At 36.4% G+C, this 72089-nt stretch overlaps 1 protein-coding gene across 2 annotated transcripts; it reads left to right on the forward strand.

Annotated features, from left to right (window-relative positions):
• Positions 1 to 4042: 4042 nt before the first annotated feature.
• On the forward strand, positions 4043 to 19042 carry LOC145681667 (E3 ubiquitin-protein ligase Siah1-like). Of its 2 annotated transcripts, none has more exons than XM_081753288.1 (3): positions 4043 to 4096; positions 6898 to 7032; positions 17579 to 19042. In XM_081753288.1, the coding sequence occupies exons 2-3, from the start codon at positions 7028 to 7030 to the stop codon at positions 18366 to 18368; spliced, it is 795 nt and encodes a 264-aa protein (XP_081609414.1). In that variant the 5' UTR covers positions 4043 to 4096; positions 6898 to 7027; the 3' UTR covers positions 18369 to 19042. The 2 variants fall into 2 exon arrangements, with proteins under 2 accessions (XP_081609414.1, XP_081609415.1); XM_081753289.1 differs by having other exon boundaries at positions 4078 to 4130.
• The last annotated feature ends 53047 nt before the right edge of the window (positions 19043 to 72089 follow it).

The following is a 72089-nucleotide window of genomic DNA, read 5'->3' on the forward strand; positions in this document are numbered from 1 at the left end:
ACTATCATACATAACACTAGTTTTCATCGTTAGTGCTTCCTGGGGGGGCTAACTTCACGTTTGTCCTTCAAAGTTTTTTGCTTCTAGTGTCCAAACTATTGCAGCACTAATGTTGGGAGTTGGTGTTCTAAGAGGCATTAACGAAGCACTAATGATTGCACTAGAATACATCATTAGTGCTCCTATGGGGGGTCTAACTTCTCGAAGGTGTGAAATAAGTGTGTAGTACGCCAAAATCGGGAGAAGTATAAAATTGTCATAGTAGGGAAGTATCAAAGTCCAAATCTGGGAGGAGGTCCAGCAGGACGAAGAGAGCCAGCTACCCAGTTGATCAGGGTGTAAAAGTTGAAAAATCTGAAAATAAATGAAATATAGGTGAAAAGAATAGTTGTGGATGTAATTATATGTGTTTATGATGTGGATGTGTATGTTGAATGTAAGATGAACACTTTTCACTTTAATCACTTCCCCTTCTCCACAACACTCCAAGAGATGTTGTCATGAATTGGTTGATTATCCTAAAAAAAATCCACCGTTGTCTTGCATTATGCACAGTATATAGGCAAACAGTACGATCACTGTCTAGTCAATTATAACTCTTTCCCTCTCGTCGACGGATATTTCGGTGAAACCCCAATCAAACATTTAAATAAAGACTAATATAAGAAAATATATGTATATCTCTTAAATATAAAATATAGAAAGCATAAAACATAAAGAAAAGAAACAACAGAAAAGAGAGGATAACATTCATTTAACGTCTGATCTCATTATCTGCGAGTCCGCCTCATTCCATACTTTCCCTTACTCCTTCGAATTCTTATACTATGACATTCAACAACTCAAATAGAAGAAGAACAAAATAAGCAATTCCACCTTACGCAACGCAATTATTGCGAAATAATAGTAATCAACACAAAACATTTATACGTAAGTTATTGAAATATTATTTGATTACAAAATATAAGGAATATGTGTAGATAATTCACAATAAGCCTATTTTAAACAATCTGGAAAAGACAGGATATGTTACAAAAGTAACGATGTTTTGCTGGTTTTCACCGTTGCCTGATATCTAATTCAAAATGACGGACACATAAATTCGTTTAGAGCACTTTAATGTACAAATATGTGTTCATCTGTGAAACCTCCTTTAATTTGACATTATGTCGTCGATCTTCATAATACTTTCCAAATGTTGTTGATTTTTACAAATCTGGCATTTTTGATTCAAAATGGTGGCCACATAGGAGGTTTGGGAGAACTCTAATGCACATATTTATGTTCTCCAATAAAACTCCTTTAATTTGACACCCATATTGAATATCTTCGGGCATTTAGAAATTTTTCAATTTTTTAAATGTCCGCCATCTTGAATTCAAGATATCGGACACTCTTCCCCTATTTTTCGAGTGGTAACATTGATTTTCGGATTATGTTGATTAAACAGCGTCGGAAAAGCTAAACAGTACAAATTAGATCGTAATATTCAAAAACTTTCACTTCTGGACCTGTCTAGCAGTTGTAAAAGTGAGGCGGAACGTTGACGGTCACCGTCCTCCACTGCCAAAAAATATATATGGCGTCTCCCCACTTTCTAAACAATTACAATGAGCAAAAATATGCACGGTGGAAGGCGTGACGTCAAGCATCCCCCTACCTTTTCAGATTCACTTTTACCCCTGGTAGGAGATAGATTGATTACTAGATATTATATATTTCAAATTTACATGTTGAAGAAGTTACAATATCAGACTTGCTATTCAGTATCGCAGAGTTAGGAAGCTACAGTATCACAAACATGCAAATCTTGGTGTCCTCTATGGCAGTAATAACAAGAGAGATGAATAGGACAGTGCACATTTAAAGAACCGCAGTGTTGAATACTATGATCATTATATGATTGATTTTGACTGAACAAAAACGAAAATACAAGAGATTGAAAATCTGACTTTGTTCAAAAGCTTTTATTTCGATAAACTGTTTAGATAAGCACTTCATCAAATTGCACAGATACTAACAATCAATTATACTGCCGTTTACAGTAATTTGGTATCTCAAACCTTTCAGAATATACGCAAATGCTGTTAAAGTTTGCAAGAATGCTATAATTATGAAATTCCGAAATGTTGCCGTAACTACATCTACCACAAACTATTATTGTAATGTTGTAGAAGCAAAGTAAAGTTAAAAAAAAAAAATTAAAAGGGTTCTCACAAATATGCTATTTTAAGCAATATGTCAAATTAAACATTCTTTTTTATATCTCCGGAATGGTTTGATATATCAAATTGCTGTAAACGGTACTGTAATATTCACGTCTATTAATAATCATCTACATAGTTGGATGAGCTACTTGCCTAAGGAGTTGGTGCGAGCGGTCCCGGATTCGATTAACGGTGGGGTCACTCGGTCGAAAAAGTGTAACACTCTTTTTCAGGCCAGCCACCCTGAATGAGGTTTTCCTCATTCACACCAGGCAAATGCCGGGGTGGTACCTAACTTATAGGTCCCAGGCCGCTTCTTTCCTTCCCCAATCCTTTCTTCCTTCTCTTTCTCCGGATTGTGTGCTCGCCGAGGAACGTCATCCCTCAAATGGTGAAGGACTAAATGGCCTCCGATGTCGAAAGCCCAGAAATCTAACTCATAAATCCTTGTCTAAGCAGTTCTTCGAAATAAAAACTTTCGATAGAAGTCAAATTTTCAATCTATTGCACCTTTGTTCGCATTTATTCGAAATCCGTTATATCACGATCATGATTTCAGACATTAAAGTACGTACTTCGGATGTGCACTGACTCGTCTGTCTCATTTGTATTATTACTGTTGTACAGGTCACCAAAATTTGGATGTTTGTGTCATTGTGGCGTTTATAGTTTGCAGCATTGAATAATAAATGCAACGTTGTTAGTTTCCATTCAAGATGTGAATTTGAAATAGTTATAAAGTGACTTAGTACCTTTTCAAAAAATCAATATATGTGAAGTTAGAAACACTATTAACTTGATGGCATTAGTAGGTATGTCAAACAATATCCCGTTCTCAGTATTTGCATAGTACGAAATTTCAACCATGGTACGGTTCTGTATGTATTATTTTAATATTCATTACTTTAAAGTTACAAGGAAGTATCAAGATAAATGATCCGCCCTACATACATAGTGCTGGAGTGTGTCTTAACACAAGGAGCTCTTTTGAAGGAGGGTACAGATGGTAGCTGAGAGTCTATGGTCGTCCCAGTCCGACACTGCCTATAAATGCAACTCTCTTCCATAACAAACAGTTTATATACTAAAGCACTAGGAGCACATTTTTTGAAGGAAGAAGTTAATATTAATGTATTCAAATATGGACACCTAAATGTGATTAGTACTTTTTGTTTAACATTCGAGTGTGGCACACTTTGTGTAACACTTTTTCGTTACACAAAAATGCCACTATTAAGCCGCCTTTAATATATCCCGATATGGACGACGAAAACAAATTTGTAACGTTTCAACGCATTGTTGTATTGCAAGCCCGAGCATTTTTTTTATTCGAAACGACGAACGTTTCATATCCGTTACGTTTCGAGGATTATATTTGACAAGTAGCGAAGCCTGGCGTCTTCAGTGTGGATCACAGCTTGATACCGAAAACAATTTGTTTCTTCAACAGGAAAATAATTCCGTCCATAAAGGGATATATTCAAACTTAATGTCACGCGAGCTCAGCAAATTATTGTGATTCATGCTCTGTACATTTTGTATAGCATCAGAAAGCAATACATGGTTTATACAGTTTCGCTTAAATGAAATTAATTACGGTAGGTAATAAAATCAAGTAATTATAAACCATACTTTGTATCCATGAATTTCTGCAGCATGTGGAGGTGAAATATATTTAACATATTGTACAGACCACTGTGAAGTCATTCTGAAAAAGTTACGAAATTAAGTTTGTATATAAAAACAATTCTTGTATAAAATCACTATAATGCAAAATAATTAGGTGACTAGGAACAAGGTCTGCGCCTAAAAATGTAAACTTCAATTGTTGTGAACAAAAGACGTTACAAGTATTTAAAAGCAATACATTTCCAGTATAAATTTACAAGGTAAAGTTTTCAAAACTCTATCATGAATATTAAGGTAAAATTATTATTTTGAAATAGTTGTATCTACCTGAAGTAATTTACACTTATCCTGCCTGTATATTCCTGGTGGTGTGAGAATGTAGTCGAAAGCAATTTAAGAATTAAGTGAATAAAAATGTCCCTGTACAAAATAACAAATCATGTCGAAACAGATCTTTCGAGCATGTTGATAACTTCTATTTGAATAGAGAAATAGATTTTTATGAATTGGCCTAGTGGCTTCTAAAAGATAAGCACTGGAAACTTGTACTATATTAAAAGCGGCTGATAGAGATATTATTACCTATCACTTCCCAATCCGCCTCTCCCTCCGTAACTTAAGCAAAGGTTCCGGTGATGGCTCCCGTGATCGAAGGAACATAGATCTACAGTGCAAAAAATTTAACTAACCTGTGCTAGTTTGCCACTTGAATAATTATATCTTAGCGAGCCATCACTGAGCGAAGATAGGAAATAGAATTTGGAATTTTTCAGTTTAACGCCCTAGGATTATGCCTTATCAGCGATGGTGGATATTCGCGCGAACAATAAGAATGTTTTAAAAATACACTTCACACATTTCTTCTGCTAATTTTAAAAACCTACTGTCGCATGTAAGAACAAATTAAGAACTTACCTTGCTCTGGGACATTCCCACCACATTGCACTTGAATTCATGACTTTTGTTACATGCGAGAACTGTAGCCTAATATAGGTTTCTGTCATAGCCTTAAATAGCTGCACCGAATTTGATGATTTGTAGTACACGATTGGTTTAATGCCTAACTCAGTTTTTGTCACATTATTGGCATGGAGTGAGAAGGGAGGGTGGAAAGGGGTGAGAAGGAAATATGATAAAAAATTACGGGTTAAATTCCAAAGTTGGGCGTCCGTTTCCAGCGAAATTTTTAAAATTTACAGGAAATATATGGATAATTTGATCGTTTGTGTGCTCGATAATATATAAGAGTCTCGAAAAATCTGTTTATTTGTTATATATAAGCGGTTATAAACATGGAACTATATGGCGAGCGGAGGGAACTACTTGGCGCAAGGTAACCGAAAAGTTGCATTGTGGGAAAGAAACGAGCATTTATGTTACCAACATGGCGAATGTACAAGGGCAATGAACTAGCAGTTTTAACATTTGTGAAGGAATACATTGATAACGAGCAAAATCTTTTAAAAGTTTGTGAACAGCACGGATTAATGAACCTAATAACAAATTGCAGAAAGTGTGGAAAGGAGATAACAGTGAAAAAACTTGACGAAAGCGGACGCCCAACTTCGGAATATATGCCAAAATTACAGATATTAGCGTTCAATCCATAATTTTCTGGGTCGTTGAAATTCGGGGAGTCGTTTGACACTAAGGTCTCCTGACCGTTACTGAAGAGACAAAAATTGAGTTAGATGATCAAAATTTATTAGAGGTATCTCGAATTAAAGTAGGAAGTCACGTGAACTGCTTTCAGTTGATTTAAATAGAGTATGCTGACATGTAGGTGCCATGGAACATAAGAGGGCCGTTAAGAAAGGTAGCTTAGATCTCACGGGTAACATTTTGTTCGAGATAAATACCTAAGTACTCTACCATTCAATTTTGGGATCACGGACCTTTACCACTCGGTCTCAAATATGCACAGTTTGAGGTTTCCATATTTTTATGTCCATGTGAAGTGTTCCTTGTAGATATTGCAATTTTGAAGTCATACAAACAGGCCTGTATTTACGCACAATCATAGGGTCCATCGCATAGGGCGGTAAATCTTCAGAGGTGGCATATTATAAAACCGAGATTGAAATATGGTGTGGCATGAAATTTGAGGGAAATGTTTATTGAAAACTGATTAGCTGTACTTGAAAAATTATCGATAATTCTGTATTGCATTTTCTGGAGAATAATAAGGCTAATTTTTAGCACTTTTAGTGATTCTTTGTTTTATTTTGTATCCTAGACAAACATTATGATTTTTTGTTTATTGCAAGTTTTTCTATCTTTTCTTACGCATAACCGAATACAAACAAGTAATGGAGGAGTATCATTTTCTTGTGTAAAATACCAAAATATGAGCCTGAATATAGATGCCAAAATACAGAAAGTGTTGCTTATGTTCATAATGCGAATGAAGAAGTTTCAGTTTGACTCTTAATATTTCAATTGAATATTTATGTATTTTCTTTAACAGAATTATCACATGTTCGATGAAAATCTTTCGAGTTTTCTAGAAGTTTGTATATTTGCTAAGAATGTTTCATTTTTATACTTTAAATAATTCAGTTGCGTAGGCTAAATGGAGTATATATAAGGGTTATCTTTTTAATTTTGATTCAGCCACCACAGGAGAACCAAGTCAGATGATGAAATAGGCATAAAACAAAGCTGTTCATTGGATATCATCTATTCCAAATACCGATAGACAAATTTTGCCTTTAAATCATTGTGGCCTAACAAGCGTGAAAACAAATCGAATGTATTTGAAGCGTCCGTAAAGTTTGAAGTTCGTGATGTATTTTGTTAATTTCTTGAGGCGAGTACTGAATTTCCTGAAATTCCAAGATCAGAGAGATTGGAAACCACCATCTATGCCTTTCACGAAGTATACTCATGTCCAAAATAGAGGATAGGCGATATTCCAATTAATAGTTATCTACGTTACGTCATCTCACGTGATTTTCCTTTGACGGCTAACGAAAATTGAAAAAATAATAATCCTTGCATATCTTTTCTAACTACAACTGATAATTACTACTATTCATCTCTTATTTTTAATTTTCTTCAGGGCTGGTATATACTACTAGTATATAAAGACAAAACCGAAAGTTGGAAATAATTGTATGCAGCATTTTTGAATTAGGTTATACAGCGCTAGGTGAAGGCAGAGTGGATTAACTTGGGTTATCACATAACGTATGAGGTTAGAAAGTAATTTATTTGGTATTTTTATTTCTGTTCTTCTTTGCCAGTTCTAGGTAGTTCATTCTGTTATTATGTAGCTTTAAAAGGTTAGGTAGTTGCTTAGCTGGAATTTTTCTTTCTATTTTATCAAAACGATTTCAGCTAATTTGTCCTGGATTGTTTATTAGGTAATTGATGGCTAATTGTTTATTACGTAGCATAAACAGTTTAGGTAATGGTTTGTTTGAGAATATATATTTCTATTTTACATAGATGTTTTAGCTAACATGGTTATTAACTATTATTATATAATATGATGATGATGTATTGTTTTGTTCGAAGTTTTATTCAAGTTTATCTACTGAGTTGATTCATTAGTTCATACCGACGGAATCAATGAATACATTTCTTGTTTGAGGTTTGAACTAATCATACAAGAAATTCCCAACGTAAAGACATTTGGATGTCTTTACGAAAAACATCGGTGGCTTGGTAACATAAAAGTCATCATTGAAACTTTGTAACTGCTCATTGTTTCTGAATGATATGCCACGAAGTCATTTGACATGGACCAGGAAATATGGTAATCTCTAAAAGTCAACTTCGGGGAATACTCTGGATGAGGAAACCTTCCCATTGAAACTGCTAATTGACAACTGTTTGTGGTCGTGTGCCACATTTGATCTAAGGGTGATGATACCACGTCATTTATTCGTCCTTTTCTCTTCAGCACGAACACGTAGGAGTTGATTTGATCACAGTATACAGCAGCAGTGATAGTACGATTACGGGGTAGGACTTTACTTTGGATAATTCTTTTCATGTTATACCAGACTTACAACATTATCTTCTTAGGTTGCAAATACTTCTTGGGACGAAGTGTTGTCTTTCTGTTTGGATTCATCATTCCTTCCTCTGCTTAAAGCACACGTACAGGAACCATTTCTCATCTCCAGTAACAATACGTGAGAGAAATAACTGATATTGGCGACAGGATTTACGATGACGGATAAGCGTACAGCACGTATCACAACACTCTAGTTCTTTTTGACTGCACTGAGTGAATGAGGCACTCAGGAACCCAGTTTTTTTGAAACCTTCCTATATAGGTTGAGGTATCAGACAACACCTGTCTATCCATTGTCCATGTCCGTGGCAAATTCCAGGATACTTTGACAACAATCAAGATTTATCAAGTCTTTCAAAGGATCCTCATCAAAGTAGGATGTGCAAACAGAACGCGAGGTGTAGATCAATTAAGATGTTTCATGTCGAAATCTGTGAAACCATTAGCGGCTGGTTCTTTCAGCAATAGCATCATATACTGCACAGATCCGTCTGGACGCCTTTGCTAAAACGTTTATTGAATTCATACAGGAGAACATGTCGGAGATAAGCCTATATTTCAACTTGATACTTCATACTTTAGACCCTGAAGAACAAAGATTGGTTACTCTCCGTAAAACCACAAATAGTACTACATGTTACTGATAACATAGCTACAATTAGGTATATTCATAGCACTGTTTTCATGCCTGGCATCTAGCACAAGAATTCCTGGAAATGAACGAATCAACCGAATTTAAGCTTTTGTTTATTTAATTTAACTTGAATAGTTTATTAGATAATTGTTACCTAATCATTTATTATGTGATTATTACCTAACTGTTTGTTAAGTAGTCTGCACTTGAAGATAATATCTACCAAATAAAAGAGATGGAGATGGGGAGGGGAGATAAAACAAACCCGTTAGAATATGGTGAATTTGGGACATGTTTTCTAGTTTATTGAGAAGTTTTCAGAAGTTACGTAAGGGTTTAGTTACAACATTTATTTCAGTTGTCATCCCTCTTTTAACTTCCCTTTTTAAAAATCAACCTCAAGGATCGCGTATAAAGAGTAATGAAACTTATCCTACCTTCACAAAATTGGAATGATCATAAACTTAACGAGCTTAGTGCACACCCCACCAAACTTGGGATTGAACTTAGAAAAAGGAAATTTTATATCGGTTGAAATCATATCTGATCTTGATCAAATTTGGGATGTTGGTAGACTAGAAGCTCAGGATCTATATGAAATATTATAGGCAACCAATTTTTCCTTTAGTTATTGACCATCAAATTTGGAGTTGGATTTGGTGAAATGAAGAAATTTTATAAAATCGCGATTGAGAAAATTAATCTGATCTTGACCAATTTTGCACGGCAGCAGATATTGGCAAACTTAGTAAGCACATGACCTTAATGTGAAATTTTGTGCTGAACAGATCTTTGGTTTCCGAGTCATTGACCACCAACCTTGGGTTTGAACTCATTGACTTTACGAATTTGTTAATGTAATACTAATAAATATTTCCTAAAAATAAATGAGAAAAAAAATGAAATGAAATCTTTGTATTTTACGTCCCACGCTTATGCCGGTTAGGCTAAAGGAGACGGTGATGATGAGTAATGAATGAAATGGTGGAATGAAGAAAGGGGAGGAAACGGGAGAACCCCGAAAAAACCCACGCACACGGTGTTTGTCCACCACAAAGTTCACTTGGTGGGAGGCTGGGATCGAACCCGGTACCCCAAGCACCAGAGGTGAATGCTCTACCACTGAGCCACCGCGGCCCCGATGAGAAATAAATATTTGTTGCTATAGGGAACCTTCTAGCATGTAGAAGCTTTCGGGTAATTTACTTAAAATGTATTTCAGTTAATTCTTACCTATTAGTTTGTTACCTATTTGTTTATGAGATAACATAACTAGGTTGAAAAAGGCTTATTTGGAACATATACAGTATTTCACTTTCAGCACGACGTTTTCAGCTAAATTATCTTATTATTACTATATTATAACGTTAATAGATTAGTTGTAACCTTTATTCCTATTTCACATATAAGTCATGCACTAGTTTGTTTTACTATTAGACTACATAATTAACACCAGGTTATGATGTTTTGGCTTGTCTGCAATTTGTGACCTATTTTGACATCAAATAGAAAGTATCACAGTTTAACCTAACTGTGAACTCCGGGAAATTAACGTGATTGGCAGACGAAGACGTCTTGCACTTATAATAAGGACTAAAAATATTTTAAACCTGAACACTTAAATCTTTTGAAGTTTCCATACTAACGTTCCTCACGGACTGTGATGATTTTATATTATAAATAAAATTCGAGGTTCAACATTCACTTTTTCAGAAACTTTATTTCTGTTTTATTTACAAACTTTCATAATTATTCACATTCGTTGATCATACATCTTCTTAAGCCTACATTCCTTAGCTATGAGTCGTAAAACTAATATTTCATTTCTTTCACACCAGAGAACCATTTATCCAGCTATTTATTATTTTTAAAAATAGAGAATTTGTGCATCATCTTTTTGTCACCATAACCTACAAAAATTCTGTCCTTGTAATATCACGGGACCAATTTTCTGTATTTACAATTCAAGGTAGCGATCATCTTTAACATTTTATTTAAAATAAAAAGACCCTATTGTGTCATACGCATTTTTCTTCACCATCACACCAGGGCTACGATTGCTATTTCGACGCTCGGTCTCGACCAACAAGTAGTTGTCTCGGTCCTTGGATTCGACGGTCCGATCTCGTCTCTGTGGTCTCTAATTAAGTTGTGTGAAATTGAAAAGATATAAGTAGTACGCAAACAGGATCCTGCCGCCTACAGTCGGACAATTTATCCATGGCGACCAGATGCCGCGGTTGGATTGCCGGCGCCGGACACCGGCGTCTTTCCGCGTGATTTTCGACCGCAACGAATAGTTGCCTTGCCGAGCAGTCAGCAAACAGCCGGAAATGAGCATTAAATGCGCCGGCGCCGCCGTCGAAAAGAGACCGGCATAAAGAATCGGCAGAGGGTTGGAAAGAGGCCTTTCCGACTCTTTTTCCCAACTCTGATGGTCGGCAACAGTCGGCAAAGAGTCGGCAAAAGGTTTTTTATTTTACGATTTTCGACCGCTTGTCGCCTCGGCAAAAATTCTTCAACTTTGAACAAGTAGATCGTCGTACCGCCCCGGACGGGTGCCGGCTGCCTCCGGCGGCAATTCCTCTTTCCGACCGCGACTTCCTGATGGGGTATAATCTTGCAGCTTGTCGTTTCCTCATTCTTCTCATTTCATTCTTTACTGGAGAATTACTGTAGGCCGCGTACCCTTCAGAGTTAACTGGCTAACCTACGTGCTTTCTGTGCGTGTGTTTGCGAGTTCAATCCTCATCGGGTGTATCAAATCTTGGATAAAGCTAGAATACTGATTCAGACCCTAGTTTAAAAACTTGTCTCATATAGCCTCAGTACTGACTATGCAATTAAGCTGTAATAAATTAACTCCAGGACTATAGTTTATTGTCTTCCTGTTGAATCAGTGTCATTGAATCCCTAATACTAGATAACATACTGATTCAATAATTTCACTACAAACATTGGAATTGTATCTTAAATCATTGTCCGCGCAGAGACCAAGAAAGAAAGAAAAGAAAGAAAGAGGGAAATATTTCTAGCACTTTCATTGGTTATAACTATAGTGAATCTATCTTCTTTTGTTAAAAACCCATTATCTTACATAATTTTAATGTAAATGCTGATTGTTAATTCCAACAAATTTTCTAGTTTGATTAATGGTCTTTCATTTTTCATGATTTTTCCCTATCCTATTCCAAAAGATCTGGTTAAACTCTCCTGAAATCTGATGATACTATCCTCAGTTTCAAAGGAAAATTGGTTCTGTTACATGGTTTGGGTACAAAACTTCGTAGCCGAAATATTGCGGCCAGAACCGCATGGTCCAAAATTTCGCCTGGCGAAAACCTAGCCGCTCAAAATCTTGCGGGCGAAAATCTCGCCTAGTTGAAACCTCGTATGTTCAAAATTTCGTCATCACAAAACCTGGCGGTGCAAAATCTCTCCTGACCAAACCCTAGCGTGTCCAAAACCTCGTCACCGACTAAATCGTGTGCAAAATTACGAGACAGACTCTTACCTGACCAAAACTTCACGGGACGTAATCTCACCTAGGAAAAAGTCCCGTTAGTACAAAATCTTGCCCAATTACGTCTTCAGTGTAGAATGTTTTGTGTATTGCTGTATCTATAAAATTAAAAGGGGTAACACATGTGAAATACGCATACATGTTTATTCCTCCGCCTCAAGATTGACTTTTGATTATTATTTAAATGGCGTATTATAGTTTTGTTATGACCAAAGGTTTAGAAATTCGATGGTGCATAACTACTGAATTCAAAGCCTGCGCTAAGTAATATTACAATGCTAACTAGCAGATCAATGTCTCCCACCATGCAATGTTTGATCCAGATCGGATGACACCGGTGTATGAGTCTTTGTTTTGGAATACATGATGCAAAATTTCACCGTACACAATTCAGAAACCATAAGTCCGCATAACGTAATATTTCATACTCTTATATAGCTGATCAAGATCTACACCATATTAAGTTTGATTCTGATCAGATGAGTTCGGTTGAACTTGTAGAATGTATAGTATCCTTAAATTTTCAGAAAAAAATAAAAGAGGAAATTTCAATGGATTTATAACATTTCTCTTTATTTGCGTTTATTTTAGAATTATTTATCTATTCACTTTGAACTCGTCAATATGTTACACTTTTAGTGTCTAAAGTAATTATTTCTGGGCCTCATATTACTTACGTCTTTCTTCTTTCGTTCATTATTAATATTTTATTTGATCCAGAAAATCATTGAATAAATTGTAGATAGATTTTCTCTCGCAAGATTTTCGCCTTGGAAGATTTCGTCCCGTGAGATTTTGGCCAAGCGAAAGTTTGGACTCCTATGTTTTGTGTAGCTAAGTTTTACTACTTCAAATTGTGGCTTTGCAAGATTTTGACCCCCGAGATTATAGGCGGCGAGATTTTTGCTGCTAGTATTTGTCTTTATACCCCGTTACTTTTTAAGACATCTTTACGCGGATAATTCCATAATGTGTATAAAGAGTCTCAAACCTTATTTATTCACTTTCCTTAAGTTTCGGAAGATCTTGACAGCTAGTTCTTTGAATAAACTGACTGGACTTAAAGTAACTGGAAAGAAAATAAAATGTACTTAATCCGAACTCAAAACTACGTGTTGTTCAAAAAACTTCCGCTGTAGCATGTTATCAGATGTATAATATAACCCTCCTTATTTCTCACGCATACCCATCGATGACTGCGGCTATCCAAGGGCAGTTGTTCCATTATCGTACTTGTAATTTAATAATGGAAGATCTTTGGGTAGATAATTTCAGTAGTGTTGGTCAATATTTGAGACGAGACCGAGACGAGACTGTCAATGTAAGTTCAATTTCGAAAGTCTCGGTCTCGTCGCGAATAACTAGTGTGTAACGATCTCGGTGTCGTCTAGAATAAGTCTCGGTATCGTCTCGATTTATAAACGACCGTCTCGGTCTCGGTAGCATCTTTTTGTAACTGCCACTAAAAACCAAATTAAACACAAATTAATAAACAGTATGTTGCTTCTCTGCTAACCATAACAACTGAATCAACTAAACAAGTCTCCTTGGATAATACTATCACGATCACTTTAAAAAATATATTTATTAAAATTTCACTGTATCAATTCTCAAAACTACTGCTGGAGATCTGTCCATATCTACACCAGCTTCATTCAATCAAGCATGAAGAATAAGCTTACGCCAAACGGAAGATCCAAACAGCATCACATGAAATTTTGATAATTTTGATTTTATATCGAAAACATTCACACACACACACACACATACACACATACACACACACACACACACACACACACACACACACACAAGAAAAGAAATGAGAAAGTAAAATTCTCATTCATTTAACGCATGCAACTCCATACAGTCTTTCTTACCCATCTTCATGAACATGTGAGAACTTTTCTGTATTTCTCTCCTGCTAATTTCCATCCCTCTACGGCTTCAATTCTGTTCAAGAAGTTCAGTCTTCACTAGCGTAAGCACGTACTAATGCAACGAGAATGCTATATCGTTTCTACATTCACCATGAAATATTATATATGATTATCATCGGCAAGGTGCCTGACGTTAGGTGCCAGTCTTGGTCCTCTGGAGCTGGTAAATAGACGTGTGATAATGATTCCAACTTATCCTAGGAACAAATGGTGCCAATTCAGCTATTTTATGGCTAAATCTAGCCATTTTTACAGTCATTAGTCAGTAAGAATTTATTTTAGCTAGAAACTAGAATTTTGGCCAAGTTTACACTCACAATTGAGGAGTGTGATGCAATAAGGGTGTAAGTCTGAAACATGCATTTGCAGAAAAACGATGTTGAAAATTCAAGTAGCTTTTTTTTTTTTTTTTAGATAAACAATGTAATATGCAGCATTTTATTCCGATATTGAATTGAAATGTTACCAGGAATCTAAACAAGCATGGCAAAAGCCATAAATGCGTTTGATGCAAAAAGGGCGTAAACTCGCTTACGACATTATTACATCAAACTCCTGAATTGTCAATTCCTAGCAATTTGTCTGCAGCGGTTAATAAATATTTTCGTCAACCAAAACTTCTTTAAAACTACGAATAAAAATAAAATAAAATGAATTCCTTCTACTTGCAGTACTGATTACTCATATTTTTAAGCTAAAATGTATTTCATGTATATTGTTTGTATAATTCTCGATTGCTTGAAATGGTGCAATAACCAATCATTATTTCGAATATTTCTCCTTTCAATAGCTGATTTTAACTTCTAGTTAAACTGCACATTAGCGTTTCGAGAGGTTTTTTTTTGTTTTGCTAAAGCTATGTACCTTTAGTGTTGCATTACATCAATAGTGGACTTATGTATAAGCCAGCATTATCGCAAGAATTGAGAACCAAGGAAAGAATTCAAAGGATGTTTTCTATTTTTAGTTGCGAGCAAAACGTTCTCTAAATACTTTAAATGTGAATTCAGGGTGAAATTGTTTGATTTTAGAATGTCAGAAAGAATAGTAAAGTACTTTTTAGTTAGTACAGTAAAATTATTCATCGGCATCATTTCAGATTTTGCTTACACGGATCGGCAAGAGTCTCCTCCGATGTCAGTAATTTCACGTTCCTCATTAGTACATTATTATATTATTGATTACAAGTATGCATATCTATCCCAAGAGTAATTAGTTCCCTGCCTTTCCCAAATGACGCCCTGGAATTATGAAATATTATTCTGTCTTTGTATTTAATTCGATAGCTATAAATTTAACCATAATTTAAGATGCTTTGTTGTTGTAGCGATATTCTGTAAATCATTTAGCTTCATTCGGACTACTACTTTTGGTAACACTGGTAGAAACTAAAGGTGTAGCCGGTATGGTGTAGTCTAGCGATCTGACAAGTTAGGCTAATAATTGTGAAGCTAAAATCAATTAGAGTTCGAGTTTCTCTGGTAGAGCATGATCGTTTTAACTGTACTAGAAGTTTCTAACAAATAAAACACAGTTCTAACCAGAGCAGAACGAAATATATTAAAAACTATACTTACAATGTGTTACAGTTTCAAGGACCTAACGTCCTCTTCATCAGACGTAAACACTCAGTCAGATCAGAGTGTTTGTGTCTGATGAAGAGGACGTTAGGTCCTTGAAACTGTAACACATTGTAAGTATAGTTTTTAATATATTTCATTCTGCTCTGGTCAGAACTATGTTTTATTTGTTACTCTACTTATCCAGAGCCATGGAGTTTGTTCATTAGAAGTTTCTGTGTTCATGTAACTGTCATATCAGATTATTAGCAGACGTGTCTGATTTTAACACGGACTTAACAGGCCAACACAGTAAAGTAATGTGGATTGTGTAACTTGAGAGCTTCTGTTGATACTTTTTGTTTTGAACCTCCAGAAGGTGACTCCTCCGAGTTCCCCCGTGACCCTAAAATGAATAAAGTTTCGAAGGTGACTTAATCTAGTGAAGATCTACCTGAGTTCAAGATTTGGTAATATTAGATGATTCATTTTTATGTTACAATTTGATGACAGACACACTCACAGACAAATAGACTTGTACTGATACGTTCTTTTATATGTAGGAATTGGATTTCTATGATCTAAGAACTTTTCAAATATATATGTGCATTTGCACCCTAAAAATGTCAAAATATGAAATACCTGAAATACAAAGTCATTTTTCGGTGGGGCAAATGTCCTCTTTGAGGTTTCTGAGTTACGAGAGCGCTTGATTTTAGGTATCTTGAAATTATGAATGTGCAGTGAAATAAAAAATCTTAAAAGAACAAATGGTTTCACGAGATCATCCGAGAGGAAATTCTCTTGAAGTCATATCTCACATCGGGCTCATGGATTACTATTATTTAGGCCGTACTATTTCCATCTACTATGTATTTAAAGCCACATCCAGATGCAGATGGAAAAAAATTTTCACCCATGTGAAACAAAGAAGCTCGATTTCAAGTGATTTTAAGGGTAGAAGAAATGACAAACTGAATCTCAAATACAGATTTTTATTTTATTATGCTAAGCCAGATGAACCACTTTGACTGCTTCAGACTGATTCTTTCAAATATAGTTGCACAAGACCAAATATTTCTAAGAGAATAAAATTCCAAACAATCTCGTTAGCAATACTTACAAATTTATTTCTGAGTAATAAGTGAAACTTCCCTTTAAAAAAATAAGGTCAAAAATATTCTTTTGTATCATTTTCAGCTAAAGTATGACGTATAGCTAAAATACGGATCAAATATGCATTTGTAAGACCAATAGAAAAACAAAGTTTATGTCTTCACGAGACTAAAGAATGTTCATATTTATTTATTTATTTAAATGTGGTAAAAGATGCCAGAATAGAAATGACGTCATAGAAAACCAGCCTTAAATATTAGTATAAAAGTAGCAAGTTGCAAAATATTAACTAAAAGACTATGGACACAAGTGTCCCAGTTGAAACAAACATAGAAAAATACACAATGGACGTGCTTGCTTCGCAAACACGAGATTCTGGGTTAGAATCTGCTGGCCACTCAACCTGACTGCAAATTTACCAGGGCTTTCATGAGGTGGATCGAAGAATGGTACCTCTGTATATTGGTTCTACCAATTTCCTTCTGCTTCTTTTCCCATTATTGTTCTTATTATTGTTGTAGAGTGTAAATAGATCCAGGAACTATAACTGGAAATTTGTTAAATAAACACAGAAAAAAGTTGCTAACGAGTGGCATCTCTTGAGGGAAACCACATCGCTAAAGAATTAATTTTATCAATATGAGTTTGGGGGGCGGAGTGAGTTTACCTGCTGTATTAATTCATGTATACAACTATCTGAAACTAAATGGAGCTTTGTTCTCTTAGGTTGTAATGTTAAAAACTTCAGATGTAATTTTCCTGAAGATTCACTTCTGTTTCTAACTCTATTAATATTAATGTTGCAAAGCGGTAAACGGGGCCCGTTAATTGGTACCAAACTTGTAGAACAAATTCTCTATACTGATATGATCTATAATTTACCTATACATCATATCTATATTTATATGAAGTACATTAACTCTTTTTCTTGATTTCTTCTTACTAGAAGAATCCTGTTGAAAATGATGGAAGAAGAAAAACTCTGGAGGGAACTGGAATGTCCCGTCTGTTACGAACACGTGACAACGTCAGTGAATATTTGTCTCAACGGACACCATGTCTGTTACAATTGCCGAAGAAAGCTGTCCAGCTGCCCTCAATGTCGATCTCAGTTTATGGCGGCAAGGATTCAATTCATGGATTCTGTGCTCAATTCTGCACGGTTGCCATGTCGAAATAGGAAACGCGGTTGCTGTGAATGGATCAAACTTGCTGATATCCCACGGCATAAAGCAATTTGTCTCTACAATCCGTTTAAATGTCCTGCAGAAAATTGTGATTTCCAAATAAATATTTCCACAGTAATACCTCATGTAGAGGAAGAGCATCCTGACGTCTTGGCAGAATATCTTACCATGGAAACTCAAGCCCAAGGAAGCATAGAATGGTACTCTGAATCTATTTTGAAAAATCATTTGGTTGTTTTGAGTTTCGAAACATCTCATAAGTTTATTTATCAATACAAAAAGGATTCGTCAAATCTTTTTGTTTTTTTCGTACAATATGCAGGCTCAAGACAAATAATGTCTTGGTTTGAGTGTGAAATCAGCATAAATGCTGATGGAAGGAGATTTTCTTTCCAAGGGCCAATAGAACAGTTGTCCAAATCATACGAGGAAATAAAATTGTCAGGCAATTTTTTGTCTGTTGGTGTTCCGGAAGTAGATCTGCTGAAAGAGGATTCATTGATCAACATAAAGATAAGGAAAAGAGTAAAAGCTAGGGAAGCACAATAAGATTTAAGATGGCATATTATGAGAAGTTTGACATTGACTGAAAATAGTTTGTTTTCACAGAATTATATGCAACTAGTTGCATATTGTTGTGCAAATTTCATATTAAATTTACTGAGGTGTGTAGTGTTTGTTTCATGCTTCTTTCGTTTTCAGAATATTCTGTTCAATTTAAGTAGAACGAAATACTGAAGTTTTCGTTGGCTTTGTGAGATCAACCAAATCTTAAGAGACAGGTGTTCTTAGAATTGAGTTTTACACTTTTGTTTACAAATTCTAACGACACATATAATTTATGATGAAAAAATTAGGGTTTTTTAAATTGTTTTCTAAGTCGTCTTGATCCATTGAAAAAAAATTCTCTATGCTAAAAGAATAAAGCTGGATGGTGCACAACTTAGTGTATTGAGTATGAAAACATCAGTTTTAAATTAATGAATTATTGTACAATACATACTTTGAATTTATATGTGAATATTGCTATTATTGTAAATTGTCACAGTTAAAGGTTATACATCAGCATAACCATGTACGGAATTTCTTGTAAACACTGCAATACAAATTGAGTATAAGACTTTATATACAATGGCTTCACGTGTACAGAAATGTTTATATGACAATGAAATTTTAGTTAACATGTTTATATTACTATTACTTTCAAATAAAATTCTATCATTCCTGGCAAGAAAGGAATATAAAATAAAGTAAAATAAAATAAAATGATAATTTTCTTTTCTGTATATAATAAATCTTGAGTTATTTAAAGGAAGTTATATAGAGTGAAGTTTCTTCAAAGATTTAGTAAGCGACCACCGTTCTGAATGACTTGTTTCCAGGAACTACTGTGAAATCTCATACGGTTAGTGCATTTTCAACCCGTATTCCACAGGACGGAAGTAGTATCCTCTGAATTTCGTACTGTACAACTGAGTCAGAAAAATATAAAGGCGCCTTGCCTCGGACCACGAATAGGTAATTGGAATAACAAATTTTGGAAAAGTAACCTTGGTCCGCTCTATTGATATTGCTTGGGTACGTTGGTTCACCCCTTCAATTTTCAGACGGGATGCATAGGACCATCTCTTAAAGTTTGGAAATTGGGAAAAATAAAAATTTGATAGGAATATATAGGACTAAAATTTGGGTGGTTAATCTTATAAAGTTGGATGGTAAACGATTACCACAAATTCAAATTTGATTACTCTAATGTATATGATGAGGGTTTCTTTCAATATAAGACCCCATGGACAGATTTAAAGTTAAGTCTCATATCAGTAAGAGTACCATGGTGTATTCTTCTCAAATTACAAAATAAGTGTATTGGCTCAATCTTAAATTTGAAAGTTGTCAAAAATTAAAATTTAGTGAAGTTGCATAGGACTCAGGAAGTTCCACAGGAAAAGTTAGAATAAAGACCTTCAATATAAAAGCCGAAGGGTTGCTGAGGGGTTGTTTTTTTTATTTATGTAATCTCTAAGATAAAACTTTATTCTGGCTTTTTAAATGGAAACATTAGTCTATATTTATATTAGGATATAGAAGCCATAATGCACTTCTCTAAAATTTGATGGGAGTGTATTATCTCTTACAATCCAAAGTGCATGGTTTTCCCACATAGTATTTCTTGCCCGTTTAGCAAGCGGGGTGTGTATGAGAAACTCAGTAAAATAACAAAATATATTACGTTTACAAATGCAATTTACGCAACACATAACACAAATAGTGTAATAGATAACGAAGAAATGTTACGTCCCCCACAATAAAAACATATCAATCCTTCAATGTTTGAAGTTTATCTGAGAAATGTAATATATTAATATTTGGCGTACTGAGTATCTTTTTTACCTATCAGCTTATCCATATTTCAGCCTTTGTCGTCAAGTATATTTTCTTCTTTTCATCGAAGGAATGGTTTTAAAATGTAGTATAGTTTTAGATTTGGTTTCACTCTGTTAGACTTTTTCTATTTTTTTCTTGATAATTCTAGATAAAAAGTGAGGATGTTCTAGATTTTTCTTCCATCAATTAAAAATAGAAATTTTCTTACATCCGAAACTAAATAAAGTACTTAAAACGAAGTTAGCGAATTCCTATCTATTGACTCAGCCAGTTTTTGTGTCTCAGTCCGTCTGCCTGCCTGTTTCACTATTCCTCTCGTAAAGCATATTCAATTTTATTGAAACTTATATATGCTTTCCTTCAATCTTCCAAAATAACCTTATTCTTTGATGTTGTAAGAGTTCATCAAGAGTAAGGATAAAAGGGAACAAAATCCAGTCTACGTGGAAAGTTTTCACGTATAATAAACCACGTTTTAGTAGGAAGTGTAGAAAAATTATTTTCGATGAAAACGGTACATACTTTCTTTAGTGTATCCCATATAACGCCTAATTTCATTACGCACATCATTGTTTGGAAGCTTCTATGTATGGATATTCAATGTGTGGTGGCAATAAATTTACCGACCTGTGAATTGTTAGTTTCAGGAACGAAGTGGCAAAGTCGGGAGCCGCAGATGTTTGGCACGGGCTTGTTTGAGTTGACATTATGTACTGCTAATATACACTGTGAAATTAAAAGCCTGTTGAAACAATGATAACTTTCCATATGAAAATCAGCCAGTACACAACATTGACAATGCATCCAATTGTGGTTATCAGACAAGCACATAGAGCATAGCTATGGAAAGGGAACACACTAATCAACCCTACATTGAGTAAAGTATCTGGTATCTTGAATACGACATAGGAAATCGTAAATTCCCTTTAGTTTACAAATAAAGCGAAGAGCGTCATGAGATTCTTTATATCGCTATAGCCATTAAAATTCAGCAATGCGCAGAATCAGTAAGAAACATGCCTATATTCTATTTGGCTTGGATTGAGAGAATCAAACGATTGCGCTAATGATCTGTCTCTTTTCACTGTTTCTACTGTATCATTTCCGCTCATTGTGGAACTACCCATTATATAGCGCAAAAGCTAATTTTAAAAGCGACCGCTTTTATTAATCAACCGTCTCCTTTACCCTAAAGGGCATAGCTGTGGAGTGTTAACCTAAAGAAGCCGTTTCATTTTTAAGGAAAGAAGCCATTTCTGAGGAAAGGAAGGTGATGAAGAAAACATTTCCTAATTAACTAATTAACTCTACGGCCTATGGAACCCGGAGGTACAATGCCGCTTTCACGAAACTCTTCATTGACTTCTATCCTTAGCCAAATGGGTCTAGTTTCTATTTTATATTCCAGTTTCTGGGAGGTCCATCTTAATATTGTTCTCCCAACTGCGCCTAGGTCTTCCTAATAGTCGTTTCAGTTTCAGTTAAAACTTCGGATTTTCAGTAAAAACTTCGAAAGCGTTCCTACAGTCTTCCACTGTCCCTACATGACCTGCCCACCTAAGCCTCCTAGATTTGATGACCCTAACAATGTTTGGTAAATGATATAAATTATGTATTTCCTCGTTATGGAGTTTCCGCCATTTTCCATTCCCGTTCGCTTTGGGTCTGAATATTCGTCTTAGGATCTTGTTCTCAAACACTTTCAGTATGCGTTCTTCCCCCAGAGTAAGCGACCAATTTTCACAAACAAAGTACAACATGCGTTATTATAGTTTTATATATTTTAAGTTTCAAATTCCTCGACAGAATTCGCAACGACAAAAGGTCTTGAACTGAATAATAACACGAATTCCCTGCTTTTAGTCCACATTTAATTTCTTCGTGAATATGGTTTTTTAGTGTTAAGATTGTCACTAGGTATTTGAAAGTATCCACTTTATCGAAAGTATTGTTTGATATTTTAACACATAACATGCAGTATTACGGTCTCGACGGACTTCCACGTATTTAGTTTTCTCTTCGTTTACTTCTAAGCCCATGGCTCTGCAAAGGTTTAATAAGACCTCTGTATCTTCTTCTACTGTTCTTCTATCATCCCCTATTCGCATCATCAGCATACGCCATAACCTGTTGAATGACATTCAGTTCTGGACTCCGGTTGCTATCTTTGACTTTCCTTATAGCGTACTCCAGTACAAACTTTAACAATAATGACACAACGCATCTCCTTGTTCAGGCCATTCTCCACCTGAAAGCTCATGGACAAGAAGTTCCTACACAGACTTTCCTTTAGGATTCATTTAAAGATATCTTAACATATATAACTAGCTTTTTCGGTATTCCAAATTCTGCAAGAATGTTGCACATTGTTTCTCTTCCGAGTCGTAAGCTTTCTAAAATCAATAGATTCCGTATTTACGCGTGTATGCCGCGCCCCCGTGTAAGCGGCGCACATCAATTTTCTCAACAAAAAAAGAAAAAACCGGCACAATGTATTTTTCATCCTACTTTTAATCATTAAAATCGTTATACACAGAGACAATCCAACAATACTGTGATTATTAACAGAAATCACTTCCGTGCCTAGCTTTCTTGGTCGCCGTCGTCTCCCGAGGAGCTGGAGCACGTATCGTTGATATCTTTTAAAGTGCAATCTATTTCGGCCGGCAGTGAACAGGTGAGGAACTCCTCTAGCCATCACCCCTTACACTAAGGCAGGGGAGAGACACGGAGGAAGAGACTAGAAAAAATACCTAGTGTTATGTTTTGGTGTTTTTTTTTAAAAAAAACTTAAATGTTTCTTGATATGACGGACATGATTCTGCTACAGACAGACTAGAAATTATAAAGACGTAATCGTATCAACGATTACTTAAGTGAGGATATATTTGTACGTATGTATCTCTGTATATTTTTTCCCTTGTCCGAAGGTGCACTGCGACCACCTAGGCCGGTGATAGAATAGGGCTGTTTGCTATTATTATTTATTTATTATTTATTTAACAATCACCAGATACAGCTCAGAGGCCATTTTACACTGGATATCTAACAACAACAACAACAATGGAAAGGATTTGGGAAGGTATCGGCCAGGGCCTGTTTAATAGGTACCATCCCGGCATTTACCTGGAAGGACTGAGGAAAACCCTGGAAAACCCCAGTCAGGATGGTCGGCAGCGGGAATCGAACCCACGACCTCCCGAATGCAAGGCCAACTCTACCACTTGAGCTACTTCGCTCGGTAAGCGAACGCAACGAAAATTGAGGTGAAGCTCGGTGGTCTCGTGGAGTGTGCGAGATGATGACAAAGAGGGACGACACGGTGAGTCAGATTTCTCTTATTTGTTAGCCTATAGCTCCATTCGGGAGTGTAGTGTTGAGGGTTGGAATACATAATTATCCAACAGGTCTCATGACAGTTTTAGTGAAATTTATCGGTATGTATGCACACTTCTGAACTCTCGTTAGAGGTTAATGTAAATCTACTCCCAAGTACAATTATCGACCAACAGAACTATATTCGAGTGCCCTGTTTTTAATGAAAGAAAGATTTAATTGTAATTATGTTATGTGAATATCTCATCCTAAACTGGCAGGTCCGTAAGAGTAAAGGACAGTGTCAACTACAATAGTCAGATTTTTTCTTCTGACTCAGGCCGACGGTGTTCTCGTCTCGAAAGTGAAGATAATCCACTTCATACTTTCTTCGCTTCACGGCCCATCAAGTTCTACGGCAATGGAATCCATGGTCTTTCAGAACATTGGCAGAAGGTCATCGATGTTGATGGGAACTATTTTTGATCATCCGGTACGTCGTAGGTGACACATCGATGTTTGAAGGTGGTGACTGAAAAGTGACAGAATTTTCTTCTTTACGATTATAGTAATTAATATCAATCTCGAACATCATTGCTAGATGGTATTCAATACTTTACATGATCAATTCTAACGTTTTGCCAGATCTAGAAAGATCCGGGAAAGCAGACGTTAGTTACATATACTGCATTTCTGTATATGTAACATCATAGTAACAAGTCACATTAACATTAAACTTATGAAGAAAGACAAAATATGAATTAAAGATTTCACAGTTCATCAATTATACATAAGTAGTAATACAAATTATAAGAAGATACTTCTTCGCTATCTTATCTGTTTAGATTCTTTCCACAGAGTAAATTTATTCTAATCTTTACATTCTTGTTTTTCTCTAACTTATAAACATTTATGAGAAAGAAAATTAAAACTCGAGAAACTAGATCCTTGAAAACTAAATAAATGAAGGTGGTGATAGATCCAAGGATGTTATATATATACAAGGATGTTATACCAGGATCTGCCCATATATATCTCCATCCTATTAAATCGATGAAGCCAAAAAACAATTGAGCATCGGCACGTCTCATTGGCTACTCTCGTTTCTGTTATTGTCTGATTGGATACTATCGTTTCCGCCATGATTGTTGGCTCAAAACATTGCGATCCTATTGGGCGGAGTGGGCAGAGTAGGGGTGGCGAAACTGTGACGTATGGCTTCAAGATTTTGTTGTAAGGGCAGATCCTCTATTTCATAAGATCCTTGACTAGATCGCCAACGTTACATAATCATGATAATCAATGATACATAAGATCTAGGGGAAGGACATGTAAAACATTTTATAATTGTCCACCATTCTGTTACCTATGTACCTAGGTAGATGAGAACAGACCAAGAATTAATTCACCAAGAATATGAGAAGGCCTTAATGGATACAATTGTAGATAACATTATTGGGTTTGATTTAGCTCTCATATACTCTGGACATGTTACAGGTTGTATGTTAATGGAACCGGGAATAAAACTGATTAAGCACACAACTTTATGAGCAATAAGGCAGAATAAACAATATGAAACATTAGTTCAAGTAATAAATTTAAAAATTGTGGAATATAGAGACGTTTAGAACAAAACAGGACAATTTTACGGAGTCCAAAATTTCTGTTCTATTGCACCCAATCATCGCTAATGGCTACGATTGAAACAGGTCAAAAATAATTTGGTAAAAACGCGTAAGTTCAACCAAATTCCTAAGTTTCACTATTGAAATAATATTATATTAAGAAAATAATGTTCTTTAATAACTCCCACAAAAATGACTCGATTTTGCTCTATCATGGCGTATACTTTCTTATATGATTCTCAATCACCACCCTACAGGGGGTTAATATTTACATTTGATTTTCTAGAAACATAACACATATTTCCTTTCAGGTAGATCAGTGATTCCTTCCGGATGCAGTTGAAGCCAGTAAAGAATAAGGGCTGAAATTACTTTATCAATCAAAAAAATATATCCCACGATAACTTATGATAATAAATATTCGACTTTGTGAAATATAGAATATATATAACTAAGACTTTCCAGTCATTTCCAACGCTCGAATATAGAATCAATCTAGGATGAAAGAATGAATTTAATTTTCTTCCTGCGCTTTAGAAAAAATGTCTTATAATAGCTGCTTAAAAATAATAAGATTTTTATAGTATATTTGAACTAAACGTACAAGTTTATAGTGATCGACCCTTTCAGCAGTAAGCCGCAGTCTTACTGTTTTCTGTAAACGTGCTATTTCGACTGCTTTGTCTTTGAAGACAGACCAATAATGCAAAGGATAGTTCGTACTTCATAGACAAGAGGAATATTTGGTATCAATTTTCTTCCTGTTACTTTGTAGCGGAAAACTTGGTAACCTCTTTAACTATTCCCATACTGTTTTGAATTACAGTAAGTTCGTTTAGATCGTGGAAGAACAAATTTGGTCTATGACTTAAATAGTGGAAGTACGTACAATAATCTCTGGTGCCGATCTTTAATATTTTTACACCATTTTCTTTGCCTGCAATTGTACTGTGCCCCTCTAATTCTCTAATCGATTTTGACAAATCGAGACCTACATCAACTAAATATTTAACAATAGTTCGAGCGATTGTTACAACATGAAGCTTACTAAAGGCAAGAAATTCCAAAAATTTCTCTCTCACGATCGATTTAACTTTTGAAGTGTCTACGAAACAAATTTGAAGTGTCTACGATTGAAAGCTGTTCGGAACCAGATATATCCATTGTTTCATCTAGAATTACAGAAAACGTTTTCGCCAAGTTTGATTTAGTTACTATTTCGTCTCTTAAAACTGGTCCACTAATTGCAATTAGTTCATTTTGTATCCGATATGATATATATTTTATGTTTTCTGTAACAAAATCGCTAGGTTGTTCCAGCAATACTTTATCACTCTCTTCCGATCGATATTCAAGATTACTAAATTCACCACAAAACTGAAACTCTTTTCCACGTAGAGGAAGGCCATGAGTTGCACAGAACACAATACCAAGTACAATAGGATGATTATGTGTTCATTTGTTTAACAGCATTTACCGACAATGTGTAGAGAATATTCATCCTTTGTGCCAAGTGGAATTCGCATACATTGAATTCGCAAAGATATAGTGAAAATCCTTGTATATGATTATTGGTCGCACTGTAAACAATCATTGTACACTGCGGTAAACCATTCGTCTAAACACTACATATGTACGACAAAACACATTTTTCGGAACAACCGACTAGCGTAAATTAGTGCAACACCGATGATAATTGTTTAAATCTAACAAGCATTAAAAATGATAGAATTAATATATATTCAAATAACGACAAAAAGAAAAGTTATTTAAATACTTGCTAAAAAAAAGTTCGAACAATCGAACAATATTAGTTGAATATCTATGTGATAGATTGATTACTCTACAGTATTAAGTATTAAGATTGCCTGATTACCTGTATACATAACCCATTATTACTTAGGTTTTTCTTCTTGTTAGTTTGATATCCCACGATTATGCTTCGAGCTTAAAGCAGGGGTAAAAGTCAAAGAGAATGCAGGGGATGTCGTTCAACCACTTCCAAAAAGTCTATGGCGCTCTTCCACTTTCTAAAATTACAATGGGCAAAGATAAGCACTATTTCCCGTACCTTTTCAGATCCACTTTTACCCCTGGCCCAAGGTAGACGCTGATAACGAGATAGATGATAATGCTGTTATGAAACAAGTGAGGATAAATGGGAAAACCCCAAGAAAAGTTACGCACACTTTATTTATACACTACAAAACCCGTTTGGCGGGAGTTGGGATCGAAAAAGGGATCCCATGTTTGGAAGATTAATGCCCTGGCATTGACCCAACGCTGTCCGTACTCAGTACTGGTATATGCTGTATTCCAAATCCAAATTCTCACATTATCCATCCACACCAGCTGCTTAAATTCCTGTTTTCCGTATATGTTTTATGACAAGAGGGAAAGAACTGTACTCCCTATCTCAGGTCTACTGACTGAATAGCCATACGTAATTACATTATTCACTTGTATTGGACACTGACGCTTAAAGAATCAAAGTAGAGGGGAATGTCTTAAATTAAAGAATACAGTTTTAAAAAGTCAAATTATTAGCGAAATAGTAACTTTGTATTCCTGGACGTTCCTGTAAATATAAGAATTAAGAAAATTATTGTTGTTATGATTTTGTAGCACAGTGGTGACGACATAGATTCCGTTCAAACATTTTGTCACGCAAGAGTCCCCACTGCTTCCTCAGTTTCTATCCCACGCTCCTGTCATACAATAGCGCTTTCAGAGTGTGCTTCCTGTGTGTCGGAAGTATCTTTCGATGCAATAAGTTGAAGAACAGGTACGTAAAGCAGATATAATTTTGCACAATTACTTTAGAAGATATTTTATTGTTACTTTTGTAGTAGTACTAATTTTGAGAAATAAGATTTAGAAATTAAGATATGTTCGAATGTATTGCATTAAAATATGAGCTGAAAGTTCAGACCGGTTTTTCTACCACGCACTTCAATTGTAGTGAATAACGAAGAAGCAATGAAGAACACCTAAAACTCGGAGAGTAAAATATTCAATTTGATATTTACGGAACAGTTTATTAAATAGACTCACGAGTAAAAAATGCATATCAAGGGATGGCCGTCGACTTTTAGGGTTTTGCCTCAGATACGTCACGTGTTAAATTTTAGTGTTAGCATACTGTTATTGCCATTTACAGATTAAAAAAAAGTGTCATTTTAACACTAAATGATAGTCGCATGCATAAAAATTTTGAAAGAAAAATAAAATTTTTAAAATATTATATGACGTTGTTTCAACAAAACTGACTTTTTATTTATTTATTTATTTATTTATTTATTTATTTACTTTAAATATCATGTGCCGTGGTTAGTGATGTGAGGTGGAAAATTTTCCATTTCGGAAAAATATTTTTTCGGAAAATTTTCCGTTCTAAAAAATATCAGTAATCAAGTAACAATTCCTCAGCAATCATAAAATTGGTTGAATTCATGTACAGAAATGTAAAAAAGTAAAAGAGCGTTTAAAGAATCTGAAAATTTTCATGGCTCAGAAAATTTTCAGTAGTATGTAGAAACAAGTTAAACAATTTTTCATGAATCGAAATATTTTCTGTCTTATATGAAAAAACTGAAGAACTTTTTATGAGTCGGAAAATTTTCATCATTTTGAAGCAAAAAGTAAAACAACTTTTTGTGAATCGGAAAGTTTTATTGGTCTGTAGAAACAAGTGAAATAAATTTTCATAGATTGGAAAATTTTCATCACGACGAAGAAACAAGTGGAAAAGACTTTTCATAAGTCGGACAATTTTGGATATTATGTATAGTGATGATAGGTGGAAAATTTTCCACTATATTTAACTGCACATTCAGCTACAAAATTGAATTTCTGTAGAGAAAAGTTAGTCAGCAAAAATTATAATTACCCTGGCCTTGGGGACAACAGAAGGTTGACAGTATATATGGGCTAGAGCGAGAAAGTTCACACTTTCTCTTACAAAAAATGCTTCTAGCAAGCTTGAGACAACATAATTGAACTTTCCGAAGAAAAAAATAAAAATTATCCAGAGAAGTAGATGTCGTGAATCCAAAAGTCCGTCGATGAAATCGAACCAGAGACCTCTGACGTGTAGTATCGTAACACTATTTTCTGCTTCTAAGCGCTTTATTATTGTTGATTTCTGCTTCTAAACTTTTTATTATTGTCTGCTTTCAGCGTATTTACTGTTTTCAGCCTTTTAGTGGCATTTTCCCAAGTTGGTTAATATATACATTTTTAAAAATTGTATATTTTTGATTTTAAAAGATTTTTATTTTGTTCTTTATGTTTTTTTAATTCTTCCATTTTTCATCACCACAGTAGTTCAGTTACATACCAAAACAAATTGTAGAACACTAACTATATACAAAATAGATCTCCGTACGAAATAGGCTCGAAGAAATGCATAATATTTAATTACCAAAATTATTGATTTTTTAAAATTATTATATAGGTAATAATCTTTTTTGGGAGTAGCTAATCAGTTTAAGTCTAAATTCTGATGCGTACTTATCGAGAAAACTGACGAAGACGAACTTTTATAGCGCTAGAAGGTTGTTACCAGTAATAACACTAGTCAACAAGATTTTGGCACAGAAATGAAAATACCTGATTCCAATAGAACTTTTCACGTAGAATTGGAATCTGCAATCAGTTTTTCTCCATAGCCCTCAGTTTCCCCGTGACAGAGGGATTATCGAGAAATTTCCCAACAAATTTCACTTTTTTTTTTTTTTTTTTACAATTTTTATACCTGTAGCTCGGGTATCCTTAGGTATATAAACACACATATTATATTGTATGTTAGCTTGATTTATACTTAGTAAGCCCTCTAAGTTTCGTAAGAATTGCATTATTCTTTCTAGAGAAATAAACATATTTATATAAAAATATGCTATGTGTACTGTTCATTTTACCATATTCATTAGTACACATAAAATCACATATAACTTCCACGAAAATTACAATATAAGCACGGTTTATACCTCATTGAACTTCCAATAAAACATATTTTCAATGATGTGTACACCATGTCGCCATGAGGGAATTTCTAGACGGATTTTGTGGGAAATTCCCTCCAAAACGTAGTTTATAAGATTTTTTGTCTCAACTTGCCATTTGTATATAGTGATACAAAAACAGGAACTGCACTAAAATATAGTTTTATGTCTACTTAATAAATAATGTTAATTTTATGTGAATCGCATTACTCTGTCTAGAGATATAAACTATTGTGTCTATTTATAGGTAATAAAGAATGTACTATGCAAGACTTTTACCAAACACACAAACCTAACGTTGACGTATTATTGTCGGCACATAGATGGATACTTAAATACAAGCACAAATACACGCATGTTTTTTGTGGAAAAGAAGTCACTTTTTTAATATTTTGATCTGGCAACAATGCATAAAAAATTGATGACTCACGTAGCCTGATGACTGTTAGTAGCGTTGAGTGGGGAACCGGTCAAAACCCCCACAGCCAAAACCCCCACACTCAAGAAATGTCAAAACGCCCACACAAACGGTCATAACCCCCACACAAATGGACAAATCTCCCAAACGCACGAACGGTCAAAACCCCCACAGCCAAAACCCCCACACTCAAGAAATGTCAAAACGCCCACACAATCGGTCATAACCCCCACACAAATGGACAAATCTCCCAAATACACGAATGGTCATAACCCCCACAGCGAAAACCCCCACACTGGTAGTCGGTCATAACCTCCAACGGTCATAACTCCCACACAAATGGACAAAACAGCCACACATAGCAACGGTCATAATCCCCACATAAATGGACAAAACCCCCACACAAATGGACAAAACTCCCACATGCAGAAATAGTCACAACTGCCACACAAATTGACAAAACCCCTACACTCATGTATTGCCCTTGTACTTTTTAATAACATTTTTATTCCACTTAAACTGATGTTGCAACTATTCTTCTTGGGCGTCATAAAGAGCCGCAACAAAGACGTAAAATGACGATCATTTCAGAGTGTGGGGGATTTGCTCGATTTTGTGGGAGTTTTGTCCATTTATGTGGGGATTATGACCGTTGCTATGTGTGGCTGTTTTGTCCATTTGTGTGGGGGTTATGACCGATTGTGTGGGCGTTTTGACATTTCTTGAGTGTGGGGGTTTTGGCTGTGGGGGTTTTGACCATTCGTGCGTTTGGGAGATTTGTCCATTTGTGTGGGGGTTATGACCGATCGCGTGGGCGTTTTGACATTTCTTGAGTGTGGGGGTTTTGGCTGTGGGGGTTTTGACCGTTCGTGCGTTTGGGAGATTTGTCCATTTGTGTGGGGGTTATGACCGTTTGTGTGGGTGTTTTGACATTTCTTGAGTGTGGGGGTTTTGGCTGTGGGGGTTTTGACCTAGACCCGTTGAGTGACGGTCCAAGCTGAACGTGTTTTAGATGTTGCCACGTATAAATTGAAGTATTTGTGCATTGTGGAGTTCGAATAGATTGTGTTGTGTGGTGATGCACTGAGTTACATGGGCGGCGATTAGGGGGGGCAAGAGGGGGCAGTTGCCCCCCCACTTTTTTGACGTGACGCCCAAATTTATAGTATCATTTGGAAATGTAAATAGGGTGTCCACACAATTTGGAGAAAAATCTCTGACTTTTCCCTTACTTTCCATGACGAAAGTTCCAGATTTCCCTGACCCCCTGGATAACTTAAATATATAGAAAAAAGAAAGAAACCCCATCCTCCAGATCCCCCATAGTTGACCTTGTTCTCTTCCGCTTCTGTTTCTTTCTTTCAATTTTCTTTCCAAAGGAATATAAATTTACAAACATGTGCATTAGGGCGATATTGATTAAGCCTACATATTACACAAAATGTAAAGTTACAAACGAAACTGCGCAGTACGAGGGCTGCTATATATATTTCTGGCCTAATAATGAAAATACGAATATTTATCAACGAAAATGGTTTTATTGTTTTTCAAAATATTCTCCATCAAGATTTATACACTTTTGCATGCGCTCAAACCAATTTTCGAAGCACTTTTTCCACTCCGATTGAGACACCTCCAAAACATGGTTTTTGAATGCTTCAACAGCATTTTCTGGCGACGAAAATCGTTGACCACGCATTTTTTTCTTGATGTGTGGGAATAAAAAGAAGTCATTGGGTGCCAAGTCAGGGCTGTACGGCGGATGACCCATCACTTCGACGTTTTGGCCGGTCAAAAATGCGCTGGTTTGAGCCGATGTGTGAGAGCTCGCATTGTCATGGTGCACAATGATTCGTCTTCTCTTGTTCATTTTTCGAATTTCTCCGAAGACTTCAGGCAAACAAATGGTGGTGTACCACTCAGAATTGACCGTCCTACGTTGCTCAAGCGGAACAGTCGCCACATGACCAGTTATGCCGAAGAAACAGGCGACCATTTGCTTCGAAGTGCTTCTTCCACGAACAACTTTCGTTGGATTTGGCTCGTCTTGGAAGACCCACACGGTCGATTGCTGTTTTGTTTCGGGCTCATACGCATAGATCCATGATTCGTCACCTGTGACGATCTTATAAACGTCTTTTGAAGCACCGCGATCGTATTTTTTCAGCATTTCTTTACACCAATCCACACGAGCTTTCTTTTGAGCGATTGTCAAATTGTGCGGGATCCAACGAGAACAAACCTTTTTTACGGCCAGGTGTTCATGCAATATCGAATGTATGCTGGTGGAAGAAATGCCTAGGCATGCCTCTATCTCACGGTAAGTCACATGACGGTCTTGCATTATCAGTTCACGTACGGCATCGATGTTTTCTGGCACAACGGCTGTTTTTGGACGACCTTCACGGAATTCGTCTTTGAGCGAGCGTCGGCCACGATTGAATTCGTTGTACCAGTTTTTCACAGTGCTATAGGATGGTGCTTCGTCGCCATACAAAGATTTAAGTTCATCGATGCACTCTTGTCGTGATAATCCACGTCGAAAGTTGTGAAAAATGATCGCACGAAAATGTTCACGAGTTAATTCCATTTTTTTGCCAAGTTGATTTCTTCAAGTACCTGTAAAAGAAAAAAAAATTGTCGTAAGTCAAAAAGTTCTGAGTACATTTATGCTACAAAATGTCAAACTTTCCAATGGAAATGTCAGATTGCACCTGGCAACACTTAGTGTTGCCTAGGCCAGAAATATATATAGCAACCCTCGTATACAGAGTACTTAAGATATGAAAAAAATACACATTATAATACCATTACACAGCATTATAATATTGCCTATAGTAATAAACAGTTCATACATGATTTTACTGATTATTAAAAAAAATATGTAACATATTTTTGCTGGTGCAGTTGTTAAATGCAACTAACTAACTAAAAACTAACTCTCTGGCTTATGGAACCCGGAGGTTCAATGCCGCGTTTACAAAAGCTCTCCACTGACTATCCTTAGCTAACTGCATCCAGTTTCTACTTTGTATTCCAATCTCTGCGAGATCCATCTTAATATTGTCCTCCCATCTGCGCCTAGGTCTTCCTAGTGGTCGTTTTCCGATTGGTTTTCCTGTCAAGACTGAAAGCGTTTCTACTTTCTTCCATTCTAGCTACATGACCCGCCCACCTAAGCCTCCTAGACTTCACGACCCTAACAATGTTGGGTAAACCATATAAATTATGTAGTTCCTCGTTATGAAGTTTCCGCCATTCCCCATTCCCGTTCCTCTTGGGTCTTCTTGTTAAATGCAACCCATTTAGAAATTTGTTTTCATCCTATCTCGCATAGTTTTCTTCTCATTGATCTGAATATCCTTCTTGTTGCCTCTGCAGTTTAATTTTCTTCTCTTCTTCCTCCAGCTCCTTTAGTTGTTGCTGAATCGTCCGTTTCTCTCTCCTCTTCTCGTCTCCAGCATTTATTTCTCTTTTCTTTTGCAAATACACCTGATATTGTCTCATTGAACTTCTCACTGAATTTATTGATGATCCACCTATTCTCATCACAGAATCATATATGATCCGTTGAGCCACCAGAGATTCTTCTTGTAAGTTCTCAACAATGATAATTTTATTTATTGTGAAAACACTTTCAAAAAATGCGTTTCCGTGAAAGAAGATAAAACACAATTTCATAATTGACCATAAGTCTTCCCATTTCCTAAGACTAAGTAAAAACTCATCAAGTCCAATACCATCTCTGTCATTGGCTATGAATTCATTCGAGTGTTCCTTAAATTCTTCAGTCTGAGCTTTCACTGTGAGCTGGAGATACTATTTCTTCGCGTTCTCAGCCACTTGTCCAAATATCCTCTTGGCACCATGCAATTCTTCTAGAACAGCGTCTACCCTTTTGAGCAAATATGCCAGGATGCAGTTAGATGTTTCTCGCAGAAAATTAGTTTCAACAATTATATCAGAGAACACTGACTCCCTCAATATCATCATTAAGAACACCACATTTTACATCCAGTAGCAGTAAAGAAATCAACCCTATTTCATAAATTCAGTAATTGAATAATGGACCTAAATCGATTTTTCACTGACTTTCCTTGACCAATCTGCCATTTCCCTGACTTCATCTGATACATTTTTGCTTATCTGACTTTCAGTTATTTTCCAGAATGTGGACACCCTGGTAATGGTTTTGTATGTATTACTGTTTCATAGAAAGAAATGGTGCCATATGATATTTGCCGTTGCGTGAGTAAGTATTGGTTATTTGTCTTCCCGTGGAGTTAAGAAAGCTACAGGAATTGCGTTTTAATTGCAATTCAAAGCAATTAATATTGCAACTGCATATTTCTTTAAATGTCATAGCATATGCTTGCATTACTTACTATATTTCATTTTCTAAGAGTAAAAACATTCATTTAATGGCATGTGTGGAATTAAAAGTATGAGTTGTTCATTAATTTCCAGTTTCAATATAACTTCTTCAAAACAAGCGTCATTATTCATGACTATGATTAATATTATCCCATCTATTTATTTGTTCTGCAAATTTATTAAATAATTTGATCACACAACTTTTCAGACAGAATTTTAAGATGTTCATGAGCAAGAACTCAAATCTCTTCTTATACTTTCGTTGTTTTAGAGTATAAAGAGCTAGTACCTACCTGTATTGCTCTTATGAATTTACTTAATAAAATAGAAATACGATATACGGTATTTTAAGTGAAAAAGGATAGTATCCTATTAGTTATACAACCTTTCATCGGTGTTAGGAACAACCAGGAAATCTAACACTGATATACAATTGTTCAGATCATGTCTTGCCCCCCCACTTTTAACTTCCAACCGCCGCCACTGCTGAGTTAGATTAGGTTTGTGCTGCTTCATGATTGATGGAGTATAGATTCGTGTGTGTATGTGTGTGTGATACCTTATAGGATACAAGATGCCGAGGAAGTGTGTAAATCACCTGGATAATTTCTGTTATGTATGTGGGGAGCTGACATTTAAATCGCAACGTCGATGTTTTACTCCACTTGTGAGGAAGTGTTATCAGTTATATTTTGGTTGCTGCGTAGGAGACCAAGATAAGAATTGGGCTCCTCACTACATTTGTTGTACTTGCGTGAAACGTCTGACTGGGTGGGCAAATGGTGAACGAAACATGAACTTCACAGTACCGATGATCTGGAGGGAACCAAAAGATCATTCTTCAGACTGCTACTTTTGTATGACACAGATAAAAGAAATAACCAGTAAATCTAAGCACACAGTACAGTACCCTAATTTGCCATCAGCAATTAGGCCAGTTCCACACAGTGCAGAATTACCTGTATCAGTACCTTCTGCTCATCTTACGGTAAATGAGGATTACGTACTTGAGGCAACTACTGAAGTTCCAAATAAGAAGATGATCCTACTTATGTAGAAAGCACATCTACATTGGATCCCCATCTGATAACTCAGGGTGAACTAAATTACCTCGTACGGGATTTAAAACTCTCCAAGATACAGACAGAACTTCTTGCTTCTAGACTTAAAGGCTAGAATCTGCTCCATCGTGACACTAAAGTGTGTATTTTTCGAAACCGTCATATAGAGTTTCAAAACTACTATTCTCAAGAAAATGATCTAGTGTATTGTAATAATGTCTGTGCTGTGATGAATACACTCGGACATGCACATATAAGTACAGAGTGGAGATTGTTTATTGACTCTTCCAAAACTAGTTTCAAGGCTGTCCTTTTGCAGAATGTCAACAAATTTCTTTCAGTGCCTTTGGCTTATGCAACTCATATGAAGAAAACCTATAAAAACATCAAAATAGTGTTAGAAAGTATACAGTATGAGAAATACAAATGAACCGTTTGCTGTGATTTAAAAGTTACTTCTTTGTTAATAGCTTGGTTATACGAAATATTGTTGTTTCCTCTGCGAATGGGACAGCAGGAACAAAGCAGAATATTACATCAAGAAGGAATGGCCAAAGCGTGTATTAACTCCTGGACAGAAGAATGTTGTTTATTCCTCACTGGTGAGCCGTGATAATATAATCCTACCGCCTCTTCACATAAAGTTGGGCCTCTTTACAAACTTTGTTAAGGCAATGGACAAAAGTAATGCAGGATTTTGTTACCTCCAGGAAATATTTCCTCGGGTTAGTGGCGCTAAAATCAAAGAAGGGATTTTTGTAGGCCCCCAAATAAGATGTTTGATTTGTGACCAAAAATTTGAGGATCTCTTAATTCCGGTTGAGAAAGCAGCATGGTGTTCATTTAAATGTTTAACAGAGAATTGTTTTGGAAACCAGGAAGCCCCAAATTACCGTGAAATTGTGAGTGATTTCCTGCAATCATTCAAAGAAATGGGTTGCAACATGTCCCTTAAAGTTCATTTTCTAGACTCGCACCTGGATTTATTTCCTGAAATCCTTGGTGCTGTTAGTGACAGCATGCGGAACGTTTTCATCAGGACATTTCCTCCATGGAGAAGAGATACCAGGGACAGTGGAGTTCACAAATGCTAACTGATTACTGTTGGACACTCAAAAGAGATGTTCCAGAAGCCAAACACAGAAGAAAGTCGACAACTAAAACATTTTAGTTAAGATAAGTATGTGTTCATTTATTAAGAAGATACCACTCACTTCTTATGTATTATTTATTAAGTAGACATAAAATGATGACACGGTGCATACATCATTAAAAATATGTTTTATTTGAAATCCAATGAGGTATAAACCGTGCTTATATTGTAATTTTCGTGGAAGTTATATGTGATTTTATCTGCACTAATGAATATGGTAAAATGAAAAGTACACATAGCATATTTTTATATAAATATGTTTATTTCTCTAGGTAGAACAATGCTATTCTTATGAGGGCTTACTAAGTATAAATCAAGCTAAATACAATATAATTTGTGTGCTTATATACCCAAGGGTACCCGAGCTACAGGTAAGATATTGGTAAAAAGAGGGAAATTTGAGGGGAAATTTCCTGAAAATCCCTCTGTCATGGGAAAACTGAGGGTGATGGAGAGAAACTGATTGCAGATTCGAATTCTACGTGAAAAGTTCTATTGGAATCAGGTATTTTCTTCCGTGTTTCAGAGAAAAAGGTTTTTTTTTTTTTTTTTTTTTGTCTACTAGTTTAATTTATAATTCTGCTGGAACAATGTTCAAATCTACATTTATGTACTGCATAGGTAAAAGGAATGCTTTGCAAAATGTCGTATTATCTGTTTTCCTAATAACTATACATATACTCCTAGCAGTGACACAATACTCCTAACAGTGACAAACATACTCCTTACAGTGAGACATACCCCTAAAAGTGATGAATATACTTCAAATAGTGATACACTTACCCGTAACAGTGACAAATATACTCCTAACAGTGACACATTCACTCCTAACAGTGACACATATACTCCTTACAGTGACACATACATCTAACAATGACTCATATACTCGTGACAGATATACACCTAACTGTGACACATATATACTCCTTACAGTAACACATCCACTCCTGACAGTGACACATATACTCCTTACAGTGACACATACAATTAAGAGTGATAAATATATTTCAAACAGTGACAAACATGCCCCTAACAGTGACAAGTATACAACCTAACAGTGACACATCAACTCCTAAAAGTGATAAATATACTTCTAACAGTGACACAATACCCCTAACAGTGAAACATATTATCCTAACAGTGACACATACATCTAATAATGGCACATATACTCTTGACACATATACTCTTAACAGTGGCAAATATACTTCTAACAGTGACATACATACCTCTAACAGTGACACACTCACTCCTAACAGTGACAAACATGCTCCTAAAAGTGTTAGATATAATTCTAACAATGACACATATACTCCTAGCAGTGACACTCATACATCTAACATTAACACACATACTCCTATCAGTAACACACATACTCCTACTAGTGATACACATTCCCTAACAGTGTCACATATAATCCTAACAGTGACAAATACACTTCTAACAGAGACACACATGCTCCTGGCAGTGACACACATACACCTAACAGTGACACATATACTCCTAACAGTTACACACATACTCCTAACAGTGACACACATATCCCTAACAGTGACACATAAACTAATAACAGTGACAAATATATTTGTAACAGTGACATACCTACTCCTAGCAGTGACACACGTATACCTAACAGTGACACGCATACTCCTAGCAGTGACAATCATATTCCTAACTGTTACGAACATAATATGTTAATGTCTACTAGTGTTTGGTTATATAAATTCGATTTTCACCGATTTCGATTTCCATTTTCGTTTTTGGTTATATAAGTTCTGTATGCTTTCCAAAACTAGAAACAATGGATAAAAATTCACTGATTATAAAATTTTCATAACGTATGAGGTTAAAGTCCTCAATATCCACCATTTTGAGTAGTTTAACATGTATATGTAGTTTAGAACGCAATATTCATAATTAGAGACCGGATGTTAGGCAAAATGCCTTTTCTTTAATGTTAAAGATATGATCAAAAATGACGTTTTAAAGTTTATCTGGAGGGTTATAGTTTCGATTTAAGCCAATTTTATTTGGCCTATTTTGCCTATTTCTCCCCTTAGTGCCTATTGCTGCCGAAAACATGAAAAAAAATGAACTTTAAAGGTTATTAGCTACAAAACCATGGGGTCAACCATAGTCAGTTCCACACTTCATTTAAGAACTAGTATGGGCTCTATCCAAATATCCAAGTTTCAGAATCTTGCGGTAATTTTGCAACAATTTTTATAGAGATAGTTGGCGAATACTTTAAATTGTATACCCGAAGCCAAACTGCCTCTATAAATATTGTTGAGTGAGTACCTCAGGATTCTGAAACATGTATTTTTGGATAGCGCACATATTAGTTCCTAATGAAGTATTGACCCAACTAAGGTAGGTTCCATAGTTTTGGAGCTGTGGATCTTTATAGTACATTTTTTTCATGTTTTTGGCAGCCTATAACTCCGAAAGGAAGCATTTGTACACCTAAGTTAGTCTATACTTTTTGTCTTATCTTGGTGTTAGGAAGCACCTCCCAAAAGTTATCGGTGTTATTTTGAAACACCCTGTATATAAATATCATATGGATTGGATATCGAGCTTCATTTTTGTATATACAGTAAAAGAAAATATTAACAAACAGGTATGTTTCTATATTCTTTGAATCTATTTCTTGAACTTTTTTTAATTGTATTGAATATTTAATTTCATTATTTTAAGTTATATTTTAGTGCCTATTTTTTAAATTTTAAATGCCTGTTTGACTAAATATTTTCCAGGTTTTTAATACCTAAAGATCCAGTGTCTGTTCATAATGAAAATATGAAAACGTAAATATATAATCAGTGTACTGAAAACCAATAAATTATTAGAACCATCTGCAGAATAACATAAATGAACATAAATAAATACATAACGTGGATATATTCATTTCAAATGAAATTTTTCTATCACCTGAGAGGTAGCATCCAGATAGAAAGCTCTAACGCCACAGGCAGTTACACATTCAACATCCAAATTTTCTTTCATCTGATAAGTAATCTCTTAGATAATTACCGTTTTGAACAAAAGTAATTAACCCTTTCACAGAGGAAGTCGACTTTTGTCGACAGAACCAAATTTCCTTAACATGCGAATGTCGACGATAGTCGACGTGTTAAAATTCGTTTGTCCGTATCTTGGCTTTGTCGAGAGTAGTCGCCAAAGTTGAACCTTTCAGTTTTGTTTGTGTTCTATTGTTTTCGATAAACAATAGAAATCACACAGAAAACCTTTGGCGACTACAATCGACAAACCCAAGATACAGACAAATTTTAACACGTCGACTATAATCGACATTCGCAGGTTAGGGAAATGTTTTTCCGTCGCCTTCCACAGTGAAAGAATTAATTATAATCTCTAGACTGTTTCTCATACATCCGAATTGCACTATAGAAATATGACTATTTTTAGATTCTGATTTACTTGATAAGTTAATGATAAAGTGAGCTTCGAAGTATTTTTCTTTTTCTTCTTCTTCTTCTTCTTCTTTTTTTGAAAATGTTAAAAGGGGAACTTCTAATTGTTTGGTATTCACGAAACAATCGTAAAGTAAGTACTAGATATTCTAGAACATTATTAGCGTTTAACGAAAATGCAAAATGATTGATAAAGAATGAAACGTACAATAATCGATTTCATTGCGGTGAACAAAACGAAAGGGTGAGTGTAAATCCTCATGCGTAATTTCTGAGAAAGTAGAGAAGTTTATATATTGTAAATTTAAAAATATATGTTGTACCAAAACGAAGTCATATATAATTTTAAAATTGATACTGAAGTATAAGTTAATCAAGCGTTTCACAAGGACATAATGAAGACGCTAATAATAATATGCAATATGATTAATGATGTATAGCCTAAAATTACATTCCACTCTTCAATGTAAATGTTTGTTTTATTATGATATTGCTCAAAGATAACAAATTTATGAGCCTACAAATGATATCAACATGAAAAAAAAAATGACAAAGTAAATTATCATGCAACCTCTTCGTAAAAGCCATGAACAAAATGACATCATTCAAGGTAAATTCTCGTGCACAATTTTTGTAAAAGCGATGAACAAAATGACATCATTCAAGGTAAATTCTTGTGCATAATTTTCGTAAGAGCGATGAACAAAATGACATCAATCAAGATAAATTATCGTGCATAATGTTTGTAAAAGCTATGAATAAAATGTCATCATTCAAGGTAAATTCTAGTGCATAATTTTTGTAAAAGCGATGAACAAAATGACATCAATCAAGATAAATTCTCGTGCATAATTTGTAAAAGCTATGAACCAAATGGAAATATTGAAGGTAAATTCTCGTACATAATTTTTGTAAAAGCGGCGAACACAATTACATCATTGAAAGTAAATTTTCATGCATAATTTTTGTAAAAGAGATGAACAAAATGACATCATTCAAGGTAAACTCTTGTGCATAAATTTCGTAAGAGCGATGAACAAAATAACATAAATCAAGATAAAATCACGTGCATATCTTTGTAAAAGCTATGAACCAAATGGCAATATTGAAGGTAAATTCTCGTACATAATTTTTGTATGGACCAAATGGCAATATTGAAGGTAAATTCTCGTGCACAACTTTTGTAAAAGCGATGAACAAAATGACATCAATCAAGATAAATTCTCGTGCATAACTTTCGTAAGGGCGATGAACAAAATGACATCAATCAAGATAAATTCCCGTGCATAATTTTGTAAAAGCTATGAACCAAATCGCAATATTGAAGGTAAATTCTCATACATAATTTTTGTATGAACCAAATGGCAATATTGAAGGTAAATTCTCGTACATAATTTTTGTAAAAGCGACGAACACAATGACATCATTCAAAGTAAATTTTCATGCATAATTTTTGTTAAAGCGATGAACAAAATGATAGCATTGAAGTTAAATTCTTGTGCATAATTTTTGTAAAAGCGATGAACAAAATGACATTGTTGAAAGTAAACTCTCATGCATATTTTTTTAAAATCGATGAACAAAATGGCATCATTCAAGGTATACTCTCATGCACAATTTTTGTTAAAACGATGAACAAAATGATACAATTCAAGGTAAATTCTAATGCACATTATTTGTAAAAGCGATGAGCAAAAGACATCTTTCAAGGTTAATTCTCATGCACAATTTTTGTAAAAGCGATGAACAAAATGACATCATTGAAAGAAAATTCTCATGCACAATTTTTGGAGAAAACGATTAACAAAATGCATAAGTTTTGTAAAAGCGATGGGTCAAGTGACATCACTGAATGTAAATTTTATTGAAAGCGATAATAAACCATAACATCATTGAAGGAAAATTATCATGCTCAATTTTCGTAAAGGCGAGAAAAAGCAATCTTTGTTATGTTAAAATTTGTGTTCTTCGTTGCCAGTTGATTGTTGTTTTTATTTTGTTGGCAAAGCTTTTTTATTATTACCGTATGTGCCGTGTAAGGAAAATGTAAACCGTTAAGTAGCAGATTCTGTCTATTCTTGTTTCATTGATTTCTCTTAACAGTCCCCGTATTGTTGACTCGTAAAGACCTACTATGTTCACAAGTAGTTTGTTAGGGGACGCGGCAGAAGTCCTAAACGGCAGAAGTCCTAAATGGCACAAGACCTAAACGGCATTAGACCTAAAATGCACAAGTCCTAAAAATTATTCCGCGGCACAAGTCCTAAATGGTAGAAGTCCTAAACGGCAGAATTCCTAAACGGCAGAAGTCCTAAAAATGATTTCGCGGCACAAGTCCTAAACGGCAGAAGTCCTAAACTGCAGAAGTCCTAAAAATCTCTTGTGGCGCTACCATCGCGTCCGTAAGAAGAATACTGTCAATCTGTTAGTCAAAGTTTTAGATATACTGTTTCAAATTACAGAATCTTAGTTCTTACAAGTTATTTGTATAAATACATATTCTATCGTTTGAAATCTATATTATAAAAGAGAACGTACAAATCCTTTGTTCCCTCATCACGCTAATACGGCTGAACCAATTTCTTTTATTTTTGGGGGGTTATTAGGATTTGGACCCTAGATGGTTTTTATCATATCACTTTAATTTTTAATTACCAGTGTCTTGAGATAATTGACCATTCAAGTGTCCATAACGTACAAATCCTTTGTTAGTTCATCATAGGTATAAAAATAAACGTATTTATATGCAACCCGCATGACCGTGTCACTCGGCGGGTTAACATAAATGACAGGCGCTATAATGTTAACATTTACTGCAATTTGAAAGCGAAAAAGTAAAAATTATCTAAGTAACAAAGTTTATTGCGTTCCGGGGTGACCGCAGCGAAGCGGGGTGAACGCTGCTAGTAATAAATAAATAAATAAATGAAGCCTATTGTCCTTTCTTGCTCTTTCCATGATATATTTCTATGTTGACAAAATTTTAACTTCCTACCAAATGTGATTCCCAGATCTTTCATAATGTCTGTTTTTCTCTATTTCCACACCATTGACCTCATATTAGTAACATAATATTGTATTTTAGTTATGTACGTCATAAATTTTGCTTTCCTTGTGTTGTTTTGAAGTAAATTATTTTTACACATATATTTCTTGTACAGAAGTCTTTCTGTAGCAAATAATTGTCATACTCGTAATTAACTACTCCTTGCTCGTTATCATTATTAATAATAATTTTAGTGTTACTAACATAGTTGTTACCGTTGGAATTAGCTACGTTCGTAACATTATTGCCAACTAGTTGCTGCATCGTCCCAATTTCGTGTGGTGGTGGCGAATTTCAGAACTAAAGCAAGTGAATGAAAAAGGCACAAGACCTAAACGGCACAAGTCTAAAAGGCAGAAGTCCTAAACGCCAGAAGTCCTAAAAATCATATCGCGGCACAAGTCCTAAACGGCAGAAGTCCTAAACTGCAGAAGTCCTAAACTGCGGAAGTCCTAAAATTTAGGTCTAGTGCCTATATTTTTAGGACTTCTGGATGTCACCCAACAATACTTCAAGGAATCACAGCAGGTAAAGTCAAACTGTCTTCTTTTCTACCATTTAAATTTTGATTGACGTCTTATGTAACGTTCAGGTGCAAACCTAGATCCCAGCCACCTGTATCACTATGCTTTGTTATACATAATTTTGTAATATATTATGTGTTTTCGTATTTTCTTGCTTATTATTTTTAGTATTTGATTTCTGTAATATTCAGAGATGGCTTAGCCCATCTAGAGGCCCGAGGCTAGAAAAAACAAATGGCCCCTGCTGACTTTGCCTAATACATTTCTTAAAGGTACAGTAGGAAAGTTAAGATATTACACGTAATTTTACGACATCAACCATGCCATGCATTTGATAATAAAATATTATGTTTCATATTTTTGGTTATAGTTTATCTTATGATGATGATGATGATTATGATTGTATCTTGTATGATTCTGTTTAGACACCCAGTTGAGATTTTGATCAAAGTGGAGGATCCCGTTCACCTGGAGGCCCAGTCTACAGCCTTCCTAAGCCTCCTCCTAATCCGACCCTGGTGATGTCTGTAGAAGTTCTATACAACTCGTGTAATACAGGGTGTCCACATGAAACCTCTTTATTTACAAATATTAATAGCATGGAAACTACTATTGACAGAGAAGAACTGTTTTTGGCATCTTGAAGAGCAACTCAAACAGTTTTTTGTTGTTGTTTGTTGCAGGTGTTTAGTAACAAAGTTTATATGAATTTTCTTTATTTGTTCCAGGTGTTCATGAGCAAAGAAGACAGCACAATAGAGAGTCTGGTGTTTGGTGTGGTTGGCTGAGACTGAATCACCAATTACCGTGCAAAGGAACTTCAAATGAAAGTACCAACGGGACTCACCTGATGTCAAGACCATTAAAACGTAGTCTAAGATTTTTTTTAGCCATGGGGAGTGTCAACGACAGAATGACTCAGGCAAAGCACTCACTCCTTGGCCACAGCGACCTCCCAATGTAACCCCTATGGATTTCTTCCTATGGGACTATGTCAAAGATAGAGTCTATGCCACACCTGTACGTGATATTCTTGCACTTCGTCTCAAAATTCAAGAAGATATCTACTCGATCACACCGGACATGCCACACAACACATGGCGGGAGATTGAATACAGACTGGACATTCTGAGAGCCCATATAAAAGTGCATATAGACAAATAACTGTTTTAGTTGCAGTTCATGATGCCGCAAACCGTTATCCACTGGCACTAATAGTTTCCATGCAAGTAATATTTGTAATCAGGGAAATTTCATGTGGACACCCTGTACAATTACTTGAAACTTTCGTGCTGGAATAATTGAGTAGAATGCATGACAGAAATGCTCGATCATGTTAAATATCCATGATGCCATGAAGTTATGAATTACTATTCGTGATCCTCATTCATGTTTTTCCTGTTTTTACAGAGTTTTCCGGGGTTTGTTCTCTCTGGCATTGCAGATCTCTAAGGACGAGTGTCATTTAAGACATCTGGCATGCCTCACTCCTTCGTTGTCATAAGTTTGGCCTGGATTTAAGAAAAATTGCCTTTGCGTATATGGAAACAATTATTTTGAAGGTTAGTGAATATTTCCACATTTGTACACACTTGAAGTTGAGAATCATATTAATATTCTTTAAGTTTTGAATTGGTAATTTCCTGTGTATTGATTACAGTGGCACACACACACATTCTCGAAGGATACGCGTAATTTTCGTATATAAATCTTAATATTGTAACTGTTTATTTTTCTATTATATTTTGTTTAAAACAGAGAGGTTAAAACCCTGAAACTTGTTCTTGCGTGTGTCACTCATTTGACATTCACAAAGAAAATATCTCTCATATCCTCTGAGTAATGCAAATATTCTTTTGCAGCATCAATATATTAATTTCATTCATGTACATATTTGGGCTATTGTTGCAATAATTCAGTATCTGGAAACTCAAACTACATCACTCAACGAGTCACTATTGTTAAGAAAACAAATTTTCGATCTACCTCGCGCGAAACTGGGAGAAAGGTTAAAGTGCAGTTGAATAATGTGCTTAGCTCATATCAAAGTTCGTGTCAATCATAGAGTAATTATATAGTGTAAGAGGTTACAGCTGCTCTTCCCGCTGAAACTGTGGAAACCGTGGCACCACCACACAAGGAAGTTGGGTACCACGAACTACTAAAAGCAAGAACGAATCAAATCAATCAGAGCGCCTGAGTCTGATAGAATTAGCCAATGATACACTTAGCTACTGGCAGCAGCAGACGATGCAGTTAGTTACAACTCTAGCTGGTAGTGTCGCAGAATCACTTTCGTTGCATTGTGGGAGAAAAATTAATTTCCATTAGTTATATAGGAAATGGTTCATCAGGGTAGTCCGTGGTGCCAATCAACCTGTGTGGGATATTTATGGGATCGTTAAACCTTTGCCAGATGAATGTTCGGAAGTCTGTATTATTGTGCAAATATTGGCCACTTGAAGTTGAAAACAACATTTTCGGCCTATTAACTTCTTTTAGCAGGCAGTAGATAAATTTTGACACCAGAATATCTTGACAAGCTCCTAGTAATATACTATGGAAATTTATTTTGTGTACAATGAACACTGTAAACTATGAGGCGTGACATACATCTTGGCATTTGAAGGCGGCGCTCCAAGTTCCCTTTAAATGCTGCTAGCAAATGAGAGGCCAGCGGTATTGCCACGTTTATTTTGTACACATCCACGTCTATCCTCTGTCGCCTGATCGCGCTGTAGTTCGGCTGCTTAGGGAAGCCATAGCCACACCCCTTTCTTACTTGGCAACGTCGCTTCAGAGCTTGCGTTTTATTCGTTTAGCTGAAATGCCAAGATGTTTGTTACAGAACTTAGCGTATCAGAGATGAAAGAAAACCTCTTTCTTAAGTGTATGTTATTTAATTTACAGTGCATATTTTCTAACCTTTTTAATACATAATTGTGTGCATATATTCCTGTTTTTCAGTGCACATACATCCAGTCCCTTGTCATAAGCCTGCAGTATCATTGGAAAGATCTTCATTCCAAATGTTCCCAGCTTAACTCAGAACTTGACGCAATCTCTTCGCTCTGATTTGCAGCCAATACTGATTGAAAATAACGTAAGTAAACAAGCCCGTGCACATCGTAATCTTTATTGAACAACGTGATTCGGCGTAGTAAGCTACAGTATATGGATGTCATATGAGTAACGCTACAAAAGACATTTTGTGGGTAGACGTCTTTATATGTCTATGTGCTGTACAAGGAGTAAATATGTATGCCTTTCTCCCTATCAAATTTCTTAAAACTTTTCTTTCTTTTTGTAGTAATTCATTGAGAAGTGAAGTGAAGCAGAGAAAGAAGTTGAAAAACGTGTTTGTTTTCGAAAAATGTCTATATCGATTTATGTCCACAATTTTAATAACACTCTTATAGTTGTTAAACTTATTTTTTTCTGCATTATTCATGTGCATAAATCGTAGATTGAGTATAACGTAGCACTTATATTTACTCTAGGAATACGCTCCCTCCAAAATCATGTATAGACCTTACTATAAGCAATTTTTTACTTTCATTAGGTACTATATCCAGGCCCGTATCTACGAGGGGGGGGGGCAAGGGAGCCACCCCATTAATGTTTACTGCCCGCCTAAAATTTTCACGGAAGGCTTGCAAAAAAATTTGATTAATTCTATGTGTAAACATTAAGAATAAAATGCAATATAAAATAGATTATTTCAAGAATGTTTCCATTGTAACTATCTGACGAACACTTCTAAACATATTTTAAAGGAGTTAAAGTAAAGTTTATCAGTCTTCTCGAATCTCGATATGAAATGACACAATACACATTGAAGCAAGATTTCCGAAAAGAAGGAATATATTCATAATACTTCACGCCACAGTTGTAATAGTAATCTGGGAGGTAAGAGACGAAGTGTGAAATGCTTACTGCAAGCCAAATCATAAAAAAAACAGGAATAGCAACAAAGCGTTTATCTTTGTCGATTGCAGTAACGGCGGTAGGTTATTGTTATTGAAATGACATTTTTGAGTTTTACTTCCCACGGTTATGTAGATGTAGTATGCATTGCAAAATCCTTGTCAACAGCAAATCTTAGATTCATTATGGAACAATTTAGTGGGTTTTCTAGTGGTATCCCGTGTACAATTTAATGGTAGAGTATTGTGGATGGTATAATTTTGTTCCTTATAAGGTAGGGAATAAGAAAAGTGATGGTGGGCATGTCAGACCCGTGACTGGGAAGGGGGAGGGGAGAAATGATGAGTCATCGCTAGCTTAACCTATGTTATTAGTACCTTTTACGTAAGTGTAGCTGTTTTGGTTAAAATTTAAAACAAATCCTAAGAAAAAATATTTCATTTGACAAAATCATCATTGTTTGTATCATTTATTCATGCTAAATAGCTAAATTTATAAAAGGAGCATGAAATACAAATAAATTTTCGTTTTCAAAATCGTTGTTATATAAAATCGTAAGGAAAAGAATAGTACAGATAATCCAATATTTCACTCAAAAGAAGTAATTAATATATTTTAATTATCATTACATATATTCCTACAATTTATTTTATTATGTGATCCATATTAATATTAATTCTGTAGATGTTCATAAGTATGGGAAACATCTTTAATTACCATGGAATAAGTATTCTAGTTACGTGTTTTCCTCAAGTAAAGGATATACCTTGCTAATATGATCTTGAAGCTTTGCTGGCGTCTACTATTAATCCAATGTTCTCGGGATTGCTGCCAGAGTGAGTGTTGCTGTGCTGAGCTTTCGTTACCATACAGCGGCAACATCTTCAGAGCTATGTGTTGGAGTGGGTCAGGTCAGTGGTCGTACAATTTATATTGTGGTCTTTAGGAATTGCTGTGTTTCTATTGGTTGTTTTTGTTGGTCAATGGCGTGCTCTGATTTTGCTGGTGGAAACTGCTCTCTGATTGGCTGATGGTTCTTTTCGTACTGAGAAGCTGGATCCAGATGTCAGGTAGGTGATAACCTTCGTCTCTGTTGATGGATGGCTTGTATGAACGGATGAATAGAGATTCATGTATTTTCCTGTCCCAGAACTGTTTGCATTTCTTTAGTACTTCAATTTGGTCCCACATGGCTGTATGATTATATTGTAAGCAGTGTTCGGCTATTGCAGACTTTTCAGGTTGTTTAAGTCTGGTGTGTCGCTGGTGTTCTTTCATTCTGTCTTCAATGTTCCTTCCCGTTTCACCTATGTAAGTGGCGTTACATTCACAGGTGATCCTATAGATGCCTGGTGTCTTTAATCCCAATGAGTCTTTTGCAGTTGGTAGTAAACTCCTGATCTTCGGTGGAGGGCAGTGTACAGTCTTGATGTTGAATTTCTTCAATAGTCTTGCTAGTTGGTTGGAGGTTTTTCCCATATATGGAATAACTGCAATATTTTCCTTGTCTGCCGTGTTGTCCTCTTTTGTGGTGCAATTTCTGCTACTGTATTTTCTCATGGCTGTCTTGATCTGTTTCGACGAATATCCGTTGAATTTGAATACCGTTTCCAGGTGTGAGAGTTCTGTGCTTATATTATCTGGATCTGCTCTGTGTATTAGTGTATTTAACACCCCCATCTTCTGTGCAGGATGATGAAAACTGGTCGCATCGAGGTAGAGATCAGTGTGTGTGGGTTTCCTGTAGATTGAATGGCCTAGACTTCCATCTGGTTTCTTGTATACGAGTACGTCCAGGAACGGGAGTCTTCCTTCTGTTTCTGTTTCCATAGTGAACTGGATGTTGCGGTGTATAGAATTCAGATGCTGCAGGAATTCGTCGAGTTTCTGTCTGTCATGAGGCCATATGACGAATGTGTCGTCTACATATCTGTATAATACTTTAGGTTTGTATGTTGCTGTTTCTAGCGCCTTGTGTTCAAAATACTCCATATAGAATTTCCCATTGCCACACCATCGCTTTGTTCAAAGAAATTGTCTTGGTAACTGAAGTAGGTAGACGTTAGGGTGTGTCTGAAGCATAGGTGTCCAAACTCGCGAGCCCGACGCTAATGAGCTCGGCACTCACGCTCAACCGGGCTCGGGCTCAATAATTGAGCGCGAGCCCGAGTGAGCCCGAGCCCCAATGAAATAAGTGAGCGCGAGCCCGAGTGAGCCCGAGCACACTTAAGATTAGTGATCGCGAGCCCGAGTGAGCGCGAGCTCAGTTAACAGAAGTGATCGCGAGCCCAGTTGGGAGAAGTGATCGCGAGCGCGAGTGAGTGCGAGCTCAGTCGAGAGAGATGAGCGCGAACCCGAGTGAGTGTGAGCCCAGATAAGATTAATGAGTGCGAGTGAGCGCGAGCCCAGTTGGGAGAAGTGATCGCGAGTCCAGTTGAGACTGGTGAGCGCGAGCGCGACTGAGTGCGAGCCCAGTCCAGAGAGATGAGCGCGAGCCCGCGCTAACTTCACACTCACGTGGACTAATTTGCTTTAGAGTCAAAAAAAAAAAAAAAAAAAAGAAAAAAAAAGGAGATTCATTCCATGTGCAAAATTGTAAAGGAAGAATTAAACAACTTTACAAAGTGAAAAATCACATTCTTGAGGTCTGAGCTGTCATTTTATTGTCCAGAGGACTTTTTTCGATAGAGAACCGACTTTTTCATGGCTATTATGAGAGGATGGTATTTGAGGCAGGTATTTATTTTTGTTGTTTTAGTAACAACTTCCATGACCCAAGCTTTTTTTTTGTGTGTGTGTGTGTGCGCGCGAGATCATAGAATAAGGAAACTACTTGATTTTCCGAAGTAGGAAATTTATTTACTAACAACTAATGAAGCTGTGCGTTCATAGAAAAGTCGAGCGAAATAATTATGTATTATTTAATTATAGCTTCTTTAAATCCCAATAAACAAGAGTAGCTCTTAGGAATGTTAACAACTTGCATCATAATGGTTATTCAGTCCATTAATTTATATGAGGAAACAAAGATTTTTAGCCAGTTAGTTTTACTGACTACTTCTTCTTGAGATCTTTAAATGTATTCTATGCGAAATTTAACCACTGTATTATTTAAATATGTAATTTTAATATATATAAATAAAAACTAAAACAATGTTACATTGAATATTTTTAAAGCAAGGAACTCTTAAATAGGCCAGAAGAAGAAATTAGTAAAATTAAATGAGTAAAATCTCGTCTATTTTAAAGAAAAATACTTCCTCATATAAGTCAATGGGCTATTAAAAAAAGAAAGATAACAATTCAATATAAAAAAAAAAACACACACACACACACATAAACCTCCTTTCATTAAAGTCTTTTTTCGGAAACTACCCTGAAACGATGGCGTGTCGTTTGTTGCAACCAGAGTTAAAAGTGAAGTGACGTCATCTCCCACTTCCAAAAATATCTATGGCGTCCCTCCACTTCCTAAAAAATATAGTGGACAAAGATAGGCACAAGGGATGACATGACGTCATGCGTTCCCCAACCTTTTCAGATCAATTTTTACCCCTGGTTACAACTCGATTTTGATGTTGTTTGACAATATTTTCATTGCGGATTTATCAAATCTTATTACCGTGAAGATTAGCACATACCTGACGAAATATCTAAGGGTTGCCAGGCACTTATTCATATTGATTCACTGTGAATAAGTGGTAAGTATTCTCATCTTCCAGACGAGCGAGATATATAACCTCACTGATGAAAAAGAATATTAAGCTCCAAACAAACAAACACAAAACATTCTAAATTTCACGATACCTTCGTAAATTGACATAATTACATTTCCTCTTTTAACGTAGTTCTTATTATTACCTTATTTTATACAAATTCTATTTTTCCGTTATGTTATGCCATTAAAGAACTGGCTTTTAATATACAGAAGGAAATGTACTGATGAATTGAAAACTAGAACCACAATATGCTTACCATTTTCGAAAGTATTATACATAACTTCTTGACTCAAACTGGTGTTATGGCGTAAATTTCATTCATAAACATCTTTATTGAGCTTTCATTAACTTCTAATTTTCTTTGGTGTGGTTTTAACAAAATACAGGCTATAATCAACGCATACTTTCAAATTTTCAGTTTTAATACTCTTAAACTTGGCCTAAATTAAGAAATATTCATATTTAATGTATTTTAGCAGGACAATATGCTTTCAAATACATAATTAAAAGTAGTGGTTGGTCCTGAGGGAAGTCACAAAGTTAAAAAATTAAAGTTTTCTTGCTTCAAAGTAAGGGGTAAAAGTAATCTAATGGACTTAGAAGATGCAGGCCCGAATGGGAACACTATTGTGGGACTCCCGGTTCCAGAAAAACAAGTAAAGAAATCGCATTAAGATTATATCATCCTGGTATTCATTGAGGTGTCATATCACTTAATAGGCCTATTTTTTCATCGGAAGTTGGAAACGTAAAGAAATAAAGAAACTACCGGTACTGCAGAATTAACTTTAGAAAATATTGCTTGTTTGTTAATACAAACTATTCACTCCCTTAAATTCTAGATAGAGGCCAACAGGTTATACGCTCCCTTGTTTATGTTCATGGATGTACATGTATTACAATATGTTATTGTGAGTATTTCACAAGCCAAGAGTAACAGAGCCATCGAACAGTCTGATGATCACTTGGCCGAGGTAGCCGCGAGCAGAATGTATTAATTGCATGTATTACTTGCAGAATTTAGTCATAGGAGCCACATTGGTTTCCACAGAGGAACATTATGCTGCTAAGACGGCACTGAATAGTAGATTACACTCTAGCGCGGGACCCGACTGGGAACAATCGGTCCAATCCGCTGAAGTCCGGCCCTGATTGTTGTATACGACAATTAATATAGTAGGGAAGTTTTCTTCTTTTAGTTTGAAGCAACAAAAAGTCTTTTAATTTTTATCCGTGTTACTTCTCTTACAAGCCTCCTCCGATTAAAAGTACATTTTAAAAAATTTAGAAAATATTTTTCTACATTTCCTTCTCTATATATATAAAAGTTATTGCTCTGGAGGTATACACTACCAAAATTTCTCAAAAATCTCTAATTTTTAGTGCTTTGATTAGCACATCCCTGTAGGATAGGCCGGAACACCTGCAAGTATTACTGGACCCTATGAGACCATTGACATTGCAATACCCTCTGAAGTACTATTATTTCGTTGTGTTACATTCAAAGCGATATAAAGGGATCAGAGAAAGTTCCATTTTACCTTTTGGTTTGCTTTTAGCTTCCGCAGAGGTAGCTGTTTTATTATAAAATGGTTTTAACAAACACTTAGAGTCACTGATATCAGATCCTGTTACTTCCTTTACCAAACGCTTAGCAGATTTTCGGGAAACGTTTAGCTCTTGTTATTATAAGTTCTGTAATTTCACGAATGTTGAATACCTGAAAATGTCTCCCTGAATTTCTACTTCTAATTTTACTTCTAAAGCTGTCTTCTCACAAAAATATAAATAAATACAAAATTAAAACCTAAGAATCTGTGTGTTAGTTAAAAACAAGAGATATCTATGCGTAATGTGGGTGTTGGACATAAGATCACCGGCAAAAAACTCACCGGACATAAGCTCACAGACAGTCTCATATTACAGGGATGGACAAAAGCTCACCGATAGTAAACATAAGCTTCCTTGAAGGACTTGTAATAAAATTCACCGAATATTGAAATTCAGGTGTTAGTTACTTCCTAAGCAGAAAATGGAGCTACTATCTTATATGACTTATCTATCAGGTATTAAAAAAAAATAATAATAAGGATGTTGCGGAGTTGCGTTGTATTAAACGTGGGCAGACCTTGAGGAACTTGTAATAAAATGCCCTGGATATTAAAATCTAGCTTTTGACTACAATTACAAATAGGCCAAATAACTCGGTAGAAAGTAGAGCTACTAATGTCGTATAGCAGTTATCAGATATCAGAATAAAATAGGGATGTTGCAAGTTTAATGTGTGAAACATGGGCGATAGTAAGCCTAATTTTGGCCCTGGAAATTTTCGAACCAAATTTTTCTTATAAGCCTGACAATTCATCAACTGCATTAAAATAATTTCATGATAAGGCATGAGTAATTACATAATAGAATTTGTTTGCTAACAGGACTGGTGATTTTTTTTTTTTTAATTTTACGAAATCATCATACTCAGATATATTTAGGCTTTGCTTCTTAGTGCTGCCGTCGTGCTTGCAGACAAACACTCAAACAAGTTTCTTTCTTATTTACTAACACTAAGATTTTTTTTTTGTTCATAAGTTGTTTTGATCTTAGTAAATAAGAAAGAGATTCATTTAATGAGTATTTGTCTGCAAGTGTGATGCCAGCCTTAAGACTTGAACTCTGCAACACTCTTAATATTTTATTCTGATGTCTGATAACTCCTATATGACGTTAGTCATATAGCCTATTTTCTATTGAGAAACTAGGTCTACTAGTAGTCAAAGCCCAGATTTAAATATCAGGAGCATTTTATTTCAAGTTCCTCAAAGTCCGCCCACGTTTAATACATTAAAGCCTGAAACATTTTTATTATTTTATTTTTATATCTGACAACTGATATATAGCATCAATAGCTCTATTTTCTACTGAATTAGGCCTATTGCTAGTCAAAGTCTAGATTTTAATACCTCTTTATACCCATCATATACCCACGAGCCCAATTAAGGCAAGTGAGCGTGAGCCCGGGTGAGCGCAAGCCTATTGGAGAGAAGTGAGCGCGAGCCCGAGTGAGTGCGAGCCCAGTTGGGAGAAGTGATCGCGAGCGCTAGTGATCGCAAGTCCAGTTTAGACAAGTGAGCGCGAGCCCGGGTGAGTGCAAGCCCAGTGGACAGAAGTGAGCGCGAGCCCAGTTGGGAGAAGTGATCGCGAGCGCGACTGAGTGCGAGCCCAGTCGAGAGACATGAGCGCGAGCCCGAGTGAGTGCGAGCTCAGTCGAGAGAGATGAGCGCGAGCCCGAGTGAGTGCGAGCCCAGATAGATTAGTGAGTGCGAGCGCGAGTGAGCGCGAACCCAGTTGGGAGAAGTGATCGCGAGCGCTAGTGATCGCGAGTCCAGTTGAGACTGATGAGCTAGAGCGCGAGTGAGTGCGAGCCCGAGCGAGCCCAGTGGAAAATGGCCACCTTTGGTCTGAAGAGATGTACTATATCCTTGCTGAAGTGCGATTCCAGGAGTTTAATAGAATCTTAAAGAGAGAAACCACATCAAAGCTGACGAGTATGTCATCTGCGTTTGTCTTGATGCTGTGTAGTAGTTGTACGAAATGGCTGGAGTTTCTGATATGGTGTGTACACTCTCCTGTTAGTGGCTGTAGCAGTCCAGTTAATTTCTTGGCCAGGTTGTACGTGGGGCCTCCTATGGTGTTGACTATGGGTCGTAATGGAACTTCTTTCTTGTGTATCTTCGGAAGGCCATAAATCCTTGGTGGTATTGAACCGGAAGGTTTAAGCCTCTTCTTTTCTTCTTCATTCAGACTGGAACTTTGTATTAATCTGCAGGTTTTCTTTTCGATGGCCTTGGTTGGATCTCTGTCAATTTTCCTATATGCTGGATCTTCCAGTAGGCATGTCAATTTGGAGTGGTAGTCTTCCCTGTTGAGAATGACGGTCGCATTCCCCTTGTCTGCTGGTAATATTATGATGCTGTCATCTGCTCGTAGGTCATTGAGGGCTTTCCTTTCATCTCTGGATAGGTTGTATTTCGGCTTCTGCTGCTTGGCCCCCATAAGGGGCTTGTGTGCGTATGTGGTCTGCTGCTTCTTGGTCTAAGTGTTTTATTGTTTGTTCAATGGCGCTTACAGTTTCCATGATGGGAATCTGTTTTGGTGTTGGAGCGAATTTCAGGCCTTTGCATAGTTACTATTTGATGAATTAGAATACGGTTGACTTGGGCCCCCCGAACTTCTACCGAGTCCCCTCTACATTTTTGGGCTGGCTATATCACAAGTGAATTTGTTACTTAGCCCAGTGCGGAATGTTGGAGCATGGGAAGGAAAAGGCAAGCGAGTAGCCTACATAGTCAATGTGGTCCAAGTGAATGGGATCTACCTAGGTATTTGAGATCAATGTGTCGATATCTGTTCGCGAAGTTCTTGGTTTGTTAATATTGCAGCATTTCTTTTCTTTTGAAAGATTACACAGTGATTTCCGTACGAACAGGACTAGCTCAGGAGAGTAATGCTCCCGGAAGTAGGAACGAAAAAAACAGTTCTGATTGGTTGGCGTTATCCACTTCTTGCCACGTTGCACTCAAATAGCAGAAATCAAAAGATTGTTGTCGTCGGTCTTCGTGGCCGAGTGAGCTAGCGCTATATGCTAGTAATGTAGTTGCGCCTGAGTTTTCGTCGAGGCAACACGTCCTGTGTTGCTCGCGTCTTGGTGCTGATTCTGCTAGTAGTGATAGTTTTTTTTTATTATTTGTGCGAGTTTTTGCTGTGCTTTTTGGACTTGAGCAGAGTGAGCTTACCACTTGATTTGGGTGATTTCTCCCCGTTTTTGTTCAGTGAAGTGCAAGATTACGACTGATTACGATGGCCAATATTAGGCTTAACACTCTTCGCATTAGTTTTCAACCTGTCTCCAAAGTTCCCAATTCGATTTCGCTCCATGAGTGGATACGAACCACCTTTGAGCTTGCACAAGATGCAGTATTAAGTATTGAACTAGACTTTCCACGTAAACTTCTATATATCAAATTAATTACTCAACAGCTCTGTGAACAGATCATTACTAAATTTGACAATAAAGTTCCGTATATAGATGCAGAAGGTACTTACGACCTTCCGCTTGACTCGGCTTCTCATACAATTAAATTGGTACGTATCCACGCGGTACCTATGGAAATTTCTGATAACCAAGTGAAACAAGTTCTTCAAGTTTATGGTGAAATTCTTAGTGTTAGTGACGAACTTTATACTGATGGACATTATTATAAAGTACGTACTGGCCGCAAAGTTGTGAAAATGATTTTAAAAAAGAATATCCCTTCCTATATTACTCTCAGTTCTCTTCGTTGTTGGGTGACGTATCCCGGACAGACAAAAACTTGTGCGAGGTGTGACAGTGAAACGCATTTGGTGTCCCAGTGTGATCGCCGAACATTTAGCGCCCGTTTAGATCATCGGTCCAGTGATTCTTCTGGCATTTCTACTTTGGGTAGCCGCATTGCTCGACCTATCCTACAACTGAAGGATGCGCCTGCTATTCACAACTATAGTGTGTTTCCGGTTTTGCCGACAAAAAGCGGGCCCGCTATTACTACCATGCCGACAACTCCGGGTGACTCTACCCCGCCAGCCCCCTGCGAGGCAGCTTCTGTGTCCCGACCAAGTGATACATCCTCACAGGTCCCGTTTCATGAAGAGGGTATGGCCAGCCAAATTCTTCCTGAGGTTAACCCCGACGCAAATAAGGTAGGTGACTTATCTGATAAGACTGAGTGTCCCGGACCCCAGCCAATGACTTTCGATACTTCAGCACCTGCTCGGCCTGAACCTGTTGTTAGTGATTCCCTTGACATGGTGCCTCCTCTCTCCGATGTGCTCGACTCGACTGGTAGTGGTTCCCCCGTTACGCCTACATCCAGTGTTGATGACACTCCTGAACCCCCTATTAGTGAACAACTGAAAAAGAAGAAACGTTCCAGTCACGAGGTGAATACTGGGAAAGTTTTGAAAGTGACCGGGAAGACCTATGATTCGACCAGTAGATTAACCCGCACTAGATTACGACAGATGTCTCAATTAGATGCTACTACATGTAATGATGGGGAGGTTGTCCCCGAGACTTTGGACAGACCCGCTACGCAGTGAGAATATGCTAGCGGTCTGTTTGGGACTTTTGTTTTTGTTAATATTACATCTTTTTGTTGCTTTCCTTGGGCCTGCCGGTTCCTTTGTGTGTGCTTTTTCCTCCACACCAAGCCTTTCCTTGCAGCTCTTAATGTATTCTTTTAAAATAGGAACGGTCAATTTTAATGGTCTAACATCTCCTACCAAGCAAAGTGCTGTTTTGGATTTCATTAAATGTTATTCTCTTGATATACTGTTTGCTCAGGAAGTGACCTTGACTGACCTTCAAGGCCTTTATCAGCACACCTTTTTTTCTAACGAAACTGTTAACGGCACGGGTACTGCACTTATATATCGTAATGATATAGAATTTGAACAGTTATACAAACATCCCACCGGCCGGATTATTACTGGAAATGTGGCCAATATCCGGTTTTGCAACTCGTATGCCCCTGCAGGTACACACCGACGGCGTGAACGTCATAATTTCTTTAATTCCGAGGTAGCCTCCGCCTTACATGACAGTTCTCGTTTGATTATATGGGGTGGAGATCATAACAGTATAGTTTCCGCTCAAGATTCCACTTCTACTTCGAACTTCTGCCCTACTTTATTACAGGTGATTAACCAATTTAATTTATGTGATGTCTGGCGTCATTTTCATCCCCACAATCCTGGACATACTTTTTTCTACGCCACTGGATCTTCACGCCTCGATTCTTTTTATATCTCACGGTCATTACTTCCACATGTGCAATCTGTGGAAAGGATCCCTGTTTGTTTTTCGGATCACATGGGCCTAGTTATGACTATCCAGCTACCGCTTCAAAAGCTTCTGAACCATAATAGCTTATGGCACCTCAATACCAGCATCCTTTCTGAGCCAGAATTCCAGCAGTTGCTACGCCAACGCTGGAGAGAAATTAATCAGCAACTTTTGCGACGGAACAATATTATCCAATGGTGGGAGCAACGGGGGAAACCAGCTTTGAAACAAATATGTAAAGAATACAGCAGAGAACGGTCACAGCGATTCCATGAACAATATAATTACTACTCTCAGCTTCTACGCGACTATCATACGGCATTCCTTAACGGTGTACCTGTACTTCCACAAATTAAACAAGTAAAGGCTTTCTTGTTAACATTACACCGCAAAAGACTCCACGGTATTACTGTTCGCAGCAAAATCTCATCAATGTCCCCCACTGAGCCTCCGAGTCTTGTACATATCAGTGCTGAACGTCGCAGAGGCAAACAACAGATTATTCATAATATACTGGATGATAAAGGTGTTTTATATGAAGGAACTAATATTATTCCATACTTTGTGCGCTATTTTGCTGATTTATATCGCAACCATGACGTTCCAGCTAGTAATGACGGTGTTTACGATACCTTGAACCCTCTCCCAGTTGAACTCCAAGCAGAGCTTGATGCTCCCTTTACTGAAGCAGAAATTCAGCATGCCCTCCTCCAGGCAAAAAAGAATAAATCTAGTGGCATTGACTCCCTACCTTACGAATTTTACCAGACATTCCCAGATCTTTTCATTCCTTTTTTTACTGAACTTTTTAATGCCTTTCGTTCTAATTTACAAGTCGGCAAAACATTTACACACAGTATTATAGTGATCATTCCTAAGCAGCCCAAGAGCACTCGCATCAACCAATTTAGACCTATCAGTCTCGCATGTTGTGATTATAAACTTCTCGCAAAAGTTCTAGCAGCTCGGTTACGTAATACTTTAAGTTCCATTCTGTTACCGGAACAATTTGGTCACGATCAGCAGCATCCTACATATCTGGCTTTATCGAATATTAGGGACACGATCGCTTATTTTGAAAGTCGTCCGAAATTGACTGCAGCGCTTTTGAGTACTGATTTTGCTCAGGCCTTCGATAAACTAAGCCATCAGTACTTATTCACAGTTCTTGAGAAGCTCCATTTCGGGCCAGTATTTTTAAATATGGTTAAGACGTTATACTCCCAGCGTACTGCCCAACTTAAACTGAACGGTGCCTTAACGCGGGTCTTTTCAATTAACCGGGGGCTTATTCAGGGCTGTCCCTTGTCCCCCATGCTTTACAGCATTGCCGTTATGCCGGTTCTGTATAAGATCCGGAATGAAATGACGGGATTGTGTGTTCCTCCGGCTACTATTAAAGTTCAGAGTTTCATAGATGATATTTGCTTTTTCTTTCGCTCCCAGCGCGATTTAGATACTATCCTTACTAATCTCCAGATATTTAGTCAACTGTCTGGTGCGGAATTACATCCCACGAAAACCAAATTACTTTTTTTGAATGATACGTCTTCTTGCCCTTTTGTCTCCCCATTCCCTGTCGTTAACACTCATAAAATTCTCGGCATTACTTGGCATACCACTATAAAAGCATCTATTCAGGCAACCTATGGAGTGGCTGTTCCTAAGGTCATTAACTTGCTTTATAAACACAAAGCTCGCAATCTTACATTACATGAGCGAGCGACCTTCTTAAATATTTTTGCCTTCAGTCTATTGTACTATATAATGCAGATTTTTCAGCTTTCTGTCTCAGACGCTAACACACTTAACAAACATTTGTTTGCCTTTTTGTGGTATCAATCGACACTGCGAGTACATCGTCGAACTGTGTGTACGACCAAGCAAGTAGGAGGGTTAGGTATTAAATACGTGGCTCTTCAAGGCCGTTGTCTACTACTACAACGCACGTGTGAGCTGTTAACTTCCTTTTCTGAGTCTTTCTCCGCGTGCCATATCATCGTTGCCTTCGGCACGTGACTCTCAGTTCACCTGTTTCTATTTTGAACTGGTCCCAACCTTACCATTACCTGCGCACCGTCATTCTAGACATTTCGTATGCTCTTATCAGTCACACAGCTATTGAAGATATGACTGTGAAGAAATTGTATACTTATTATGCAAATTATCTCTATACCCCCCCTAAATGTGTTACTCGCCATCCCAATTGTTCTTGGGCGCAAATTTGGCATAATATTAATTCCTCTTTTTTACCCTCTGGAATGAGAGAGTTATGGTATAGGTTAGTGCATAATGTATTTCTTACTAACCATCGAGCATGGGAACTCGGTTTTCGACCAGATGCTCAATGTGTCCGATGTGGACAAGCTGACACACTCATCCATCGCTTGCAAACATGTCCATCTATCCAGCATTTGTGGCGTAGCTATACACATATTATAGCACGAATACTTCGTGTTGATCAACGGATTATTAATAGTGAGCCGTTTTTTCTTTTGCCTGATTTCAAATACTTCCCACGTCCTAAACACAATATCATAGTGTGGTTAACTATTCACACAGCGGCTATCCTACTTACCGAAAATGAGCTGGTGACACAAGCAATGTACATTTTTAGACTACAGTGCTCTTTAAAAACAATGCCTTCAGATCTACGCTTGCGTCATTTTGCCCACTACCCGACTGCTGTTTACTAATTTTTTTTTTCGTGTGTGTTTTGTGTGTATACTTCATGTGATTGATTTTCAATTGTATTGCAGTGGTATCCCTTTTGTAATTTGTGATTGCTCTTTTATTCTTATTATATATACATATATGTACTGTAATTTCTTGCAATAAAACTGACTGTTTAAAAAAAAAAAGTAACAAAAAACTCTTTTGGCGTGAGTTCAAACCCGGCCCGAGGATTTTTTTTTTTACATTTTTTACACTTTTATAACACTTTTTAAATTAAAATAATATGAAAATAATACTCAAAAAAGTGATTTACTTACTTTTGTGCAGATACGTAGTAGTAGTAGTAGGAACGGGTTAGAAGCCCCGCAGGGCTCGTTTTGTTCCCCTTGTATTCCATGGTATAGGACTCCTTTTGTTCCCCTTGTACTCCATGATATACGTTTTGTGACCAACTTAAAACAACTGGCTAGAGTTGCGCGCGGAAAAACGTACTTCCGGGAGCATTACTCTCCCGAGCGGGTCGTGTACGAACCTGTAATAGGAGCGCAGGTTAAAGAATTTGTTAAATTAAAAAAAAAAAAAACAATAAAGCCCTCATGTTGGACTTTAGGACTTGGTTTAAGTGATATTCTAAGAAGTTCTGGACTGCTAACTGCAGCATGCTCCAATAATTGAGAAGTTATAATAGGTGCCCTTGAAATGGTTACGTGCTATCCTTTATGATTATTTCATCACTAAATTCACTCATAATACCTTACAAATTATTTCTTAGGCTAGAATTTATATTCATGGATGGAGATCCACTTTGTGAGGACTTCCCCTTACTGGTATTAGTACGCATCCAGACATATGCCATAAAATCAAGTATGCAACAAAAACAAATCAACATGCTAGGCGTCCATAAAAGCGAGAATGATATCTAACCAAACCAGAGTATTAGGGCAGCAGGGGCCCAACGCAGAAGTGCGTCAGTAGGGAGCAGGCGCGTCAGTGAAGGAGAGTATGCTCATAGACGAGGATAGTGGAAAATCCTGTCATATACAAGCAGCACATTTGTATAGGTTTAATCACTCGCTATTATCACGCTAAGATCTATTTCAGGCAACCTGATAGGAAACTCCCCTTCCTCCCACCACTCTCCAGTACGGAGGGGAAATCAACCCGTTGACCTTCACAGGGAGGGAAGGTTTTCTAATAAACAAAATCGTGTACACACTAAATTCGTACGTCAATTCGCTCGCACCTGATGGTGAGAAAGCACTGACTGCTGTTTCTACCTATCAACCCCGAATAACAAACAATTATTGTTTTTAATTGTTGTCTTTAAGAAAAGTATTTTTTACTATTTATGTATTAAAGTTTTGGCTTTAGTCCTATTTATTAAATTGCATTTCTAGAAATAAGAACTAATCTATTATATAAAAGAGAACGCACAAATCCTTTGTTAGCTCATCACGCTAATACGGCTGAACCAATTTCTTTCATTTTTGGGGGGTTATTAGGAGTTGGACCCTAGATGGTTTTTATCATATCACTTTAATTTTTAATTACCAGTGTCTTGAGATAATTGACCATTCAAGTGTCCATACGTACAAATCCTTTGTTATTAGTTCATCATAGGTATAAAAATAAACGTATTTATATGCAACCCGCATGACCGTGTCACTCGGCGGGTTAACATAAATGACAGGCGCTATAATGTTAACATTTACTGCAATTTGAAAGCGAAAAAGTAAAAATTATCTAAGTAACAAAGTTTATTGCGTTCCGGGGTGACCGCAGCGAAGCGGGGTGAACGCTGCTATCACTCGGCGGGTTAACATAAATGACAGGCGCTATAATGTTAACATTTACTGCAATTTGAAAGCGAAAAAGTAAAAATTATCTAAGTAACAAAGTTTATTGCGTTCCGGGGTGACCGCAGCGAAGCGGGGTGAACGCTGCTAGTTCGTTATAAAGTTAATTTCCATCATTGTTTCACTTAAGAATCGGGAGAAAAAGCAAACCAATCCTGTCGACATTCTGTCTTTATTTACAATTTCAAGAAAGGTAATCTGGCTGTCTGAGTATCGAGTGCGCAGACTATCGACCTGTGCAAATATTGTATGAATTTAGCGTGTGTGGTAACTATATTATATACAGTGTCGTATGAAATTAGTGCATATTAAATTGTATTCTGTATCCATTATGTTTTGTATAGTTTATATTATCTGAAACAAATTTTAGTGCATATTAAATTGTAAATAATTGCGTATTTAGTGCTTTGTGAAGCGACAATTCATGATGCTTGCAGTAGTTCTGTGATAAAACATGAGCCCGGGACAGCGTTACGAAGTGGTGAGAAGCGTTGCATTTTGAATATCTTCCATGCTTTAAGAGAACAACACCCTAATTTAACTGTTGAAGAATTCGCCGACATGACTGGGAAACAGACAAGTGTAGTAAAGGCAACTGTTTGTAGAAGTAGGCGGGAGGCTAAATTCAATGAAAATAAATTAAGTCGTCCCAAAAATACGCGTACAAGTATTTCCCCTCTCGGAAAACTATGACGACCACGAAATCGGCAATTCGATCAAAGGTACATCAGGTCTTTTCCCGTAATGAATTGCCAACGTTAAATAAAATTCTGATAGCTATAAATACCGATGATGAACTGCCCTGCTTTTCCCACTCAACTCTCCATAGACTGTTGAAAATAATGAAATTCAAGTATGTATAGCACCCATTAATTGCATTGACCTCCAGACAAGAGTTCTGTGAGAACTAAAAACTTTTGTTGGGGCCGTGGTGGCTCCGTTGTAGAGCGTTCACCTCTGGGGCATAAGGCCCTGGTTCGATCCCAGCTCGTGCTTATTGGGCTTTGTGGTGGACAAGCACTGTTTTTGCAGATTTTCTAGGAGTTCTCCTGTTTCCTCCTACTTTTTTCTTTGCACTGTTTCATTCATTCTCGTCATCACAGTCTCCTTTAGCCTACCCCGCATAACTGCGATACGTAAAACTCAAAGATTTAATTTCATTTCCAAACATCTGTTACTCTCCCTCCCCCTCAACGGTCGTCAGGACTGTTGACAACTCCGTTTTTATTAAAATAGTCAAGTAACAATTCAAAAGTCAATTTCCTCTATTATCAATTGGCTAAACTCAAGGGCAACGAAAGGGCCGGGTGAGGATTGCAACCACACAAGGCACCAAATTTTAGGGGATTTTAGGGGCGTCAAATTCACTATGATGGTTAAGCTCCAATATTATAATTTTGCTTGAAACGACAGACTCAGACATGGGCCTGTTCAAATTACATAGCATCTGCAGTTACTATTTCGTGTCAGGCTTCAATCAATCTGGTATTTTTTTTCTAAGTCCACCATAACAAATTTTCCCCCTTAATAAACTCAGAAGACTCCAATGTTGATGAATCTTGTATGTATGATGCTTTACCGTAAATTTATCGCCGCGTATTAATAAACAACAAACAAAAAAATATACTTTGCCACCATCACATCAGGTGTACGTACGAAGAGAAAAACGTAGGAAAATGATTTCATTGAAAAATAATTAATAGAAACCAGGGCATTTGCCTGAGTTGAGGCGCCTGGGGCGAGACGCATTTATTCACTATTATCAGTGTGTTTACATATGGTTATTTTTCTTCTGGTTCTTTTTTAATGTAAGAACACATGTATATAAGAGAGGAAACAAAAAGTGTATTATTATTATTATTATTATTATTATTATTATTATTATTATTATTATTATTATTATTATTATTATTATTATTATTATTATTATTATTTTATTATTATTATTATTATTATTATTTCAGGTTCTATTGTTATTATCTTAACGCACTGATAATTTACCCATACATATTGTACTTGGTTTCCGATTTTATATTATGAAATTCATGTATCAAAGCAGTAAATACCAATTCAATTACCAACCCTGACATCCTTTGCCATTCCAACATTATGTCATAACCCCGACTGCCAAAAAAGAAGGAAAATAAACAATACAACTGTTCAATAAAATTTCCATTAAAATGACACATGTGCTACTTACTCACTAATGCAGGTAAATGTCATTAAGTGTTTTAAAATACTCAATGTTATTATGAAAGTTGTAATTTATTATTTAGGCCTAGACATATTTAAATACACTCTATACCTCCGTGTGCGGGGGCTGATGGTGGAAGACGGAACACCAACATTCACCTGTACTTGAGCGTGGTGGGGGGAAAAACTTCTTCTTTTTCCTATCCTTTTATGTGAAACAGAGAATAGTAATTCTGTACTTATAAGCAAAAAACATACGTTCCCTGCCTTGTGCAGAAATATTCGGCCGGTGGAAATTAATATCTTACACATTAATATAATATATTATTCTGGGAGATACATGAAATCATCAGAGAATGTTTTTTTCAAGTATTTAACTTTCTGGCCAAGAAGAGACGTAAATTTATTCTACCGATTACGGTTAACCATTAAGTTAAGTTCCACAAAATCATTCATAATAAAAAGGGAAATTACATACCACTGCTAGCATGACAAAAGAATAGATATATTAAATAACTTCTTATCTGAATGTGAACGTCAAAATCTACATAGAACCAAATATTCAGTAATCATATAACATTATGGGATATGTAACATTCACATATAAACATGTATTGGCATCAAGAAACTGTAAACCCATCAAACAATGATATAACTTTTCATTCACTCAGGTCTTTAAATATATATATCTTTTACAAATAAAGATATATATATATACCTAAATAAAGGAAAACATAATTCAGAGCGAACAATACAAGGAAGTACTCGTGATACGTATAAATTAAAATCAACTATGTAACCAATTATAACCAGGAAAAAATCGTAAGATCACATGATAAGAACTAACAGCATTCTGAAGAAAGGGAATGAAACTACAGAACCTAAATATCAAATATTACTTCCATTAGAAAAAAAAAATCATTAATTATAACATTCAAATTTCTCTTTCCACCACTTGTAGCACAACTCTGAAATAAGGGTGCTAAAATATTTATCATGAATAAAGGTGAAGAAGACAAGACAAGATTTTTAATCGGCCTCGTTGTTTGTCGTAAATTGATAGCAAAGATGGGTTGGGATCACGTAAGTCAATATTTAATCGGCCCCTGTATTTATAGCTAAAACAGTTACAGCATCGTAAAGTTAACCAGCAGCAACGAATGCAATGCAGCTTCTAACAAGCGATTGTTAAATGTATTAATAAGTTCCAGTGAAAAGGCAATAAAACTTCAAATGAAGATAGGGACTCCTGGTAAAAATTTACACTGTTACTTTTATATATAGACACTGTTAATTTAATATACAGAATAATGATATACATAGCGTACAAATGAAGTAATACTGAAAGGATCTGAAGTTCATTTTGAGCACCTCACAAGTTTGCATAAGGAATGTTAATCCCTAAATTTAAAAAAAAATGGATTATAATACAAATTTTTACATTCAGAAATAACCCACCCACGAACGACTACTATCATTTAACTTATAGAAAATATAAATACGCCAAATAACCTGACATAACCTATCTTCTGATTAATTCTACTTTATTTGAGGCAATTTCCACCTGCGTTCGTTAGGGTATAACTAATCTTTTTGTGTATTAGCAAAAGAGACAAGTAACAAAAAATAAGAAAGTAATAACTTACTATTAGATATGAAAATGTTTTGTTGCAAATCAAATAAATACCGGTATGTCCGTAAAGTTGCGCAACCCAAAGTTTGATTGCATATGTCTTTTGATATAAGAATGATAAAGACATGAAACTTGAAACAAATGTAAGCATGTTCAGTGTAGATATTTTCGAGATCATGACCAATGCTGGAACTTGTAACGCTTTTGTGTAGTAACGAAAGAAATTACCGTAAGTGTAAAATAAAAAAGAGGTGCAAAATAAAGAAAATCAATATTCATTTGCAGAAAACTGATTTTTTTGCTAGTGAATTTCTGTGTATATGTATAGTAAGCATCAACATTTATCCATTGGTGGGAAAGTGTGACAATGTTGATGCAGCGTTGCCATATAAAAAGGCTATTTAATAAAAGTTTGTAAAATGGATGCTTTTAGAAAGAAACGCGGCCCCTGGCAACACTGTTGTAAAATTCATGGATCTTTTAAATTACAGGATCTGACGATACTACAAAATCGTGAAGCCATACGTCACAGCTTCGCCACACCTACTCTGCCCACTCCGCGCCACTAAGATCGCAATGTTTCGAGCCAATAATCATGGCTGAAACGAGAGTATCCCATCAGACGTGCCGACTCGGACGATGTTCGGTTGTTTTTTGGTTCATTGAATTCATATGATGAAGATACGTATGGGCAGATCCTCTATTTTATAACATCCTTGGTAAAATTACTGCAACAGGTGTTTTAGGTTAATTAATGATAAGCAATGAGAATTTGCACATAATTGATAACATGCAGTTTTATACGAAAATTTGGGATATCTTAAATTGTCACATCAGGAATCAGTGGTGGATCTAGCCAGGGGTCGGAGGTCGTAGGCTCCTCAGTTTTCCAAGTAAATAATAATAATAATAATAATAATTGAAGCTATTAAAATACTTATATATTTTTGAATGTTTATAGTAAACTCATGATATAGCCTATCATAGTCTGGGTTTTGGTTGCCCCAGTTTTTGTCTTCTAGTTTCGCGTCTCCTGGGAATATGTTTCCATATGTTTCAGATGCTTTGATTAGTAAATAGTTTGTTCCGTACTTTCTTATTGGTCAATTTTATTGCCCATAAGTGAGAATGAAGTTGTACGTAATATCTATATACCTTGTTAAGTTAGGATGCAGACTGCCTTCGACAGTTTGAAATGCATTTTTATGTCATTGATCTATTTTTGGAACTTTTCGGCACTATCACATGTTCGTACTAAGCGTTACAACTTAAATGAAACCTGATTACCGAAAAAAATGCACAACTTGTTTCTTTTTCTCACTAAAGTTAGAACGATTCTTTATTCCTCTATTATGTAAAGGAGTGGATAAAACTAAAGAATACCGTCTCTATTATATTTCTTAACGACAATTGAATAAATTTCAGCAACGTTGGACAAAGTGATGCAATATATATTGTCGATTATAATATTTTATATATTTTAATGTTTTGCTGTAGGACCATAGCATTTCGTAAACTGTATTACTCTGCTGCGAGGTTCTAAAATTTTGAAAACAGCTGTTTCTTGTATACAATTCAAAGAGTAATTACTATGATTGTAGACCGATCATTTCCAATTGGTCAATATGTGACACAGCAGCACGTTTTACATCAGGAAAGTTCAGGAGACCTGGGTTTGGTTCCCACTCGGAGCTTATTTGCTTCAGATTCCATGTTGTGCTGAAGACTGGCGTCTTCTAGTTCGTTTCTGAAAAGGACACTCATTTTTCAATCAATCACCTCACAATCTGAGAAAAGCAGAGAGAACACTCCCTCTCGTTCTGCTTAATGATCCTCCGGCATTTTGTATCACATTTTTGATCTAATCTTATCTTTAGATGGGACGGGAATTCCCATCCTGCCTAATCTTCGCTGAAAGAGTTTAAAGGGGATTTCATTAGTATTTTTTCCCGACACTTATGTTGCTTTTAGAGTCCCTTGACTACATATTATAATAATGTTTCTGAAATTAAGTAAGGAATCATTAACCAGCATTATTTTACTGCAAATATATATACACAAGACGTCTGCTGGTTGTCTACAGGGTGGTCCAAAAGTAGGGACACAACCAAATAAAATCGAAACCGTTCAGAATTGGGAATAAAGGAAAAAAGTGATAATAACAGACGAGGGGGGAAAATTTTTTGAGACATAGGCATCCACCATCTTGAAATGGCGGGAACTTTTTTGAATGGGAACCCTATTCTGTGATACATCAAATAGGACTGATTTTTTTTTTAAGCAATCCAGTCGTGAAATGATTTCGGCTCGACGGCAACTGTTGCAAAGTTCTAACCGATTTCCTTTTGTTTCAGGTTGCGTAAGGTGGAATGGTACTAACAAGGGATGAGCGAATAGGGATCGTGTTGATTTCAGGAGAGCGCAGCAGCAGAAAGATTGCAGACGATTTCAACGCTCTACACCCAGAACGAAAGCACATTATCCATAGTGCAATGTAGAAAGTTAAAGCAAAATTTAAGGAAACCGGGTCAGTGGAAAACATCCAAAAGCAGGCAGGCCTCTCACAGCGACGGACGAAGCGATATCCACTGCCGTGTTAGTATCATGCGCGAAAAGTCTCACCCACAGTACCTGTCGTCTAGCCCAAGGATGTGGTGTATCTCGTACGTCCATCTTGAAAACCGTATCTGTGCATAAGAGGCACCCATACAAGATACAGCTATTCCAACATTTAACCGAGGATGCTGCAGACCGCTGAGTCGAATTCTGTGATTTTGAAGTGGAACAAATTAGTCAGAATCCTCGATTCGCATATGATGTGCTGTTCTCGGACGAGGCATTTTTTACACCAGGTGAGATGAACAAGCAAAATCATCGATATTGATGTGACAACAATCCACACTGGTACTATGATCTTCGGGTCGTTGGCTCTGATGAAGGGATGGTGTGATCTGGTGTGTGGGGTACCCGTGTAGTGGACTCATCTTCATCGAGGGCAATCTAGATGCAATTATTTGCCGTAACATGCTTCAGAAGGAGATCCTGCGGTACGTCGCATTAGAGGATGGCTCTTTTCTTTTATTTTATCAACAAGACGGTACACCACCTCATTTCGGATCATGTGCTCGTGAGTTCGTCAATGAGCAATTCCCACAGGGATAGATAGGAAGGCGAGGACTTGTGGAATGGCCATCGCGTTCCCTAGACCTCTCTCCACTGATTTTATTATGTGGGACTACGTGAAACCCGTTGTGTGTACTACCAAGATTCAGAAACAATAACAACCTCCAACGCAGGATTATTGACGTGTTTGGCAGAATTCGTGAGGACATGCAGGGCAGTTAATGGATGACTGGCAGCAGTGGCTGCATTTCACGATTGCTCAAGAGGGACGGCACATTGAACAATTGCTGTAACATTGGTCAGTGGGAATTGCCCAAAGTGTTATCTCCAGGAAAGTGCAGGAAATCGGTTAAAGCTTTGCACCGGTTTGTCCTAGACCATAAAGCATTCATCACTTGATTCCTGGAAAAGTTTCAGTCCTATTTGATATATCACATAATAGGGTTCTCATTTATAAAAGTTCCCGCCATTTCAAGGTGGCAGATTTTAAGATGGTGGCTGATGGAGCCATATATATCTCAAAATATTTCTCCTGGTCTATTACCATTACTATTTTCCTTTTTCCCAATTCCGAACGGTTTGGATTTTATTTGGATGCTACGACACTTTTGAACCACTCTGTATAATCTCCCCATTGTCTTTTTATTGTATACTAAGTGTCAAAAGAATTCCGTCAGCTAACGCCGTGTAGCTAGGCCACCTAACATACAACTTATTATCTCATAATCGTATATAATAAGTAGATTGTTCTGTCTCCTCCTTTCCCCCTCTCTCGTTCTCAAACCAGCGTACAACATGAGCGCTATTCTAACTTCATAACATACATGTATTAGTATCGATAAAGTGAAAGAATAAAAGGTAGTCCGAACAAAATTCAAATTCATAAGTTAGGGAGAAACTTAAAAACGCACACAATGAAAATTTAAAAAAAGGATGTTTCTTAGACAGAGGTACAGAAGTGAGACAGAGAAAGAAAAGAAAAGAGAAGAAGAAAAAGAGAAATCAGCACAAATAAAAATATTGAATTGAAACGTAGTAAGAAAAATCTTCATTTCCCGAAATCCAAGAGTAATATAGAAATAACGTTTGTTTATCTATATTTTTTGAAAACTATTCGAATATATATATGATGCTTGAAAAATTCATTAAATCACTTTCAAAATGAATAACAAATTCGGTGGTAAAATTACTCAGTTTCCAGTGGAACTGTAAAGTTCCGAGAAACATCTAAGATAATGTCAAAAGTTTAACACTCATGCTTTCCTTCTAAGTGGTTCGGTTGGAAATTCGGTAGTATTCGTTGAACGTACTGATCCGAAATGCATTATAATAAACCCAGTAGAGTAGCGTAGGTCATACCTTCCATTCCAGACTACTAGTAGCAACTGAGTAGCAACAAAAGGAAGATAAACAACAAAAACGAAAGAAAGAAAGAAAATTGAGTGAGTACTATTTTACTGCTAAACTTCTATCAGAAACACCCTATATTAAAAGTTAAAACTATATCATAATTTAAAGTTATAAATGTTCAAAAGGAAAATTGGATGTTCCTTATAGATGTAGCAAATTGCATTTTTAACATTTCAAGCGTGAATAAAACATATTTCTTCTAATAAAACATCAATTATAAGATGGAAACGAATTTTGTGATAAGCTAATATAAATAAAATCTCTCTTGAAATAACCAAAATGGTGGTAATTTTCTAGTGATTTCTGAAGATTCGTGTGTTACGAACATCCACTCTAGATTTCACCTATTGCGGATAAGGTTGTAACTCGTACAAATAGAATGAACACGCTAGAGCTGGAACATGTCATCGCGTCAGTCGGGTGATGTGGGTTTGCTTATAGACCAACATTGAGTCGAAGATTCGAACCCGTAGTGACTCAATGATTCGATTGAGACTCGGTAACCCGGAGGA

This window comes from Thermobia domestica, chromosome 3, assembly GCF_964235325.1.
Source record: "Thermobia domestica chromosome 3, izTheDome1.hap1.1, whole genome shotgun sequence".
In the NCBI taxonomy this organism is placed as follows: Eukaryota; Metazoa; Arthropoda; class Insecta; order Zygentoma; family Lepismatidae; genus Thermobia; species Thermobia domestica.